The sequence below is a fragment of the Panthera onca genome, assembly GCF_046562875.1.
Source record: "Panthera onca isolate mPanOnc1 chromosome E1 unlocalized genomic scaffold, mPanOnc1 haplotype 2 h2.Chr16_ul_8, whole genome shotgun sequence".
In the NCBI taxonomy this organism is placed as follows: Eukaryota; Metazoa; Chordata; class Mammalia; order Carnivora; family Felidae; genus Panthera; species Panthera onca.
Window position 1 is genome coordinate 33,867 of NW_027675822.1, and position 65,955 is coordinate 99,821.

At 42.1% G+C, this 65,955-nt stretch overlaps 1 protein-coding gene and 1 pseudogene across 2 annotated transcripts; one reads left to right on the plus strand and one right to left on the minus strand.

Annotated features, from left to right (window-relative positions):
* The first annotated feature begins 29,987 nt into the window (after positions 1–29,987).
* Positions 29,988–53,547, plus strand: LOC144615188 (integrin beta-3-like). Of its 2 annotated transcripts, none has more exons than XR_013553667.2 (9): positions 29,988–30,074; positions 30,500–30,589; positions 31,293–31,427; positions 32,882–33,311; positions 39,241–39,463; positions 40,628–40,728; positions 43,145–43,264; positions 46,400–46,623; positions 48,931–48,995. XR_013553667.2 is itself a non-coding variant. In XM_078442059.1 (9 exons), exons 1-9 carry the CDS (start codon positions 30,000–30,002, stop codon positions 50,494–50,496), a joined length of 1,407 nt encoding a protein of 468 aa, XP_078298185.1. In that variant the 5' UTR covers positions 29,988–29,999; the 3' UTR covers positions 50,497–53,547. The 2 variants fall into 2 exon arrangements, 1 of the variants encoding a protein (XP_078298185.1); XM_078442059.1 differs by lacking the exon at positions 46,400–46,623 and adding an exon at positions 50,431–53,547 and having other exon boundaries at positions 48,931–49,097.
* LOC145715198 (U2 spliceosomal RNA) lies at positions 42,194–42,348 on the minus strand (annotated as a pseudogene).
* Positions 53,548–65,955: the final 12,408 nt, after the last annotated feature.

A 65,955-nucleotide genomic window follows, 5' to 3' on the forward strand; every position in this document is an offset into this window, starting at 1 on the left:
GAGGAACATGGGTATTGAGCTAACAGATAAAGAACAAAAGAGGCTGCTAAAGAAGCTTCCAGTTGATGGTGAGCCATAAAGATACTTTAGTAGCTTTCTAGAATACTTAGCTTTATGATACCATGGGAGAAGTTTTAAAAGTTCTCTTTTAGGGGCGCCTGGGTGGCTCAGTCGGTTGAGCGTCCAACTCTCGATTTTGGCTCAGGTCATGATCTCACAGTTCGTGAGACTGAGCCCTGCTCCAGGCTCTGTGCTGGCAGCATGGAGCCTGCTTGAGATTCTTTCTCTCTTTCTCCCTAGCTCTCTCCGCCCATCTCCCACTCACTCTCTCTCTCTCTAAATATATAAACTTAATTTTTTTTTATTTCTCTTTTAGCATTTAAAAATATATATATATATTTAAAGTAATTAGAAAAGGCAGATTTTAAGTTATATCTATCAATCTATATATCTCTATCTCTCTATATAACCCAGGCCACCAGGGGCAAAATAAATGCTGTCATGTCATGCCCTCTAGCCAATGACAAAACTATAAGAAAAAAAATGAAGGAATGTGATTAGGGGAGAGAATTTTAGAAGAATTGGACAAGAGAAATCAAAGGATAAAGAAACCAGCATAGGGAGACTGTCAAGTGTTCTGTCAGGGGTTTAGAATGGCATAATTGTCACTATTGTATCCCGTCTCATTTTTTTGTTGTTATTAGAGGATGAATAAGAACATATTTACTCAGTAAATGAAAACCCTCCCTGAAATTCTGAAGTATATGTATTATGTTTCTGAGCATCTATATAATGCTTTGTCTGACATAGAGTGTGATTTGCATTGTAGCTTCTGGGAAGATCTATCAAAATAGATTGTTGGATGGTCTGAAGTCTTTCAAAGGTGAGTTAATGAGCAGTTTGAGATTTAACATTTTAATTTATATCATTAGAGCTTTACCCAAGCCATCCTTTTATGAACTGATTTTTAAATGTAGTTTCTTTATTTTAAAAGAGGTATTTTGTGATGAGTTTTTTTAAATCTTTGTAGGTCCCACATTTTCTTGTATTTTTCATAACTTAATCTTGAAAGTGTAAATTGAATTCTAGGTAGATAAAACAAAACATGAAGAGAATGGTAGGTAGTCTGAAAATTAGTTAAGCAAAGAAAATAAAAATAGTTTCTATTGTTAGAAATATTGGACATTGTTTCCTGATAGAATCCAAATCATAAATTAATGTTCATTATAATTCCCCTAAAAAGAATGTGTTTTTAGTGTGAGATTCAGTTAAGACAAAAAAAAAAATGTAGGCAAAGGTACCAACTTGTGCCTAGGATTTGTTTTGGTTTTGCTTTCCCTCCTAGTGCTTAGTCCAAAAGAAGAGAAGAACATAAAGAGAATGAAGAAATGACTTAAAAGCTCTGCCACTTGGTACCTATTGAGAGGAGTCACCTGTCAAAAGAAGAGTGCCTCTTCGCACTCCTAGGCCCTCCAGAAGAGTGGGAGCAGGATTATTTTTTAATTTAATGTGGAAGTTGTCCACCATGCTGCCCATTTGATAGCATCTTGCTATGTGTCTTTATCAACTAAATCGTCACCTTAACAATGAGACAATGATAGCCAGATACTTGTCGGCCTCCCTGTAGTTCTCTTTCCCTACCTATCTAGTTTTTCTAGTCTCTAGGCCTCCTGTTTTACAATTTTAATAATAAATTTTCCTTTCCATGCACTCTGAGCCTCAGCTCCTGCTTCAGCTTCAGAACATTTTTAACTAAATTTTTAACATTTTAACTAAAGCCCTCTGTAAACTACCATGCTAGGTAGTTTACAAGATAATTATCTATTCTTTTTAACTAATACAAATAGTTTTCTATCTTAAAATATTCACCAAAAACTCGGTGTTCATAAACTGTTTCACAGTATGGATAAACCAGGCATAAAGTAATTGTCAGGTTCCAGTGGAAAGCAGTACAAGTTTTTTGGCAACTGAGAGTTTTTTTTCAAAATCCTTCTCTACTGCAAATTCAATTAGTTGTCTTTAGCTTAAGTTGCAAAATCCCTTCATAAATTATTTCTTGTCCATAGTTTCATCAAGGTAAAGCTTAAGGCTCTTTAACACAATGTTAAAATAGAGTTTGGTACTCATGTTTCAAAGCAATATTAATAGTACTGAAAAGGATTCTATTTTTCCTTATTCCTAGTTTTTTCATATTAATAGTAAAAACATTTTCAATATAATAGTAACAGAGCACTGATAGATTTCTAGTATTTAATGTTCTTTCATATTTTAATATTTTTTGTCATTCTTTGTGTCTCTTTCCTAAGGAGGGAAGGTTGAAAGAAGTAAGGTCAATACTGTTCTAGAAAACATGGGAATCGTGCTCACAGGAGAGGAGCTTCAAAGTCTAACAGATAACCTACCAGTTAACGGTAAGCACTGTGGTTATTACTCTGTGTTTCTGCAGAGCTTTGCCTGTGAATGTGCATATGAGAATTTTTGAAATTAGGATTATTTGATGCTGAAAGGAAATGTATCTTAGAGTAGAACCCATTCTAAAGTAAAAAGAAATCCTGCCTCATTTTTAAAATGTAAAGTTATCAACATGTTTTCATATAGAAACCAGAGAAGCCAGAATGTTTATCTGAGGAATAGTCAGAATGTAGAATAAAACTTCTACGGATTAAATTTAAAAGTGATCATACGCTTGCTAACGCTTCATTTCTTAGTTCTTCCAATCTGAACCATTTGCTTTTTTGCTTTATGTGTTCTCCCTGAGTGATTTTATGAACCCCTACTTTTAACCATCTGTTTGAACCATCAGTTATATTCTTTCCAGTCTTCTCCCCAGTCTTCAAACTATTTTATTCTAAATCTTCTGAGACATTTCTATTTAGTCCACCCCAAATAGCTGTTCAAGGATAAAATTCGTAATCTAATATATTCCATATCTTTTTAAACTGATCATCCTTTTTTCTCCTTCACTGACCCTGCCAGAAATCTCTGTCCACTTAATTACTTGCTGCTGCCTATTTAAACTCCTAAATATTTTTAAAATCCATTCCTACTCTTTAGCCCTGTATCACTACCCTTATTTCTATTTCTTTTTATCTCTTCTTAGACTGCTAGATAACTCTCTCTCTCTCTGCCTATAATTTTGTTACTTTTAAATCCACTCTACACACAGTGGGCAGAATGATCCATTTCTATGAAACTAGTTGGGGTTTTTTTCTCCCCATCTTATCTTCCCCTCTTCTACTTTTCTGTACCTTCTTTCAAAACGTTGAAATAACTCAAGGCTCTGATGGGTTCTCTAAGTGATCTTACCTACTTTTTGAGCTCTGAATTCTATCTGTATGGTAATGAATCACTGATAGATATTCCTAACCTAAAACACTCCTTGGATCTCTATTTGGCTTATTTACTACCTATTTGCAATCTCCACTTGGATAGCTCAAATAACTTGTAACTTAACTTGTCTTAGTCTGAGCTCTTGATTTTTCTACTAAAACTCATTCCTTCCCAGTATCATTACAAGGCATCACCACTGGAGTTTGTCTTGTGATGTCTTTGTCTAGCTTTCATATTAAGGTAGCACTAGCCTCATAGAATGAATTGGTGTTTTTTCCCACTTCTGTTTTCTGAAATAATTTATGTAGGACTGATATTATTTCTTTAATTATTTGTAATAATTTACCAAAGAAGCCATCTGGACATAGTCCCTTCTCTCTGAGAAAATTTCCAATGCTTAATTTTCTTGTGTGTTACAACACTACTCAGATTTTCTGTTTCTTTTTTATTCCATTTTGGCAGCTTGTGTCCATTTTGGAATCTATTTCATGTAAGTTGTTTAATTTCTGGCATAAAGTTGTTCACAGTATTCCCTCTTTAGCCTTTAAATTACTGTTAAGTTCAATAGGTTAATCCTTTCTTTCATTACTAATTTTAGTCATCTGTGTCCTCTCTCTTTTTTTCTTGGCTAGTCAATTTTGATGATGTTTTCGAAGACTAAATGTTTGGTTGCATTGAGTTTCTCTGTCATTGTTCTCATATCCACTCTAATCTTCATTATTTTCTTCCTTCTGCTTGTCTTTGGTTTGGCTTGCTCTTACTTCCCTAGATGAAGATAAAGACTTAATTATGGATTTGAGATCTCTCTTCTTCTCTAACATAGTTATTTAAGGCTATAAATTTTACTTTAAGCGCCACCTTCACTGTGTCTCATGTATTTAATTTTTATTCAGATAAAAATACATTCTAATTTCTCTTGTAATTTCTTCTTTGACTCATGGATTACTTTGAAATGTGTTGTTTGATTTCAAAATATTTGAATTTCTCGGATTTCCTTTGGTTGTTCATTTCTAATTTAACTCTGTTGTGGTCAGCGAGCATACTTTGCATGATTTCAGTCCTTTGAATTTTGTTAACACTTGTTTTACGATTTAGCATACAAGACAATCAGACGCTCTTTGGAGTCTCCAAAAACTTCTAACAGCGTAAAGGGATTCTGTGACCAAAATATTTGTTTTAGAGCCTTTTTTTTTTTTTTTTTTTTTTTTTTGATAATTCTAACACTTGAGTCATCCAAGGATTGGCATGTGTTGATTGCCTTTTCACTTGATAATTGATCTCATTTTCCTAACTTTTTGTATGTTAAATAATTCTGAATTGTATCCTCAACTTTGTCAACTATTTTGTTGTGTAGACTCTGGGTCCTTTTAAAATTCATTGAACAATGCTGGTGGGTTTTGTTTTAGCAGGTAATCAACTCTGAGATTCAGAACACAAATTCCATCTCCCATTTCTCTGGATGGTTCCAGTCTCAGTTCATTCTACAAAGCTTTGTTTTACTGCTGTGGGTCTGTCTGCATGTGCCACTTGGGTTAGTCTGAGACTTGGGCCCTGGTTTAAATCTTAATTCAGTTCTCAAAGCCGTTGCAAGAATGCTTTCTTTGTATCTGTCTCATGCATGCACAACTCAAAAGTGAGCCCAAGACTTTTACAGATTCATACACAGAATTAGGGGATCCCTTTCTCCATTGTTCTCTCCTCTCTGGAATTACGCCATATTTTCCAACCTGAAGGGGCCTCTTTTCCAGGTTTCCCTGGTCAAAGAGATGGAGTTTTTATCAATCTTAGCTTCCTGCTCTGCCTCGCAGTTCTGTGATTGGGGCCCCACCCTCAGGACAAAGACATTAGGGAAAAGAGAAAACAAAAACAGAAGGCTCACTCCCCTTGCCAGTCACTTCTGCAAGTTTTGGTTCTCTTCTACAGTCTAGTGTTGTTGCTTTTTGTGTTTTCTTTAGACTTTTAGTCTAATCATCAGGAAAAATAGATTGTAGAGAGCTGATACGGCCATGGCAGAATCAGAATCAGCCTCATATTTCATTATTTAAAAAATATATATTCTTTAAAATTAAAAAAAAATTAAAAAATATATATATGTAAATAATACTTTCACATTTTAGCATGTGAATCAGGATGCATCTTATAATTGTTACCAATCACATAGTAGAGTTATTACATTCTTGTCATTGAGTCTGCATTTGTGAATTTGGTTTTAGCCTGTCACTGTGGCACGTTACCACTTTAAGTTGTGTATTGTTGGTACCCCATGTGTGGAGTTTAATTGCTGTTTAAAAACTTCTCCAAAAAAATCGCGCTGTCATTAAGAATTGAAGGGAAAGTTGTGTCTACAGGAAAAGCATGGAAACAGTGGCAAAGTATAAATTTATGATTAGTGAAGAAAACATCTCACCATTGGAGGAAAGACCACAATTCTGTTTTTCAAAATTTTATTGCAAAGCTACAACAAAATGCTTTTTGGACCTAAGAAAGAAAGAAACCCACAAGTAGAAAATCTATACTACCTGTTGTTAATGATGCATACACAAAAGAATTGCCTATGATACACCATACAGTGTAAGTGAAGGCAAAAGAAACTGCCAAATCCCTCACAAAGGTAAAATAAAGTTCAAAGCAATGAGGATGGACATCAGACATCAACTTGTCAAAATTTCTTGTTAACTTTAATTGCACCAAAAAGAATGAAATGGGAATAAACTTAACCAAAGAGGGAAAAAAATCTGTGCTCTGAAAACTATAACACATTGGTGAAAGAATTTGAAGATGACACAACAAACAAATAGAAAGATATTCCATGCTTAGGGATTGGAAGAACAAATATTGTTAAAATGCCCATACTATCCAAAGCAACCTACAATTCAGTGCAATTTACCAAAAGCGCGTTCTACAAAACTAGAAAAAATAATCCTAAAATTTGTTTGGAACTGCAAAAGACCCCAAATAGCCAAAGTAATCTTGAGAAAGAAAAACAAAGTTGGAGATATCACAATTCCATATTTCAAGATCTACTTCAAAGCCATACTAATCAAAACAGTATGATGCTGGCATAAAAATAGACACATGGATCAAAGGAACAGAATAGAGAGCCCAGAAATAAACCCGTGATGACATGGTCAATTAATCTATGACAAAAGAGGCAAGAATATACAATAGAGAATAGACAGTTTCTTCAACAAATGGTATTGTTGGACCATTTGTCCGGAAAACTAGACAGCTACATATAAAATAATGAAACTGGACCACTCTTTAATACCACACACAAAAATAAATTCAAAATGTATTAAAAACCTAAATGTGAGACCTGAAACCATAAAAGTCCTAGAAGAGAACACAAGCAGTAATTTCTTTGATATCAGCTGTAGCAACATTTTTCTAGATATGTCTTCTAACACAAGGGAAACAAAAGCAAAAGTAAACTATTGGGACTACCTCAAAATAAAAGCCTTTTTTGCACAGTGGTGGAAACTCAACAAAACAAAAAGGCAACCTACTGAATGGCAGAAAATATTTGCAAATGATATATCCAATAAGGGGTTAATATCCAAAATATATGAAGAACTTATACAACTCAACACCAAAAAAAAAAATCTGATTTTTAAAATGAGCATAGGATCTGAATAGATACTTTTCCAAAGAAGTCATACAGATGGCCAAAAGACACATGAAAAGATGCTCAGTATCACTATCAGAGAAGTGCAAATAAAAACCACAATGAGATATCAACTCAGACCTGTCAGACTGGCTAAAGTCAAAACAATGAGAATAATAAGTGTTGGTGAGGATAACAATTGTTGGTGAGGATGTAGAGGAAAAGAACTCTTGTGCACTACTGATGGGAATGTAAATTGGTACAGCTACTATGGAAAACAGTATGGAGGTTCCTCAAGAAATTAAAACTAGAAATACCATATAATCCAATAATTCCACTACTGAGTATTTACCCAAAGTAAACAAAAATACTGATTCAAAAAGATAGATGCACTCTATGTTTATTGCAGCATTATTTATAATAGCCACAATATGGAAGCATCCTAAGTGCCTATCAATAGATGAATGGACAAAGAAGACACACACACTGGAATATTACTCAGCCATATTCATCAAGAAAGATGAAATCTTGCCATTTGGGACAACACGGATGGACCTAGAGGGTATTATGCTAAGTGAAGTAAGTCAGAGAAAGACAAATATATCAATTCACTCACACGTAGAATCTAAAAAAAAAGTCAATAAACGAACAAAAAAACAATCAGACCTGTAAATACAGAGAACAAACTGATTGCCGGAGGGGTGGGGATGTGAGTATTAGCAAAATGGATGCAGAGGAGTAGGAGATGCAGGCTTCCAGTAATGGAATGAATAAGTCATGCAATAAAAGACACTGTATAAGGAATATAGTCAATTGTATTGTAATAGTGTTGTATGGTGACAGATGGTAGCTAGACCTGTGGTGCTATGGCATCACGTGTAAAAACCTATCAGATGACTGCGTTGTACACCTAAAACCAATGTAGCCTTATGTGTCAACTACTCTCAAAAAACATTTTTAATTTCTTGTTAGCTTTAAATAAAAAACTCTAGTGGAGCCCTCATCTAAGAAATGCTGTGTCACCAGTGCTGTTGATAGCACACTGGACAATATTTTGGAGACAAAAGCAGACACCAGTGATTCTGAGTTGAAGAGCTGAATGGCAATTTAAAAGAATTAGATTCTAAATATGAAATTATAGTAATTGCAAGTTTATCTCGCATATTTTTATGTTTACATAAGCATGACATTTTAATTTTTTTTAATTTTTAATTTTTTTTAATGTTTCTTATTTATTTTTGAGAGAGAGAGAGAGACTACAAGGAGGGAAGGGGCAGAGAGAGAGGGAGACACAGAATCTGAAGCAGGCTCCAGGCTCTGAGCTGTCAGCATAGAGCCCGAGGTGGGGGGCTTGACCTCACAGACTGCGAGATCATGACCTGAGCCGAAGTCGGATGCTCAACCAACTGAGCCACCCAGGCGCCCCTGCATAAGAGTGATATTTTAAAAATCGGTTTAACTCTAAACATCATTCAATGATATAAAATAAATATTCTAAATTATAAGGAAAAAAAAGCAAGTTAGCCGATTTCCAGGCCTAGATGATTTTCATATTCTTCTTACAGTTTGTAATCTATCTTTTACAATAGGACATATGTATATTTAAAATACTTTGCTTAAAGGCAACAACCTCTTTGACCTCAGCCACAGCAATTTCTTGCTCGACACCTCTCCAAAGGCAAGGAAATTAAAAGCAAAAATGAACTATTGGGACCTCATCAAGTTAAAAAGCTTCTGCACTACAAAGGAAACAATCAACAAAACTAAAAGGCAACCGATGGAACGGAACGGGAGAAGATATTTGCAAATGACACATCGGATAAAGGGCTAGTATCCAAAATCTATAAAGAACTTGCAAACTCCACACCTGAAAAACAAATAATCCAGTGAAGAAATGGGCAGAAGACATGAATAGACACTTTTCCAAAGAAGACATCCAGATGGCCAATGGACACATGAAACGATGCTCAATATCACTCATCATCAGGGAAATACAAATCAAAGCCACACTCACGCTGAGATACCACGTCACACCAAGTGATCAGAGTGGTCAGAGTGGCTAAAATGAACAAATCAGGTGATTATAGATGCTGGCCAGGATGTGAAGAAATGGGAACCCTCTTGCACTGTTGGTGGGAATGCAAACTGGTAGAGCCGCTCTGGAAAACAGTGTGGAGGTTCCTCAGAAAACTAAAAATAGAACTATCCTCTGACCCAGCAATAGCACTGCTAGGAATTTACCCAAGGGATACAGGAGTGCTGATGCATAGGGGCTCATGTACCCCAATATTTATAGCAGCACTTTCAACAATAGCCAAATTATGGAAAGAGCCAAAATGTCCATCAACTGATGAATGGATAGAGCAAATATGGTTTATATATACAATGGAATACTACTTGGCAATGAGAAAGAATAAAATTATGCCATTTGCAGCAACGTGGATGGAACCAGAAGGTATTATGCTAAGTGAAATAAGTAAGTCACAGAAAGACAGATACATGTTTTTACTCATGTGGATCTTGAGAAACTTAACAGAAGACCATGGGAGATGGGAAGGGGAAAAAAAAGAAATAGTTACAAACAGAGAGGGAGGGAGGCAAACCACAACAGATACTTAAATACAGAGAACAAACTGAGGGTTGATGGAGGGTGGGGGAGAGGGGAAAGAGGGTGATGGGCATTGAGGAGGGCACTTGTTGGGATGAGTATTGAGTGTTGTATGTAAGCCAATTTGATAGTAAATTCTATTAAAATATATATATAAATAAATAAAATACTTGACTCAACAATAATAGATAATAATCTCCTAATTTAACTTGTTATTTATGGAAAAGGAAAATTACTATGTGGTGTATATGGGAAAATTTCAGGCAATTTGATCAGAGTCTTCCATAAAAGTACACTATCTCTGAATTTTATTTACTCAGCATACCAGTTTTTCTAAACTCTGAAGTCCTTGAAAGTAGAAAGTGTACTTTAATTATCTTTGTACCCTTAAGACCTAGCATATTTCAAATATTAGATATGTAATTTGAGGGAAATGGTTCTTCTCTAACAACTTTGCACATCTCCACCTAGGCCACATAAATATATCTTGACCACAATCTTACCAAAGTCTTTCTTGAAAGCGTCACACTTCCTCCTGGAATAAGGAGAAGTAGACAGCCTTGTGAAGAGCTGCCACCAAGCAGTGTCTCCATCTGTTTCCCTATCTACAGGAGACAGTCACAGGTCATTTCTCATTCATCTCCCTAGTTTCAGTTGAACACAACTTTCCGCCTCTCTCCCTTAGGATACAGCTGCAGATTTCTGTATAAGTCTATAAAACTTGCTGCGTACCATTTGAGTGAGCTCCCCAGCAGCAGAACAACTCATCGTATGTCCCACCAGTCCACTGTCCAGCTGGTTCCGTGTTGTACTCTGGGACTAAAGTGTCAGAGATCCAACACCATGCTGATCTTACTTCTTGGGTATAAGTAATAAACTATCTTAATCCATTTGGGCTCATTGTCTCATTACCATCAAAATCTGTGGAAATGTGACGAGCCAACCTAGCAGTTTCAGTGGCAATCTTTGTGATCCTGTTAAATACCATACCTCTTCTTAGGAACTTCTTGACCACTTGTCAGTAACTAATGTATGATGACTAAGTAAATAAAAGTAGTGGAAAATAAGAAAAAAAAAAAAAAGGGAAATTTGCCTATAATGAGATGAATGAAGTTTTTTAACAATTGCTTCAAAAATACACCAGTCATATGTCACTAGCCATTCCATGATTATCATAGTAATTGAAAAGACTTTTTAAAAAAATTATATTGGGAATATATGAAAGATTACTTCATTTTTCCTTTTATTATACAATGATAGGTAGGATTTATGGATATACCATAATTGAGGAGGGTCATAGAACATGGCCAACATCAATAATAGTTTCTTCCAGGTTTATAAAGTAGGGTGAATCTAAACAATTCAGGAGTATAAATTGCCTCTGAGTGGACTCTATCTTCTAGGGCAGGGTCAGCAATGTTTCTATAAAGGGCAAATAATAAATACTTCAGGCTTTGTGGATGATGTCATACTTCTCCATTATGTTGGTGTAGTACAAAAGCAGCTGTAAACAATGTGTAAACAAATCAGTGTGGCTGTGTTCCAATAAAATTTTATTTATGGACACTAAAATTTTAAATTTGTGTAAGTTTTATGTGTCACAAATAATATCCTTTTGGGTTTTACAATCATTTGAAAATGTAAAAATGATTCTTAGCTCATGGGCCATATAAAAATAGGTGGTGAAAAAATAAAAAGATACGTGGCAGTGGGCTGGATTTGGCCAATGGACGATAGTTGGCTCATGTCTGACAGGGAATAGGGCACGTCTTCTATCACAGGATTTCTGAAGAACTGGATTTATAAGTTGAGGATTGACATAGAGCACAACGAAGAGAAGTGGACTTTCACAATATAAGGTTTTCATACTCTGTTTTTCTGAGTCTGCATCATTTTATTATTTTTATCTTTACCTTTTTTTTTATAGATAATGGGAAGGTTGATCTTGATAAATTGATGGATGGAGTGAAAACTCTTACAGGTGAGAAGTTAATATAAATCTAAGAATATACTCAAAATTATATTTCAAAGACTTTTATTTCTTTGCTTATTCTACCATTTTATCCTTCATTTAATAGATCGTTTTTTATCTAATTTCTTAGAGTTAGACTTTTAAATCTCTGCATGTTAGTAATAAAATTTAAATTCTGGGGTGCCTGGGTGGCTCAGTTGGTTAAGCAGACGACTTTTGATTTTGCCTCGGGTCATGGTCTGAGGTTCATGAGATCAAGCACCACATGGGGCTCTGCCCTGAAAACATGGAGCCTGCTTGGGATTTCTGTCCCTCTCTTTATCTCTGCCCCTCCCTCACTCATTCTCTCTCTCTGTCTCTGTCTCTCTTTCTCTTTCAAAATAATAAATAAGAATAAATAATTTCAATTCTGTGTCTTGGTAGCAAATTCTTTTTTTTTAAATTTGACATTAATATATGACACCTCTTCTATGTTGGGGAAAAATATTCTGTATTAAATCAGTGAATAATAGAGTTAGGACGGAGGGGAAGATGGCGGTGTAGGAGGATGCTGGGCTCACCGCGTCCTGCTGATCACTTAGATTCCACCTACACCTGCCTAAATAACCCAGAAAACTGCCAGAAGACTAGCAGAACGGAGTCTCCGAAGCCAAGCGCAGACGAGAGGCCCACAGAAGAGGGTAGGAAGGGCGGAGAGGCGGTGCGTGCTACGGACTGGCGGGAGGGAGTCGGGGCGGAGGGGCAGCCCGCCGGCCACGCGGAGCCCCCCGAGTCTGGCTGGCAGAAGCGGAAGGGCTGGACGGAGTGTGTTCCGACAGCAAGCGGGACTTGACATCTGGAAGGTTATAAGCTAACAGCTCTGCTCGGAGAATGGGAGGGCTGGAGGACAATGGGAGGGAGAGTTGCTGAGCCCCGGGACGACAGAGCTCAGTTTGGCGGGGAAGAAAGGCACTCGCCAGCGCCATCTCCCTCGCCCACCCCCCAGCCAAAATCCCAAAGGGAACCAGTTCCTGCCAGGGAACTTGCTTGCACCACGCAAACACCCAACGCTGTGCTTCTGCGGACCCACACCTCCGGCGGCGCACCTGACTCCCTCCAGCTGCCGCAGGGCCCCTCCCAAAGCGGATCACAGAAGGAGAAGCGAGCTAAGCCTGCCCCTCCCGCCCCCATGCACCTTGCCTATCTACCCCAGCTAATACGCCAGATCCCCAGCACCACAAGCCAGGCAGTGTGCAAGTAGCCCAGACGGGCCACGCCACCCCACAGTGAATCCTGCCCCTAGGAGAGCGAAAGAGAAGGCACACACCAGTCTGACTGTGGCCCCAGCGGTGGGCTGGGGGCAGACATCAGGTCTGACTGCGGCCCGCCTGCCAACGCGAGTTATTCAAGACAGCACAGGGGAAGTGCCCTGCAGTTCCGCACCACTCTAGGAACTATCCAAAATGACCAAATGGAAGAATTCCCCTCAAAAGTATCCCCAGGAAATAACAACAGCTAACGAACTGATCAAAAAGGATTTAAACAATATAACAGAAAGTGAATTTACAATAATAGTCATAAAATTAATCGCTGGGCTTGAAAACACTATAGAGGACAGCAGAGAATCTATTGCTACAGAGATCAAGGGACTAAGGAATAGTCAGGAGGAGCTAAAAAATGCGATAAATGAGCTGCAAAATAAAATGGAAATGACCACGCTTCAGACTGAAGAGGCAGAGGAGAGAATAGGTGAACTAGAAGATAAAATTATGGAAAAAGAAGAAACTGAGAAAAAGATAAAAAAAAATCCAGGAATATGAGGGGAAAATTAGAGAACTAAGTGATGCACTAAAGAGAAATAATCTACACATAATTGGTATTCCAGAGGAGGAAGAGAGAGGGAAAGGTGCTGAAGGTGTACTTGAAGAAATCATAGCTGAGAACTTCCCTGATCTGGGGAAGGAAAAAGGCATAGAAATCCAAGAGGCACAGAGAACTCCCTTCAGACGTAACTTGAATCGATCTTCTGCACGACATATCATAGTGAAACTGGCAAAATACAAGGATAAAGAGAAAATTCTGAAAGCAGCGAGGGATAAACATGCTCTAACATATAGAGGGAGACCTATAAGACTCATGATCGATCTCTCTTCTGAAACTTGGCAGGCCAGAAAGGAATGGCAGGAGATCTTCAATGTGATGAACAGGAAAAAATATGCAGCCGAGAATCCTTTATCCAGCAAGTCTGTCATTTAGAATAGAAGGAGAGATAAAGGTCTTCCCAAACAAACAAAAACTGAAGGAATTTGTCACCACGAAACCAGCCCTACAAGAGATCCTAAGGGGGATCCTGTGAGACAAAGTACCAGAGACATCGCTACAAGCATGAAACCTACAGACATCACAATGACTCTAAACCCGTATCTTTCTATAATAACACTGAATGTAAATGGACTAAATGTGCCAACCAAAAGACATAGGGTATCAGAATGGATAAAAAAAACAAGACCCATCTATTTGCTGTCTACAAGAGACTCATTTTAGACCTGAGGACACCTTCAGATTGAGAGTGAGGGGATGGAGAACTATTTATCATGCTACTGGAAGTCAAAAGAAAGCTGGAGTAGCCATACTTATATCAGACAAACTAGACTGTAAATTAAAGGCTGTAACAAGAGATGAAGAAGGGCATGATATAATAATTACAGGGTCTATCCATCAGGAAGAGCTAACAATTATAAATGTCTATGCGCCGCATACAGGAGCCCCCAAATATATAAAACAATTACTCACAAACATAAGCAACCTTATTGATAAGAATGTGGTCATTGCAGGGGACTTTAACACTCCACTTACAGAAATGGATAGATCATCTAGACACACAGTCAATAAAGAAACAAGGGTCCTGAATGACACATTGGATCAGATGGACTTGACAGATATATTTAGAACTCTGCATCCCAAAGCAACAGAATATACTTTCTTCTCGAGTGCACATGGAACATTCTCCAAGATAGATCACATAATGGGTCACAAAACAGCCCTTCATAAGTATACAAGAATTGAAATCATACCATGCATACTTTCAGACCACAATGCTATGAAGCTTGAAATCAGCCACAGGAAAAAGTCTGGAAAACCTCCAAAAGCATGGAGGTTAAAGAACACCCTACTAAAGATTGCATGGGTCAACCAGGCAATTAGAGAAGAAATTAAAAAATATATGGAAACAAACGAAAATGAAAATACAACAATCCAAACGCTTTGGGATGCAGCGAAGGCAGTCCTGAGAGGAAAATACATTGCAATCCAGGCCTATCTCAAGAAACAAGAAAAATCCCAAATACAAAATCTAACAGCACACCTAAAGGAAATAGAAGCAGAACAGCAAAGGCAGCCTAAACCCAGCAGAAGAAGAGAAATCATAAAGATCAGAGCAGAAATAAACAATATAGAATCTAAAAAAACTGTAGAGCAGATCAACGAAACCAAGAGTTGGTTTTTTGAAAAAATAAACAAAATCGATAAACCTCTACCAGGCTTCTCAAAAAGAAAAGGGAGATGACCCAAATAGATAAAATCATGAATGAAAATGGAATGATTACAACCAATCCCTCAGAGATACAAGCAATTATCAGGGAATACTATGAAAAATTATATGCCAACAAACTGGACAACCTGGAAGAAATGGACAAATTCCTAAACACCCACATGCTTCCAAAACTCATTCCCATTGTATATATGCCCCATATATACCCTCATATCCCATTGTATATATACCCCACATTTGCTTTATGTATTCCTCCATCAATGGATGCTTAGGTTTTTTCCATGTCTTTGCTATTATAAATTATGCTATAATGGATGTGAAGATGCAGTTATCTCTTCAAGACAGTGATTTTGTTTACTTTAGATATATACCCAAGTCATAATTTCTGGATCATATGTAGTTCCATTTTTAATTTTTTGAGGAACCTTCATACTCTTCACGTTGACTGCACCAATTTACACTTTCACTAGCAGTGCACGAGGCTTCCCTTTCCCCCACATCCTTACCAGTACTTTCTATCTCTTGTCTTTTTGATGATAGCCATTCTAACAGGTGTGGGGTGATACCTCATTGTGGTTTTGATTTACATTTCCCTGATGATTAGTGAGGATGAGCCACCTTTTAATGGACCTGTTGGCCATTTGAATATCTTCTTTGGAAAAATGTCTTCTCAGATATTTCACCCATTTTTAAATTGTGTTATTTGGTTTCTTTGTTATTGAGGTATATGAGTTCCTTATATAGTTTGGATATGAACCTCTTATAAGATATATGGTTTGTAAATATTTTCTTCCATTACATAGGCTGTCTTTTCATTTTGTTGATTCTTTTTTTATTATTATTATTCTCAAGTTAGTTAACATACAGTGTAGTCTTAGCTTCAAGAGTAGAACCCAGAGATTCATCTCTTACATATGACACCTAGTGCTCATCCTGAAAAGTGCCCTCCTCAGTGCCTGTCACCCATTTACCTCCCCTCCAAACCTCATCAACCTCAGTTTGTTCTCTGTATTTAAGGGTCTCTTATGGTTATTTTGCCATGCAGAGAAGCTTTTCAGTTTGATGTAGCCCTACTTATTTGTTTATTTTTTATGTTGTTGCTTGTGCTTTATAGGAGTCACATCCAAAAAATCATTCCCAAGAGCAACATCAAAGAGCTTTTTTCTCCGTTTCCCTTGGGAATTTTATGTATGATTTCAGGCCTTACATTTAATTCTTTAATTCATTTTGAGTTGATTTTTGTGAACAGTTTAAGACAGTGGTCTAATCTCACTCTTTGTCATATAAATATCCAATTTTCCTAACACCATTTAATGAAGACACTCTTTTCTCCATTGAGTATTCTAGGCTTGCTTGAATATTGTTGGCTTCTGTGTCAAATAGAAGTTGGCCATATATGTATGAGTTTGTATCTAAGCCCTTGATTCTCTTTCATTGGTCCAAGTGTGTGGTTTTATGCCAGTGCCATACTGTTTTGATTACTATAGCTTTATAATATGGTTTGAGGTAAAAAATTGTGATCGTCCAGCTTTACCCTTCTTTTGAGGATTGGTTTAGCTTTTGTGGTTCCAAATGAATTTTAGGATTATGTTTTATGTATGTGTAAAAAATGCCATTGGAATCTTAAGAATTACATTGAATCTATAGATGGCATTGCCTTAGTGTGGACATTTTAATGTTAATAATTCTTCTAATCTATGAACACAGGATATCTTTCTATTTGTGTCTCTTCCAAATTTACTCCTAAGTACTTTATAGTTTGTGATGCTGTTGTAAGTGAGATTATTTTCTTCATTTCTTTTTCTGATAATTCATTGTTAGTATATAGAAACACCATTGATTTTTGTATGTTGATTTTGTATCCTGCATCTTTACTGAATTCATTCATTAAATTTAACAAGTTGTTATTTTTTTTTTTTGGTTGAGTCTTTAGGATTTTCTATACTTAAAATAATGTCATCTGCAAATAGACACACTTTTACTTCTTTCTTTCTTTCTTTCTTTCTTTCTTTCTTTCTTTCTTTCTTTCTGATTCTGGTGACTTTTATTTCTTTTCTTGCCTAATTGTTCTAGCTAACACTTCTAGTACTATACTGAATAGGAGTGGTAAGAGTGAGCACTTGTCTTATTTCTGATTATAGAGGAAAAGCTTTCAACCTTTCACTGTTACAGTATGATGTTAAGTATTGAGTATTGTCATACATGGCCTTTATTATGTTGAGATTCTTTCCTTCTCTACCTAATTTAGTGACAGCTTTTATCATGAATGGATGTTGAATTTTGTCATATGCTTTTTCTGCATCAATTGAGATGATCATGTGATTTTTATCTTTCATTCTATTAATGCAGTATGTCACATTTATTGATTCGCACATGTTGAAATACCTTTGCATCCTAGGGATGAATCCCACTTAATCATGCTATATTATCCTTTTAATGTGCTATTGAATTGGTTTGCTAGAATTTTGTTGAGAATTTTTGCATTTATATTCGTCAGGGACATTGGCCTATAGTTTTAATTTTTTTGTAGTATCTTTGTCTGGCTTTGGTATCAGGGTAAATGCTACCTTGTAAATGAGTTTGGCAGTGTTCCCTTCTCTTAAATTTTTTGGGAAGAATTTGAGAAGGATTGGTATTAATTCTTCATTAAATGGTAAAAATTCAGCAATAAAACCATTTGTCCTGGACTTTTGGGGAAGAAGATTTTGATTATTGACTCAATATCCTTACTTGTTTTTGGTCTCTTCAGATTTTCTGTTTCTTCATGATTCAATCTCAGTAGGTTGTATGTTTCTAGGAATAATTTATCCGTTTCTTCTAGGTTGTCAATTTTGGGGTCTCTGCTCAGGCACCATTATAACCAGATCTGTAGGATGGACTATGCAACTTCCCAGGTGTTCTGGTTAGGCTTCTTGGTCAGATAAGGCTGGAAGCTATATTCATCCCTGGTCAGGACTTTGAATTTCCTTCCCAGCCCAGTCTCTGTATCATAGGCTCCTTTGCTGCTAAGTCTTATTGGCTGGGTACCTGAGTCAGGCAGGAGTATCCGTCAATATCCCTGGCCAGATAGTGCCACTAGCTCAGTTCTGCAGAGAGGCAGAGCCAATGAGTGGGCTCTTCACTCAGGCACTGCTGTAAGAGGGGCTGTAGGGTAATCTACACAGTCTCTGGGATGCTCTCAATAGGTTTTCTGGTCAGGCAGGACAGAGGACTATCTATACTCAGCAATAGGCAGGAGCCATGAATTTGCTTCCTCATCTGGATGGGGTGATAGAAGAGGCTCCAAGGTCAGAAAGGCTTATTGGCTCGGGACCCAACTCAAGCAGAATGGTTCCCTGGCCAGAGGGACCACCATCTTGGCTCTGCAGATGGGCAAAACCACTGTGTCAGATATCTACTCAGGCACTGCTGCTAGGAGAAACAATCTGCCAAGATCCACGTGCTGGTTAATGTAAGCCATGTTTCCCTTCTCCATCTCATTCTGATCTCAAATGGTTAAGACCCACGGATACCTCCCCCCCCCTCCCCAATACCTATGGGACAGGACCCAGGTGGGCCTTCCAGGAAGCAACCCCCAACTCTGGAGGAGCTGGATGTCTACCTTGGGCTCTCTTTTTCCCACCAGAGAAACCATAGCTCTGGGAAGCCCTCTCAGTGCAGCACTATACTAGCCTGGGAGAGGGGCAGTGCAGCCAGAGCATAGCTGATTGTCTTACCCTTCTAATGTGGTCCTTCTCAGTCTCTGTGGTTCAGGGAGATTCATCAGCCTCACAACCATATCCTGGGATTTTCACAATGGTGTCTTGTCTGTGGATACTTGCAAGATGGTCTTTTTGTGAGGGGGACTGAAGTCAGGAAAAACTTATGTCACCGTCTTGATGACATCACTCTCTAGATATTTCAATATAAATGTAATTTTGTAATAATAAAATTAATTATAATTTAAAGTTAAAGAAAATTAAAATAAAATGCAAATTGGTCCATATCATTCCTGAACTTATAACCACTCAATGATTCTATATAACCTAGTAGATAAAGGCTAAGCTTCTTAAAATTACTTACAAATCCCTTAATAATCTGAGTCCAACCTACCTCTCTTGTATGAACTTTCCTTTCCCAAATCCATACTTTATTCTTCTGCAGTGCTGAACCGACTATAGTTCTCCATGCACTGCATATGTATATGTTGTATATGTTGTACCCAGGTGTGGTTTTACTTTATATTTCTCAGCCCCTCTTCCATGTAGAAGACTCTTTCTATGCATTCCCCTTTCCTTTAGTTAAAATCTGATATTTTAACTTGTCCTGGCACTACATACTCTATGATGTATACATTTAACAGTCTAGTTTGAATTAGTGGTTCCTATATGAGCTATGGCACTCATGGCTCACAGCAGTACCTGAAGTGCTACCAGAGAGCTGATAAATACCAATGATCCAGAAACACTGGAAAAATAGATCAGCTTAAATCCTTGAAATTCACAGATTTAATATAAGTATGTATAAAATTATGATATTAATGGAATTTATGTGGAATTTTCCATCAACATATATCCTTTGTATATGTTTTTTGGAGCTCATGACATTGATTACATGTCTCAATTGTCCCTTCTCTTCATAGCTAATGGAAAAGTTGATCTGAATAAAGTGATGGATGGCGTGAAAGCTGTCACAGGTGATTGAGAAGTTAATGTAAACATAGGATCCTAATTTTTACAGTACTGTTTTTCTTCATGCCTTAATTGCTAGGCTAATTCTATCATTTTTACCTCCTATTTGTTTAAGGTTTTCATAGCCAGTAGCCCAGAAATTGGAGAATTTTCTGATGTATTCTTCACGAATACGCTTCATTTTCCTTATTTTAAGACAGCCAAAACGTACAATAAAGGGTGAAATGAATCTTTGGAAAAGACCCTGGTAATTACTTAAAGGAGAGGTGATACATTCTTCATGTCAATAGAATTATGAAGATAAGCCATCTGCAGCTTGAAAATTGGCAAAAGAGATCTATAATACCCACTTTGTGTCATTGTCATTTTGAGTATGTTAGTCCAAGCCTCCCAAGAAGCAAAAGCCGGGGCAGGGTTAAACATGCCAGGACATTATTAGGGGAAATGCCTGCGTAAGAGAAAATAAGGAGGATGCCTGAAAGGCTGGGAGGCTGTCAGACTGCAGGGCAAATCTGGCACCAGGTGAAGGAAAGAGGAAGAAATGTTTGGGCGGAAGCATCCTAGATTGTCATGCAGTCTGAGGAGGGCCTGGCAAAAGTGCTTTCAAGAATCCTCTGGTTAGAATCACCATTCTGTATCTTCCAGGAACAGGGCTCCCCTAGTATCTTGGCTGCACTTGTGATTGGCCAGTGCCAATGATACATATGGCATTAGTGCAAAAAAACACAGGTTAATTTCAAAGCAGAAGGTGGGGCCCTTGGTTAATTATGTTCTCCATAGTTGGAACTCCTGTGGATACATTCTCATGACCGCCGTTGAGAGTGCCATCTCTCTCTCTCTTGTTTTTTTATTAAGTATAATTTATTGTCAAATTGGTTTCCATACAACACCCAGTGCTCATCCCAACAGGTGCCCTCCTTGATGCCCATCACCCACTTTCCCCTCTCCCCTACCCCCGATCACCCCTCAGTATTGTTCTCAGTATTTAAGAGTGAGAGTGCCATCTCTTATTAGCCTTTAGAAAGCTGGGGCACCTGGGTGGCTCAATCGGTTAAGCGTCTGACTTCAGCTCAGGTCACGATCTCATGGTCCGTGAGTTCGAGCCCTGCGTCGGGCTCTGGGCTGATGGCTCAGAGCCTGGAGCCTGCTTCTGATTCTGTGTCTCCCTCTCTCTCTGCCCCTCCCCCATTTATGCTCTGTCTCTCTCTGTCTCAAAAATAAATAAACTTATTTTAAAAAAAGGCAATTATGTTTCCATAAATGACATTATCTCCATGTATTTGGGCAGAGCTCAGTGATCATTACTTTCCCCAGCTCATAATCCTATTGTTTTAGCATCATAATTTAGTTTAATTATTTGCAATAATTTGATTGTACTTAAATTCCATGTATGTCATTGTTTTGATCTTTTTGTTAAGGAGAAAATGTTGATGTCAGTAGCGTTAAAGCTGTTCTGGGAAACATGGGGATCGAGCTCAAAGGTAAAGAATGCTTGGAGCTGGTGAAAACTCTTCCTTTTAAGGGTAAGCATTTTAAATATTGATGTATTCAAAGAGTGGTTTTTTTTAAGTTTATTTATTCATATTGAGAAGGTGAGAGCATGTGTGAGTTGGGGAGGAGCAGAGAGAGAGGGAGAGCGAGAGAATCCCAAGCAGGCTCCGCACTGTCAGCACGGAGCTGGACTCGGAGCTTGATCTCACAACCCGTGAGATATGACCTGAGCCAAAACCAAGAGTTGGATGCTTAATTAACTGCGCCACCCAGCTGTCCCCAAAAAGAAGTTTTAGATTTCTGCGTCTGCGAGAAGCTCTAAAATTACCTCCATTTCCTAAGTTCTAGGATATAGAAAATCCATTTCAAAAAAAAAAAAATGTTTTTTTAGAAAGTCCACTTATACCTGAAATGAATCCCTAGGTGGTTTTACTTTTAGATTAGGAAGCAGCATTTCCATTATGATGAGTCTTTTTATCAATAGGGAAAAACAAAAAAGGAAAAAACAAAGGTTAAACTGGGATTTGTGAAAGAAGAAAGGATTAATAATTGGAAGTGAATAAAGGCAGGATTGGGAAGAAGAACAGAGGTGTGCATGATGTGCTAAATTTCACCCAATTTTCTCTCAAATTTTATTAAAATAAGAGAAAACTCTCGAAAAGTCATTTTTCCTAATTTCTCTGTGATTTTCCACATTTCTCTGTGACTTAAATTCTGCCTTTTCTTACAGATGATGACAAGATCTTTCAAAACAGGTTGCTAGAAGTTGTGATGTCTCTAAAAGGTACGTGAGCGGCATAATGAGAGTGTAGACCAATATGGGATCCTTGCTTTTATACTGTTTCCAAGGTATCAGTGGTTGCTGCTATACTGATCGTATATACTGATTGCAAATTTATGCTCCCACTGAAGATCAAGCTTCACGGTAGCTGCTGATCTTTTACTTTATATCTAGGAAGAAAGCCTTCTACTTTCTCAAGATTCTTCCAAACTTTTCAAGAGAAAAAATACCAGATTTCAAGTTTGCATAGCAAAATGTGACAGACAAGAATTAGTACTGATTCAGGGAATTTAATCAGCTGCAGATAAATACTAAACTGGGAATTCAGTCATCAAAACCTATTGTTTAGAAGTAAAAAATGTTTGCCTCCAGAACTAGAATTCACTTAGCATTTATTCAATGATATTTAAAACTTTGTATTTTGTAGTCTGATCCCCAAGACAAATCTCACGAGAAGTGACCTTCGTTCTAATGTCATAGTTGACTTTCTCTATAGGCATAATAAGGTCCTTAGTCTCTTGTTCTAAAATTGCTGTGGTTTTTTTTTCTCCACATTTTAGAACAAGGATTATTAACCTTACTACTAAGGGGGGTCTGTGAATAGGCTTTAGAGAATATATGACCCCCCCTGAAATGATATGTAATCTTTGTGAACACTAGCATATAGCTCATGAAATTCACAACAGGGCATGTGTCTCTAAAAGGTTTATGAACCTCTTTTTTGAAGTTACATAATTTTCTTCATGGACTCTCTTTCCTTAGATGGGAAAGTCAATGTCAACGACTTGAACGCAATACTGGATAATATGGGAATCAAGCTCTCAGATAAGGAACTTGAGGCTCTGACTCAAAATCTCCCTGGTGATGGTGAGCAAGTTTCCAGATACCATAGTTCCATGTTGGGAGAGCTTGGACAATAAAGGTTGAGGGGAAAGGGCCCTTAGGAATGGTAATCTACACTGATAGTAAGAAGCAATAAATATGGGCAAAGCATGTAAAGAGCATATAAGCAGCCAGCTACCAAGTCACCGTGAAAACATTGCCCTTTGTATGAATGTCTTTTATGTTCTTTACCCATATTATGGTCACTAGAAGACAGTCTTCCACATTTTAAAAAGAAAAATGCAGGCCACTTAGATGACAGTACTTCTGAATTTCTTCCCATTACTAATGCATATAGCTTTGAAATAGTATAGAACTATAAGTAAAATTAATATTTTTGAAATGGCATGTTGTTATGTTTAGGCTTTTCTTTCTAGTATTAATGAAGCCAATGAAAACTGAATAAATTAATAGCCTAGAAAGATATTCTTCAGTAAATAGTTCTTAAGTAAGCATATATAAAGTACTTAAGATAATGCCTGGCACATAGTCAGTTAGGATTTATTATATTTACTCCGACATTGTCTTTCACAATATTTCATGAGTCTTTTATATCTCATTATGACTTTAATTTTCTTCTACAGTTGATAGGAGGACTTCTCCTAAAACACCGATGAAGGAACTGCAAACTTTTACAGGTAAATGAGAAGTTGATGTAAATCTAGGGTTTCAGTCCTTTATAATAGTTTTTTTCAGTGGTATTTCTGGTATCTTATAAATTCTGATGTTTTATTTTTAAATATATGAATCATGGATTGACATTAGGAAAGTTTCTACACTAGGATACAAGACTATATGTCAATTTTAAATCCTAAGTTTTCTGTTACTTGTGCAAGTAATATGCTTCGGGTCACAAATGTTTAAATGAAAAATATCTAGAAATGTATAGAAAATGGCATGGTGAAGCTTAGAAATGATCAAGATAATGTATTCCTGATATCATCAATAATTCTTACCAAAGCAAATGTTTTTGAAGAATAATTTATATAAGAATCTGCGTTATCTTAATTCACTCATCAGATTTTATTCTGAAAGTTGTTTTTTTCCAGCTTTAGGAAAAATGGTCTTCAATTTATAATAAATGTGGTATTTTATTACCATAAGATACCATAAGATACGCTCATAAAGATATGCTTTATTACCATAAGATATGCTCAAGGGTTCTGCAATTGAGAATATCTTCGCCTAACACCTCATCTTGAAATTAGGATATCATTAAACTTCATAGTACATATTTTACAACTTGATATAATACCAGAGTTCCGAAAGCTTATATGTCTATTGTTCCCTCTCTTAAAAGATGAGAAGGTTGATTCTAATAACCTGAAAATTTTCCTGGGAAGCCTGGGGATTGAGCTCACAGATCAGGAAAAAGAGAAGCTACTGAAAACACTGCCAATTGATGGTGAGATTGATAGAGGTGTCATGGAGGTCTTTTGTTGGTCTTTAGGTCTGTGCAAATATTTTCAACTTTGTTTCTATTTATTTTTCCCCAAAAGTATAAAAGAAAAAATATTAAATTGAGTTATAAGTATATAGCAACCTGTCACTGTCGCTTAGAATTTATATTGGAAGTTAAATAACCCTTTAGACAAGAGTTGACATTAACAGATAAACATATTGTTACCTATCAAGCTACTAATTTGTTCATATCATGAGAAGAGAAAAAAAAAGAAAGATTGGAGATCCATGAAAAAAAAATAAAGATGGGAAGCAGAAATTTAAAAGCAAAGGGAAGCTATACTCATGTTTGAGCAAGGAGACTTCCTCAGGTACTGGAATAAAGAGGTTTGTCACAAGGAGAGAGGTTTCTGTTTCCAACCTTCATTATATTAGATGAAATAAACTAAAAATTAGAGACAACTCTTCTTAAAATGTTATTTTTGAAATTGTTTATTTAAATTATTATTTATTTCACACCATTTTTGCGATTTCATGTTAATTTCCCCATTGCATGAATTATGGCTTTTCTTACAGCTGCTGGAAAGGTATATCACAACAGGTTGCTAAAGGGTGTGAAATCTCTCAATGGTGAGTAAGACCTAATTAAAAGTCATACTGTCTGACATTCCCCAACTTGACAATTTTATTCCAATTATGAATCCTGGCTCCTCACTTTGGTATCATTCCTTATTTATGATTCTTGCAGTCTACCCACATTTTAACTGATAACAGCGTATATTTTATCTTGTAGGAAGTTCCATATGGAACTTGCATTTTTTTTCAACTCTGTACACCCCTTCTCTATGCACGAAAAAATCACTTCACCTTAAACAAACAAACATAATAAATAAATAAATAGAAAGTTGATATGCATGCAGACTTTTGGCATAATACACTTTTTTTTCATGTTCCTACCTTCTATCTTTCCTAAGGGGGAAAGGTTCATGTAAATAACCTGGACAACACCCTTAAAAAATTGGGACTTGAGCTCACGGAAGAGGAACTTGCAAAGCTGTCAAAAAATCTACAAGTTGATGGTGAACACTACAGATGACCTCAGGCCGTTTTTTAATTTTTCCTTTATATCTGATATGTTTGAAAATAGATTTAATTGACAGATACATGTTAGAAAGCTTGGAGGAGAGCCCAATTTTATTTTTTTTACTGAAGTCTTTAATTTTAATTCCAATATAGTTAACATAGAAAATTATATTATTTCAGGTATATAATATATTAACAATTCTATATATATGTGATAAGTATACTCTTTAGTCCCCATCACCTGTTTCACCCATTCCCCCACCCACCTCCCCTCTGGTAACTACCAGTTTGTTCTCTATAGTTAAGAGTCTACTTCTTGGTTTGTCTCTCTCTTCTTTTTTTTTTCTTTGTTTACTCATTTTGTTTCTTAAATTTCACATATGAGTGAAATCATATAGTATTTGTCTTTAACATTTCTCTTAGCATTATACTCTTTAGCTCCATCCATGTTGTTGCAAATGGCAAGATTCCATTCTTTTTTAAGGCTGAATAATACTCCATCATACACACACACACACACACACACACACACACACACACACACACACATGTTCTACGTCTTTATCCATTCATCTATTGATGGACACTTGGAGGAGAGCCCAATTTTAAAGTCAGAATAAATCTTGGATCTTCATTACAATTAACCTAAAACAGCATCACCTCTCCGTAAATATACCAAAAACTGCAGAGGGTGCTGTCAGGACTCTAATAGTCTAAACAATAAGAAAGCAAAATAATAGGGATCTGAAAATCTATTTATAGAGAAGTCAACAAGCCATTCTTCTATCTATCCTCCTGTCTAATGAAATCTTCATTCGAAAACGTGTTCAAAGATTTTTATCATAGTGCATGAGACCTTCAAGCTCCATCTGCCTGTGTGGACATATCTTCTCTCATTTTTCTACTGTTCCAGCCATGTTGAGCTGCTTGTAGTTTTACCCACATAGCATGATGTCCCTGGACATTTTTCTCAACTTCTCCTCCATGTGAAGGCTCTTCCATCCTTCCATATTTCATATCAACTGCTCTGATACATTAATGTAGTTCACACACATCTCCTGCAGGAAGCAATCTTAGAACATACCAAGCTGGATTAGTGGTCCCTTCCTCAGCTGTTTGTGGGTACATGAAGTAAAGTTACCAGAATACCTGGCCAACTCCAATAGTATCTTCAGCTATGGCTTATAATGGCATCCAAAATACTAGGAAGAGCACACTTTTCCTGACCCAGTTTCTAGTATACAAGAGACCTTTGTATTGATGGAGATCATCTTAACTCCCTGAGATCCAGGCATTTTCTAAATGGTCTCAGGTAAAATGAAGATGTAAGGAATTTTTAATGGAATTGTTTCCTTAAAATATATGTCTTAAATTTGTCTTCTGGGCTTCTGACATTATTTTCATTGTGCCTTTTCTTGTAGCTAATGGAATGGTTGGTCTGAAAGAGGTGATGGATGGAGTAAAAGCTACTACAGGTAAGAGAGAAATTATGAATCTAAAACATTTAGTATTTATAATAATTACATTTCATCATTATTCCTCAATTGCCATATTAGTTATGGCATTTATTTCTTGGTTCATTAAATTACTAGCAACTCATTTGTTTTCTGGTATATTTTTTATTTGTATATTTTGTTCTTCTCTTTTTTAGAATGGCCAAACTCTGTACTAGTGAAATAATATATGAAGTAAAATTTTGATAAAGACTACAGATAACTGACAAAAAATGAGACTAACAGATCTTACCTTATTTTATACATTTATTTGAATAAGTAATTTATAATATTCCAATTGAATAGCAGATACATAATGTAAATCTCACAGGGTTCAGAGTTGCCTTGCCATTGTCATTGTGACTGTGACTTCTTTTATTAGCACTTAGAGATCAAATTCTTTTTCTGTGAAAGTCATCGTCAGTATATTTGGAGAGGTCTCATTGGCCTATGCTCTTTATTCTGTACCGATTCAATCTATATAGCCATAGATTAATTTTCCCTGTTTGGAGTCATTAGATGATCCTTTAAATTCGTATATGTAATGATGTCTATTTTTTTAAGGAGGGGAGGTTGATGTCAAAGATGTGAAAGCTATTCTGAAAAACATGGGAATAGAGTTCACAGATAAGGAACGTTTGAAGCTGCTGAAAAATCTGCCTTTCAATGGTAGGCATTTATATACTGATGTGACCTTAAAGTGTTCTTTGAAGCTTTTAAAGATTTTTTAATTTAAATTCCAGTTAGTTAACATACAGTGTAATACTAGTTTCAGGTGTACAATTTGGTGATTCAACACATCCACACATCACCCTGTGCTCATCTCAAGTGCCCTCCTTCATCCCCATCACCCGTGTCACCCTTCCCTCACCATCTTCCCCTCTGGTGACCATCAGTTTGTTCCCTATAGTTAGGAGTCTGTTTCTTGGTTTGCCTTTCTTTTTTACCCCGTGTTTGTTTTGTCCCCTCTTAAGCTTTTTTTTTTTTTTTTTTTTTAGAAACTCAAACTATCCCCATTTGCTAAGATGCAACAGTAAATAAACAAGCAAATGCCAAACAAAATAATTTAAATGTTCACTTATTGTAGAGGGAAATTTCCATCTATGCAGTTTAACTCTCTGTTTTGGAATAATCATCCCCATGATGCTGACTCATGCCATCAAGGGGACTACATTTCTGAGGCTACCCTTACCTTTTTAGATACCTATAGGCAGTTGTGGGAAGCAACCAAGGGAAAGAAGTGGTGTTAGACCGGAAGGGGATAAAAGGTCAGAGGTGATATTTTCCAAAAAAGCTGTGCATGTTATAGAGTGCCTTGTATGCTAAATTTTAGATAGACTTACCATATTATAAACTTTCCCTAATTTTCTCTCAAACTTTATTTTAATGAGGGAAGTTTCTAGGGCAAATCATGAAAATCTCAGTTTTACTAGAGTTTTAGTGAATAGCCACATCATTTCTCTATGACCTTAATTGTGTTCTTTTTTATAGATGATAACAAGGTCTTTAAAAACAGGTTGCTAGATGGTGTGAAGTCCCTTAAAGGTGAGTGAGAAACATAATAAGAATACAAATGAATATGAGATCTTCATTTTATACTGTTTCCAAGATATGAATTTGAATGCTGCCATCTGTCATATGTACTGATTGCAAATGTATGCTTTTTTGGACCTCAATCTTTATTTTAGCAGTTGAATCTGATGTTCTATCTTGGAAGTAAAGCACCACACTTTCTTGTCATATTCGAAATTTTCAGGAAGAGAAATATCAAATTTCATGTTTACATGGGAAAAAATATAAATGATTAGCAGTGATTCAGAGAACTTAATAAATAGAAAAAACTAAATTGGAAGTTCATTCATCAAAAGTCAACCTACTATTGTTTAGAACTACATAATGTTTGCCTCCAGTACCAGAATTCCCTAAGCATTCATTGAACATCATTTTTTTCAACCAGATTTTTTTTAATTCATTAAGAAAATTGAGGCTGGCAAGAGTGATAGCCCTCAGCTTTACATCTTCAATTCCTTTTTTTTAATTTTTTTTTTTTTTTAATTTTTTTTTTCAACGTTTTTTTTTATTTATTTTTGGGACAGAGAGAGACAGAGCATGAACGGGGGAGGGACAGAGAGAGAGGGAGACACAGAATCGGAAACAGGCTCCAGGCTCCGAGCCATCAGCCCAGAGCCTGACGCGGGGCTCGAACTCACGGACCGCGAGATCGTGACCTGGCTGAAGTCGGACGCTTAACCGACTGCGCCACCCAGGCGCCCCCAAAAAAAATTTTTTTTAATGTTTATTTATTTTTGAAGGAGAGAGAGACAGTGTGAGCGGGGGAGGAGCAGAGAGAGAGAGAGAGACAGAATCGGAAGCAGGCTCCAGGCTCTGAGCTGTCAGCACAGAGCCCGATGCGGGGCTCGAACTCACGGACCGTGAGATCATGACCTGAGCCGAAGTCGGATGCTCAACCGACTGAGCCACCCAGGCACCCCTATGCTTATTTATTTTAAACGTTTTATTTATTTTTGAGAGAGAGAGGGAGAGAGAGCGCGCACGTGCGCATGCATGGGTGGGGTAGGGGCAGAAAGACGGAGACAGAGGATCAGAAGTGGGCTCTGTGCAGACAGCAGCAAGCCTGATGAGGGCCTTCAACTCACAAACCGTGAGATCATGACCCCGTCAACCAACTGAGCTGCCTGGGTTCTCTTTAATGTTTATTTATTTATTTTGAGAGAAAGAGAGAGCACACGCAGTGTGCAGGGAGGGGCAGAGAGGGAGGGAGGGAGCGAGAATCCCAAGTAGGCTCCACGCTGTCAGTGCAGAGCCTGATGCGGGGATCAGTCTCATGAACTGTGAGATCATGACCTAAGCCAAAATCAAGAGTCAGACACTCAACCAACTGAGCCAGCCAGGTGCCCTGAGATGCTTGGCTTTGACCAGCCTTTGCCTCTTCATCTGTCCCTGGAGTTCACAACTGGGTTTGCGTTGCCACTTAGTCCATTGCCTCACACTGATCATGGCGTGAAAAGGTTTCAGCACCACCACCGTCTGGGCCACAGCCCAAATCAGCCAAGTTCTAAGGTGTAGAATTCAGGTGAATTCTTAACTGACTTCCACATCCTCCCATTTTACAGGAGTATCCCTCTCTGGGGCTGATGACCGAGAAGCTATCCCAGAAAAACATCAATTTGATCTTTGCTGTAACGGAAAATGTAGTCAGTCTCTACCAGGTGACTGTGCCTTCAGGGATTTCGGGAGTGGGGTCTGTATTGGGTGGAGCCGTCTCTGGGAACCCAGGCACACTAGCACGGGCCATGCTTCCCAACCAGGAAAGCCCCTCCTCCAGCCTATTCCCAGGGGCAAATGGCTCCTTTTTATGGTCTCTCTCCTCCAACCTTGAACCTCACGGGATGGGTGTGTTGGTGTTTGTGGTGCTGGAGGGGAGTAATTTATTGGGGGAGAGGGGTGTGAGAAGTTCTTTATAATTTTTCTCAGGGCTGCAAAACTGCTAGGTTTGTTCCTGGAAGTGACAAGTAAAATATCCCATCCTTCCCTCAATCTTCGTTTCAAGACCCTCATTCTGATTTGGGGAGGGCTTTTGAGATCACCCTCTTCATTTAGTCAGCCTTGTACATCTCTCTGTCTTACCTTCTAGAACTATAGCGAGCTCATCCCAGGGACGACAGTGGGGGTTCTGTCTGCCAATTCCAGCAACGTCCTTCAGCTCATTGTTGATGCTTATGGGGTAAGTGTCTCGCACTGGGGTTGGGTCTGCTAAGAATCCACCTCACTCGGCATTCCCCAGGAGGGAACGCAGATTTTGGAGTCCTGGATGTGAGTCCACGATGCAGCCTTCACTGCCTTCCTCTTATTCTTCTAGAGGCTGGCTGGTGGCCAGCACTGGGAGGAATGCAGCCTTCTGAGAGGGAAATGGCTCAGAAAGAATTGCCAGGGAGTGTCAGGAGCAGTGGGTGGAAGAGCTTAGAGAAGGTGGAAAGGAAAGAGAGGTTGGGGGTGGTGATGAGGAAGGACAGGGTGAGGGATAGGGCTCCAACAATAGAGAGAAGAGGGAGCTGAGCCAAGGGGAAGATGAGGTTGGTTAAAAATTAGGTAAAAAAAGCTACTATCCAAGGTGACCAGTGCTAGCCCTCCCTTTTTGCATGTCTCTGAGGCTTGCAGGAGGGTGTGGCTGGTTTAGATTTTACCCAGATTCAACTAGACACCAGGGGGCACAGAGAGAGAGAGAGGAGCAGACCTTGGGCAGGAAATATTGTAAGAAATAGGCTCCTAAGGATGCTCTCCTCTGGCAGCTTCTAAGCAAACCCCAGCACCCAGCACTGCCGCGGTGAGTCCATGGCCACCTGGTATTTTACTTGGGGTGGAATTGGTTCCTGTCTACTTCCTCTCAGCTCATCTCCTTAACCTTCTTTTGCCCCCTTTCTGCTCAGAAAATCCGCTCTAAAGTAGAGCTGGAAGTGCGGGACCTCCCCGAGGAGCTGTCTCTATCCTTCAACGCCACCTGTCTCAACAACGAGGTCATCCCTGGGCTCAAGTCTTGTGTCGGACTCAAGATTGGAGACACGGTGAGGTGGGCTGGGCTGGGCAGGGGCTGAAGCTTCAGCTCTGGCCCTGGCCTTTGCCCCTGAGCGTCTGTGGGCACCCTTCCATTCCTCCCCTGCACCTTCTTCCCGAAGGTCATTACAAGTTGGATATAACGGAGCTGCCAACCTTTTCCTCTGACTCCTGTTGTCTAAACTTCTCCGCTACGTGGAGATCTTTAAAAAACTTGCGTTTAGCTTACCTCTGTTTGTTTATGCACAGCTGATTGCAAATGAAAATATTTCTTACCTTTGGCCCAGTCTCCAGCCTCCCCTAAGGTAATACCTGTCTTTCCTCTACAATGTGAAATGGCAGTCACATCTACCGATAGTTGCTGAGCGCCAACTTTGTGCCAGGCATCATTCGCTGCTGGAGATTCAACAGCAAATGGAACAGGCAAAAATACCAAATACCCACTGTCATAGACTTCCAGAACGCAAATGTTCATTTTGCCTCTCAGGTCCCTCTGTGGCCTCTATGGCTTTCTTTCCTTACTGGTTCTCTTCTGCTTCTGCCGATGGGGGGAGGGGTTGGTGAAGAGGGAGGGAAGCAGAAAGGGGGATAGCTATATCTCTATCACCGGTATCACCTGTATCTCTATCATTTCTGTATCTAGGTCCATCCATCTGTCCGTACACCTATCTATATTCTAGAACATGTGCACATATCCTGTCTAAGAAATATTGGCCGGAAAGGTGTTTGACTGCACAAGTGATGATGTACTATATGGAAATTAAACAGTAGATCCTGAGCCTTTGGTCACTGTGTGGCATCGTGTGGTGCCATATAGTGCTTTGTGTGTCTGGCTGACTGACCTTGTGTATAATCAGTCCAGCTGGCTTCATTGGCCAGAGAAGAATTTTTATAAGATCACAGGTTCTGTTCCGCTTGAGCTGGCTTATTTCACAGGTGGAATTAAAACACACACACACACACACACACACACACACACACACACATATCCAGGGGCACCTGGGTGGCTCAGTTGGTTGAGCATCCAACTTCAGCTCAGGTCATAATCTTGTAGTTCGTGAGTTCGAGCCCCACCTCAGGCTCACTGCTGTCAGTCTGTCAGCGCAGAGCCTGCTTCAGATCCTCTGTCCTTCTCTCTGCCCTTCCCCCACTTGCAGTCTCCCAAAAAATAGATATATATATAAAAAAAACCAAAACCAACCTCTCTCCTGACTGTAAATTATGTCTGTGCACCCAACCAGATACAACTGGACAACTGTCCCCAGGCTTTTCTTTTTGCTTTGCAGACCTTGGTCATTTGGAGGCTGAGGAACTCCAGGTTGCTGGGGGATGAGACACCCAGTTTGGATATTCCCGGGCAGGGCAGGGCGGGGCAGGGCGGGGCAGGGCGGGGCTTCTTTCCCTCCAGGGCTGGAGTGATAACAGGGTGCGCCTGTGTTTGAATGCGGTCTTCCTTTCCACCCAGGTGAGCTTCAGCATTGAGGCCAAGGTGCGAGGCTGCCCGCAGGAGAGGGAGAAGTCCTTCACCATCAAGCCTGTAGGCTTCAAAGACAGCCTCACCGTTCAGGTCACCTTCGACTGTGACTGTGCGTGCCAGGCCCATGCTGAGCCTTACAGCCGCCGCTGCAACAATGGCAACGGGACCTTTGAGTGTGGGGTGTGCCGCTGCGGGCCCGGGTGGCTGGGGTCCCAGTGCGAGTGCTCCGAAGAGGACTACCGCCCCTCGCAGCAGGAAGAGTGCAGCCCCCGGGAGGGCCAGCCCGCCTGCAGCCAGCGGGGCGAGTGCCTGTGTGGCCAGTGCGTCTGCCACAGCAGTGACTTTGGCAAGATCACGGGCAAGTACTGCGAGTGTGATGACTTCTCCTGCGTCCGCTATAAGGGGGAGATGTGCTCAGGTGAGTGAAACTGCACACCCTCCCGCCCCTGTACCCGCGCACGCTCGCTCGCACATCCACAGCCTCTGGAAACTTAGGCCGGGGCTTAGGTGGGCACAGGAAGGCCCAGCAGGCAGAGCCGCGTGGATGGTCCTTCCACTCCAACGGCAGAAGACAGGAAGGAGGTTCTCTGTAATTCCGCTCTGCTCCCCGCGTCCTTGCTCCTGGGGTACACAGCGGAAGGGAGCCTCTGCTCTCCTGGAGCATGGGAACGAGTGGGGGAGCCTGAAGGTGAAGACCGTTATTTTCTTTTCTTCCACCTGCCATCCTGCTAATACTTTAAATCACTGGCTCTTGATCATTTCAAGGATGCGGAACAACTCCCTTTTTAGGTTAAAAAAAAAAATCTCTGGCTGCTGGTAATTAGATTTTTAGTAGTTACAGATTCGGAAACTGCATGGTATCAGAATGCGTAGTAAAGTTGGTAGTAATTATTTTACATGAATTTGTCTTTTCATGACAAGACTTGGAAAATAGTAAAAAAGCAAGGCAATGGAGCACGTTTAACAGCCAATACACTCGGAACAATGAGTGGAAAATCATAAGCTCTTTTTACATGCTGGCACTATTTTGTTATCGCTATTGGCACTATAACGTTTTGGATTCTAGATCTGTGCTGTCAGATATAGTAGCCCCGTGTGGCTATTTATTTGTAAATTAGTCACATTGAATTATAACTTAAATAAAATTTAAATAAATTTAAGTTAAATGAAAAATGAGGGGCGCTTGGGTGGCTCAGTAGGTTAAAGCTCTGACTGCACTGCCAGGGTGTTGACTGCATAGAGCCCGCTTGGGATTCTCTCTCTCTCTCTGCCCCTCCCCCATTGGAGGTTTTTTTTTTTTTCCTCTCTCTCAAATGAACTTAAAAAAATGTAAAAAATAAATGAAAAATGAAAAATTCATTTCCTCTGTTGCTCAGGAGCTCCACGTGGCTCGTGGCATGCTGGACAGCACAGACATGGGAAAGGATTGCCATTGAGAGGCCCAGCCTGCAAACTGGGGGTTACGATTTTGGCTCCTTCTACCTGCAGGATACTTTTTGTCCTTCTCATTACAAAATTCAGTAAAGTCTTGAGGCCCACGGAAAATCTCAACCTGGTCTTTCCTTGCCCTAAAGACTGCTCCTAGGCTACTTCCCCAGCTAGACCAAGTGGAACTAATGTGAATGTCGTCTGTATGTGCTGACAATACTTGCAGAGGCAACTAGGCAGCCTGAGTAGTTCCTGGGGCACTGGGGATAGGTTTTCGCTGGATTATGGTCTCTGAGCACATGTCTCCTCTTGTGACAGAGAGATCAAAGACATTTGCAAGTTGTTTAGGATTGGTTTATGGGTGTATTGTGTGGTTAATTAACACAGATTATAATTGGCTTCTTTGGTGATCAAATCTATGGCGGAGATTGGCTTCCTTTGCAATGGGGCTTAAAGGAGCCGAACTAATCCAACCAGATGTTCACTTTAACATCTGCCTTTAAGAAAGCTTGATTAGAAAGGGCTGCCAGTGTGGTTCAGATGGTTAACTGACTCTTGATTTCGGCTCAGGTCACAATCTCAGGGTTTGTGAGTTTAAGCCCCACGATGGGCTCCTCCCTGACACTGTGGAGCTTGCTTAGGATTCTCTCTCCCTTTCTCTCTGCCCCTCTCCTGCTTGAGCTCGCTCTCTCTCTCAAATAAATAAACTTTAAAATTTATATATATATATATATATATATGTATATATATGTATATGAAAACTTGATTAGAAAGGTAAATCTATGTCATTCTTTTAAAAAAAAATTAAAAAGGGGGCACCTGGTGGCTCAGTTGGTTAAGCATCCTACTTCAGCTCGGGTCATGATCTTGCAGTTTGTGAGTTTCAGCCCTGCGTCAGGCTCTGTGCTGACTGCTCAGAGCCTGGAGCCTGCTTCAGATTCTGTGTCTCCCTCTCTCTTTGCTCCTCCTGTGCCCATGCTCTGTCTCTGTCTCTCAATAAGAAATGTTAAAAAAACAATTTGATTCTAAAAAAACTTAAAAAATTTTTTTTAATGTTTATTTATTCTTGAGAGAGAGAGAGAGAGAGAGAGAGAGAGACAGAGACAGAGCATGAGTGAGGGAGGGGCAGAGAGAGAGAGAGAGAGGGAGACACAGAATCCGAAGTGGGCTCCAGGTTCTAAGCTGTCAGCACAGAGCCCGACATGGGGCTCGAACTCACAAACCTTAAGATCATGACCTGAGCTGAAGTCGGAGGCTTAACTGACTGAGCCACCCAGGTGCCCCATAAATCTATGTCATTCTAAAACATGCCCAAGTCACATAAAAAAGACTTCTTTTTATTATCTACAACATTGTTTCCTTTATTCATGTCAGCAAAATTTGACAGAGATTGGAAAAAAATGGTAGCAGGGAGATTAGGGGAGAAAGAGATCAGGCACGGACCCCCCAACAGCAGTTTGAATTAGAGGGCGAGGGAGGCATTTCAGCTCATTTTACTAGTGAATAGTACTTACATCATATTCAGAGTACCAAAAGGAATGGTAAGTTTGATGTGGGAGACCACGGGGAGTAGGGTGGGGCTGAGGGGAAGAGGGTTGTCCTACGTGAGGCCTACAGATAGCCCCTTGGGGGCACCAGGGACAGAGGGAGGGCCACTTGTCCTCCAAGCCTCCTGGTTCCTGGTCTGGTATGAGGCAGGGTGGGAGGGACCGCGGGCAGAGTGTGTTTCCTTCAGCTGCTGGCCCCACCGATGCTGCGAAACAAAGCCATCGGGTTCAGCAGCCTGCTTCCTGCCTCTCACTGGTGCAAGCACAGCTCGTCAGCAATGCGCTCCACCCAATTCAGGAGGGAACCCCAGGCAGCAGCTCAGAGGCCTCCCTCCCCCACTGCCAGCCCGGGTGTTGTGTGCCTACTGGCTGCAGGTCTGGATCCTGTGGTGCTGCCGTCACACTCCCCAGTGACGGATGCTCAGGGACACACACTTATTGAGCACCTGTTCTGTGCCAGGCGCTCAGTCCACACGGGTGAACAGGGGGCATGCGTGATTCCTGACCACTCAGTTTGTAGACCAGTTCACCATTGTCTCTTCCCTGGGCTGCTGGCCTGGTCTGTTCTTTGCTGCAAGCAGTGGCTCACGAGGGGGGCATGCTATGACTTAGCCATTTCCCCAGCCTCTGGCCTTCCCCCTCCCCGCTGGAGGCATGGTCTTTTGTGGTCATCTGTTATCAGCACTTCCTTCGGAAACATCAGGGAGTGCATCCTTCTCCCCGAGGGACTCCCCGAGGGACTCATCCTTCTCCCCGAGGGACATCCATGAGCATAGATTGATCAGACACCCCTGAGCCAGGTTCTGTGCTGTAGTGTTGTGGGATAGGGAGGCATGAATAAGACAGTTTTGCCCTTAATTAACTTACCTGAGGATAATTCACAACATGAGGCAGAACGTGCCAGATCTTAGAAGTGAGGCGTCCTTGGGGCGCCTCGGTGGCTCAGTTGGTTAAGCGTCCAACTTCGGCTCAGGTCATGATCTCGTGGTTTGTGAGTTTGAGCCCCGCGTTGGGCTCTGTGTTGACAGCTCAGAGCCTGGAGCCTGCTTCCGATTCTGTGTCTTCCCCTCTCTCTGCCCCTCCACCCACTCTCACTCTGTCTCTCAAAAATAAATAAAACATTTTTAAAAAATTAAAGAAAAGAAGTGAGTTGTCCCTGGGGAATGTTATAGGAGTCTCCTGGAGAGAGACCCAGTGTGAACAGAGGAGGCCTGGGTGGCTTCATGGAGGAAGTAGGATGTCAGACAAAGGGTCGGCTCATAAGGCAGGGAGGAGTGGGGCTGACATCGGCCTGGGAGTCACGCTCTATAGGGAGAGGTCATTCCCTCTGACCTAAAATACTTGCTCCTCCCTTACCCCTCCCCCTCCCTCATCTCCACCCCTCCCCTGCTGCCTTCTTTTCTATTTCCCTCCTCTTTCTTACACTCTCTCTTCATTTCTCACCCTCCTCCTCTGACTTTGCTGTGAACCCAGGCTCAGCCACCCTTTTGCTGGAGGGATGCCAGTCCTGTGACATTACCGCACTGTAGCTTCCTTCTGAGGGCTGACCCTGCCAGGGCTCGGGCTCGGCCTGCCGGCTCCGGCCCGCCACTCTACTTCCAGCCTCGCTCCGTGGCTGGCCTGGCAGACCATCTTCTCAAAGGTTACTTTGTTTGGCCTCACAAAGGAAACACTATGGGACAAGGGTTTCTGAGGAGGCGGAGGCCTCCGGGTGCTGCCAGACCTCTGTGGCGTCTGCCTTTCCCTGTTCGGGAGCCATCACTGAAAGCTGCTTGTAGTAGACACTGTGGGGCCCCTCCAGCTGCTGTTAGGGCTGCTGATAATGGCTCACAGCTGCCCCTTCCTTGGAATTATCTTCAGCTGACAGGAGCTGTCTTGCCCTCAGACCTGGGCCAATGACTGGTGGACAAAGGTTACACAAGACCATTCCCTTTGCCTCCGGGTGGAGCGGGCTCTACTCTCCAGATATTTGGAGCTGGGGCAGCTGACCTTATGTTTGCCATCCAGAAAGAAGCAGACATCTCTTTCCAAGGCAGCAAAGGTGTGTCTGAGTCTTGAATAGAGGATGGTGCTAGGATCACTGGCAGAGAGACTCATTGACCAAGGGCCTCTAGTCAGACCCACTGGGGTCCCTGGGGAGCAGAAGATGCCAGCTAGTGTCTGTTTGAGCCTATGCACCTCGCTCTCCTCCACCATCTTGGGGCCCATCCGCTCACACAGTGACATGATTTTGAGACCCGTTGAGGTTACTTCCCCTTGGCTCCCTGCCTTTCCTCTGATTAACAGTCAGATTTTTATTATTCATCCACTTCTTCCTGATTCGGAATCCTTGAGAATGAGTCACCCTTTCTTCTGAGTTTGGGAGAGCCAAGTTTTCAAGCCTTGTTAAGTGATTAGGGGGATGTAGCACTGAGAGTTAACACCTGCATTTAACCAATCTACCCCCTACCCCAATCTCTCTTTCCCATTCCTACATTCATGCAGTAAAGTGAGTAGGTCTTTCCTACTAGGGCTGATGGCTCTCTGCAGTACTGTGATGATACAACACAGGGCACATGCTGGTGAATGTGTGTGTGGTTCCCAGGATTTTTTTTTCTTTTTTAATGTTTATTTACTTATTTTGTGTGTGAGAGAGAGAGAGGGAGAGAGAGAATCCCAAGCAGGCTCCAGGCTGTCAGCCCAGAGCCTGATGCAGGGCTTGACCTCACTAACCAAACCGTGAGATCATGACCTGAGCTGAAATCAAGAGTCAGATGCTTAACCAACTGAGCCACCAGGCACCCTACCCAGGAACTTAACTAGGACACAAGCTCCACGGTAATAGGGACCTTTCCTGTCTCATTCACTGCCGAATCTCCAGTGCCCAGTGTGAGCTCAATAAATATTTGTTGCATAAATGGATAAAGAAACATTAATTGCATGCCTACTGTATTTCAGACGTTACGCTAATCCCTGCCGACGGACAAATTGATATGTCCTCTCTCACTGTGGAGCTCAAAATCTAGAAAGAGAAACAGATAGGCAAGCAAATGGGCTGGTCATGAGGGTTAAAATAGAGGCATATGTAAGTGCTGGGAGAACACGTAGTAGACAATTTGCTCCGGGGAGGTCAGAAAAAGTTATGGAGGGGAAGGAACTTTTGAGTTGAGCTTCGAAAGGTAAGTGGGAGTTTGGTAGCGATCACAGGACGAAAGGGCGTCAAGGCAGAGCTAGCAGCATGAGGCTAGAAGGATAGAAGGTGGTGACGCTTCCGTGGGGTGTTAATGAGTGGCCGTGGGAGGAGGGTGGATGAGGGTAAAGCTGGAGAGCAGGCTGAGCCACGGGTTGGGGCCCCTCACCTGCTGCCCGCCCCCTCGGGCTGTGTGCTTTCAGGTCACGGCCAGTGCAGCTGTGGGGACTGTCTGTGTGACTCCGACTGGACCGGCTTCTACTGCAACTGTACCACGCGCACCGACACCTGCATGTCCAGCAACGGGCTGCTGTGCAGCGGCCGGGGCGAGTGTAAGTGCGGCAGCTGCAAGTGCATCCAGCCCGGCTCCTACGGGGACACCTGTGAGAAGTGCCCCACCTGCCCTGACGCCTGCACCTTTAAGAAGTGAGTGGGCAGAGAAGTGAGTTGGAGCCAGTCGGGTGCTAGAAGGAGGGAGGGGGTCCCCCAGGCTAGAATCCCCAACCCTCCAGGTTCTTACTCACCAAAGCTTCAGGAGGAGGCGTCCGCTGCAGCTAAGAGGCTAGCTTTCCTCTTCCCACGGAAAAGTTTGGGCAAAGAGGGAGGGAGAGCCAACCATGCAGGGGCCAAAGTAGCACCCGCTGGACTCCAGTTGGAGAAACCCCTCTCCTGGGATGGCATCCTGAATCCCTGAGTTGGGAGGAAGGCTAAACCAGGGAACTTCTGGGGAACGTTCTCATGTTCCGATCGTGTGGGAGAGTTGGGCTGGAGTTATGAAGGATTCTGTGAAACAGGAGATGTTCGCTAGTACAAACTCCACTCATCTGGGGTCAGGGGAAGCTCCTGCCATTTCTCTTGCCACTTTCAGCAGGGCTGGGCTCATAGGCATGCAACCTGTGCATTTGTACAGAGCCCTGTGCTTAGAAGGGCCCCATGCTTGGTTTACCGCTCTGCTGGCACTGTCTTGTAATGCTTAGGGATTTTTGAACAAGGGGCCTGACATCTTCTTTTGTGCTGGGTCCCCAGATTACATGACCGGTTCTGCCTTTAAGGCTCCTCGAAGTGGCACACGCCTTACCTCCTGTCACACTCTCGGATGGGACATGAAGAAGTTTAATGAGGGGACTGGGGCCTTCTGCCTGCCAGGCTCTGCCTCTGGGTGAGGAGGAACTCCCACCCCTGAACTCCAGACCCGACCCTCTGGGTCCCCCAGAATTGTCTTACAGGGGTTTTTGTTTCGGTGTTTGTTTTCCAAGGTGGGGCAGCTTTCTGGTGTGTGGATGTCAGAGCTGGACTGACACACACGTAGGTTTGCTCCTCTCTCGTCTTTTTTGTTTCTTTATTTTTGAGAGAGAGAGAGAGAGACAGAGTGCAATTGGGGAGGGGCAGAGAGAGGGACACATAGAATCTCAAACAGACTCCAGACTCTGAGCTGTCAGCGCAGAGCCTGACGCAGGGCTCAAACTCACAGGGCTCGAACTCGAAGACGGCGAGATCATGACCTGAGCCGAAGTCGGATGCTTAACTGACTGAGCCACCCAGGCGTCCCTCTCCTCCCTTGTCTTAATCTCTGTGTCGTCTCTCTTTTAGGAAGTGTGTGGAGTGTAAGAAATTTGACCGAGGAGACCTACATAAAGAAAATACCTGCAGCCGTTACTGTCGTGATGAGATTGAGCCTGTGAAGGAGCTCAGTAAGCTCAGCATGTCTTAGAATTGTGCACATATGCGGCTGCTGAAGTTTTCAGTTGATCCCAAAACGTGTCTATGTCTCATCAGTAAAATGGAAGAGTAATCCCTGCCTCAAAGGCATGTTGTACAGACCTGATGCACACTAGGCACTTAATAAAGGCCAGCTTCCCTGAGTCCTCTTGTGCCCTCTGCTAATTTGTTCCACAGTCCCTCCCCATTCTGCTGCTTCCCGGCACCCACAGACTCAGCAAGACCCTACAGATAACTTTTAAAGTATGTAGAAATCAACCCTAACTTGACCTCCCCAGGGAGAGGAAGACAATGCATCCCATTTTACGGATGAAGAAACCTAGGCTAGGTGATGTCAGTTTAGGAGGCTAGTAACCATTTACTGAGTTTACTTAACTGAGAGTGTTCAGCAATGCCCAGGCATACTGCTCTGCTGGTTTGGAGGGAAACCTTCACCCTTATGGATTTTAGCTAAAATCATAATGCTGTAGCCTTTTTTGGCTCTCTGGAGCCCTTCCTAGAATAAGACAGATAAAAATACAGTGGTGAGCAAAACTCTTGCCTGCAGTCATTGTAGTTTGAATTTCTTTTTTTTTTTTTTTTTTTTTTTTAATTTTTTTTTTTTTCAACGTTTATTTATTTTTTGGGACAGAGAGAGACAGAGCATGAACGGGGGAGGGACAGAGAGAGAGGGAGACACAGAATCGGAAACAGGCTCCAGGCTCTGAGCCATCAGCCCAGAGCCTGACGCAGGGCTCGAACTCACGGACCGTGAGATCGTGACCTGGCTGAAGTCGGACGCTTAACCGACTGCGCCACCCAGGCGCCCCTGTAGTTTGAATTTCACCTTGACCAAAAAGGGGATAATCTTTGTTGCTGTCAGCACATCTGATGTTATCTGGGTCAGCTAGGCATTGGTTGGTCTAGGGAGATGGCAATCTCTCCTGAGATAGCTGTCTCTCACGAAGGCAGGAAACATGTTTTCAGTGAGAGCCACAGTGAGACACAGCCAGTCAGTCGGCTTCTGGCTTGGGGTGTTACAGAAAAGGGTCAGCTCTCTGGATCCTTTGGCTAATATCAGAAGTGGGGCTGGTGGGGGGGGGTGGTGAGGGGCATGATTTGGGGATTGAGTTTGAAGAGACGGCTTTTCCTCCTGAGGAGAATCGGTATGCTGTGATTAGCTCAGGCGGGCAAGACTGCTGAGAGAGATGTGAGATGTTTTTATTACCTAGACCAGAGGGGAATCTCAGGTTAGTTGAAAGTATTTCTCTTACCCCCACCCCCGTGCCATGATAATCATAAAGATAAATGCTTGTTTGTATGGAATTGTGTAACTTATAAAAGTTAGGCAAGTATCTTTTCATACACATGATCTTGTCTTTTTCTCAGCCACCTAGTAGAGTAGAACTGTGGTACTGTTGTTATCTTCATTTTGCAGATGAGGAAACTGAATCTCAGGAAAGCTACATAACTTGCCCGAACAAGTTAAGCTTAGAATGAATCTGGAAATCCTTACTCTTTCCACTGTACTCTTATACCACTAGTTTTCGGGCGGCTCATTGAGTTCAAGTCTGATACTACACTTGATCTTAGCCAAAAGGCCGAGAAACAATCATTGAGTTCAAGTCTGGTGTGCTCTGAGACTCCTGTTTTAGTTCTGTTCCATCACGTACTTGTGTTGTGATCTTGGTGCATTTGCTTAACATCATCGTGTGTCAGTTTTACCTGTCTGGTTGCATCACTATAGGACGTGGTGCAAATGATAGAGGGGCACCTATAGTTTCCCTGTCAGAATAAGAGGCTTCAGAATTAGAAGGGGTGAAGCCTACAAAAAAGTGATGGGAGTCAGAGAAGAGAGGCTGGCTCTGGAGAGGAACACTGGATCAGACGCAGAAACGGAAGAAATGTAAGGGCTTTGCCAACAAACTATTGAGAATAGTTGAGCCAGGAGGGAAAGGAAAGAGAGGGAAGGGAACACCCTTCTCTATTAGGTACTGTTCACTTGACATCATTTAGTTCTCTACCAGTGTTGTGAGGTGGGTTATCCTTTTCCTTTCATAGATGAAGAAAGAGCCAATGAGGTCAAGTAACTTCCCCAATATTACGCAGCTGACAGGTGGTAGAGCCAGGCTTTGAATCACACTGTGTCATGTGTTCTGTCATGTCCCTTCCAAGGGAAGGAATACGAACCAAAAAGGGTCTGGGAGGGACAAAATTCAGCAGCGAGGGTCATCTAGAGGCAATTGCCAGGCACAACAGCCATCTCAAGTCTAGGCATCTTGCCTAATGTCAGGCATAGGGTTTCCTGTTGCATACTTTCTCAGAAGTCCCATGACTGGGGTTTGGGGATGGCCCCGTCTTCCAGGAATTGCCTTGTTTTTCACTCTCCCATATTTTCCCCTTCCTCAGAGGATACTGGCAAGGATGCAGTGAACTGCACGTACAAGAATGAAGATGACTGTGTTGTCAGATTCCAGTACTATGAAGACTCCAGTGGAAAGTCCATTCTCTATGTGGTAGAGGAGCCAGGTACGTGAACCGCCAGGGCCCCTGACACTGCACCTATAGGGAGAGGGAGAGCCACGTTAGGCAGCAATTTCCACCCATTACGCCTCTTACACAGAACAGCCAAGTTAAGACTACCTTACAAGTGGTAAGTTAGGGCCTGTCATCTGGGGGTGGGAGATATTTAAATACCAATCTTTGTGAGAAAGTGACTTGCTAATTGAGGAGGCAGAAAAAGAAGGTGAGTAAGGAAAGGAAGAAGGTAGATATGGATCCCACGAAGGGACAAAATACATCCTGGCATTTTTTTGAGGTGACAGTATTAAGAAGTGAGGAATTTAAAGTCTGGGACTCTTCAGCATCCGCTCCACTTAAGGTCAGGTGGTTGCCAAGGGCAACCTGTTCGCTGCTTCAGAGGAAGGCCTGATGCTTTGAGGTGTTGACCTTACCAGGGTCACCATGAGACACAGTACTGGCTTTGAGGCACCAAGCCAAGGTGTTCTGAGCACTGAAAAGATAGTGCTTGCTCTCACAGCCTTCTGGAAGCAGGAGGAGCTCATCCGTCATACACAGACCAACCACAGGTTTGTCGCCATCCAGTGTAGTAGATTAGCTCTCTTCCCCTTACCACCCCCGTCTCCTTCCTTTCTCTTACACAACAGACGAAGCGATGAATCACTAGAAAATATTTTCGAGTACTTATTGTATATCAGCCAGTAGACTAGGTGCTGGGAATATAACAATAAATCAAGCAGATGTGGCACTCACAGGCCAGGGGGAGAGGGACATGTAAATTGATAGTGATACTGCTGAGGGACAAGGGCTGTGCCAAGGCGGGGGGTAGACAGGAGCTTCTATGAGTGAAGGAACAATGTCTGAAGGCAGAGACTAAGTCAGTTGGTTGCTCGTCAGTTGATTCCTACAGCTGTAGAAATTTCTTCAAATCCTCCTTCAGACCAGGGTCCAGCAAACACTTTCTGTTCAGGGCCAGGGGTTAAATATTTTAGGCTTTGGCGGCACCTGGGCGGCTCAGTTGGTTAGGTGTGTGACTCCTGATTTCAGCTCAGGTCATGATCTCATGGTTCATCGGTTTGAGCCCCACATTGTGCTCCGCACTGACAGTGTGGAGCCTGCTTGGGATTCTCTCTCTCTCTCTCTCTCTCTCTCTCTGCCCCTCACCCACTCGTGCTTTCTCTGTCTCAAAATAAATATTTTAGGCTTTGTGGGCCTTGTGGTCTCTGCCATGACTACTCTGCCATTGTAACAGGAAGGCAGCCATAGTCTATATTTAATGCACAAGCCTAAGTATATTTAGAAAGACAGGTGGCAAGCCACATTTGGCTCCCAGACAATAGCTTGCTGGCCCCTGCTTTAGGAAAGTGGGTCTCCAACTTTTCTATGTTCCCCTTGCTAAAAAATCGAGAGTCCTGAGCCCCATGCTGCTTCCATGAGCCTCTATGTTCTTTTTATTTGATTTTTTATTACATTTTTAAATGTTCATTCATTTTTTGAGAGAAAGATGGAGCACGAGTCGAGAGAAAGATGGGAGGGGCAGAGGGAGAGGGAGACACAGAATCCGAAGCAGGCTCCAGGCTCTGAGCCCAACGCAGGGCTCGAACCCATGAACTGTGAGATCATGACCTGAGCCAAAGTCAGACACTTAACCGACTGAGCCACCCAGGTGTCCCCAGCCTCTGTGTTCTTGAATAGTGCTCCTGGCAGTTGTGAGACGCCCCAATATTTGAGTGCCTCTGCTTTGGACACATCACTTCCCCTAGTGAGCCTTCTCAGACCTCCTCCATCATCCTTTCTTCTGATTCGGTTGGGTGCTCCTGTTTGAGTCCCAGAGCAGCTGTGTTTCCCTTAGATGGGCCTTCATTCCACCATTAACTTGCTTCTTTAATCACCCATCTCCCTCAGTAGATCACGTGCCCCACGAACACACGAACCATCTGTCTTATCTATCGTTATATCTCCATACTTGGCTCAGTCATCTACAGAGAAGATACTTAGTAAACGGGTTTTGAATGAGTTACTAGGACTGATTATTCGAGTTGACAGGCAGGCTTGCATACATGTTGATAACCTGCTCGGAGAACTTTGGCTGCTTGGAGAAGGAAGCGGGTGACAGTGGAAAGAAGCTCTACTACATCCGGGTCAGCCAGGGTGTTGCTGGCTGCATGGGTACCGGAGAGCATGGCGCCCCCTACCGTGATATTGTTCACCTGCCTTTCCCAGGGCTCTCACCCTTCAGAAGGGAGAAGGAAGGTAAAGGAAAGGGTATGACCTTAATTTTATTTAGCGACTCAAGGGAAAGCTGACATGGGAAGGGGAGAGGGCAGAGTCTGGGTATGTATCTGTGGGGGAGCACATGTGGATTATTTGGCCATGACCCCTCACACTTTCCCGCCCACCTGTGTTAACACGTTTCATGGATTTTTCCACACCCGCCCTATTTGCACCTTTGTGCTTTCTCATTTTTGAAGGGCAGTACGTTCTTGCTTTGGGGTTTAACGTTACTTCATCTCTGCTATAACAATCCTTGCAGGTGCTTCTGCTGTAACACCAAAATCTTTTGGCTTGATATTCTTAGATGGAATCCACTACTTGGAATTATGGGGCAGAAAGATGGTGATAACCTGAGCTGGTACAAATAACCCCCCAGGGTGGGGGGTGGAGTAGCTTTTCTGATGTAGATTCCATCCTCCACATGAGGAGATGGGACCCCAGACCCATATTCCCTATCTTGTTGCCCTGGAATTCTGAATTTGACCTCTCTTCTCACCTACCGCCCCCAACTATTTTCAGGGGTTCTGGCTTTGTGCAGAATGTGTCATCTGAGGTCCCAGAGCATAGGAGGGGATTATTCTCATTCTCTTCCCCAACTCATGCCTTTGCGGATGGTCTCCCTGAAGGGCTGGGCCACTGCAAGGCAGTAGAGACAGCACTGCCAAAGGGCTTGGCCTTGACTGGGTGGTGTTCAGCCTACTATGTGGAGTGGGCTCCGCTGAGCTGGGTCCTTATCACTCCCAGATAGAGTTGCCTCGTCGAATACAATATGTCCCATTCAACATTTAGTACCTACTTAGGCTGAAAAATTATTGTTTATCTGAAATTCAAGTTTAACTGGATTTCCTGTGCTTTTGTCAAACCTGCCAGCCCTGCCCAGTCTTTCCTGACCTTGGGTCTCCACGATGGGTCCTCATCACCGTGGCTGAGAGAGCTCTCTAGAGACTAGCTGATCTCATCATCTTCTTCCGGGAATCCTGCCATCTACTCCTTTCAGGACAAATGCTTAATAGATGTTTTTGCCTGAAGACCTCTTGACATTCTACTTGTCCTGCCCATACTGACATGCAGAATTGAAGAGATTTCACTCTGAGGTTTGAGGGTCAGCCCTCTCTTCCCAAGAATTCATAATTGTTGTTCCCGGAAGAGCTGGTGCCCTTCACTCCTGGGAACTCAGACACTGGAACCTCACAGCCTCTCTCCAGATGCTCCTTTAATTATAGACAGGTTATAATTTGGTAGCTTGGGAAATAGCCAGCTTGGGTCTGCATCGGTGGTTGTTTTTGGGTCATGTGTGGTGAGCATAGGGTGTATGTTTAGAGAAGAAGGTGGGAGACAGTGTGGAAAGTAGGCATGACCACCTCTCCAGACCCATCAATACCCGTATATTCAAACACCTAATTACATAACACCTGAGAAGTTACTGGAGTGAGGTCACCCATCAGACACCTGTGGTTTATGGGAAGCAGAGCTCTGCAGAGCACAGTCAGCTTGGTCTTCAGAGGGGTGATGCACCTCTGTCTGTGTTGGTTGTTGACTAGGGTTGAACAGGAAGTCGGCTTTCAATAGGGTTAGGATTAAAGATGACGAAATATTTTGGGAAGGAACCCAAAATATTGTCTGGGTTGGCAGGCTTCCTGGTCTCTGTGCTAACAAGGACATTAGGTTCCCAGCCCTCAGAGATGTACATATCCAAACCAGAGAAACAAATACAAATGCCTAAGGAGCTAGGTAAATAAATTAGTGAAAACAGGTGTAACAAGAACACGAGTAATAATGGTAGCTGATAGTTATTGAGCACTGAGTCTGTGCTAGGCAGTGTTCTGAGTTCTTTAAATATATTTAACTTATTTGTTTATTTTTACAGGTTTCTTTTTTTTTAAATATTTATTTTGTGGGAGGGAGAGAGAGAGAGAGAGAGAGAGAGAGAGAGAGCATGCACGAGTTGGGGAGAGGGGCAGAGAGAGAGGGAGAGAGAGTCCCAAGCAGGCTTCATGATCAGCATGGAGCCCGATGCCTGGGTGGCTCAGTTGGTTAGGCGTCCTACTTCAGCTCAGCTCACGACCTTGCAGTTCGTGGGTTCAAGCCCCTATTGGGCTCTGTGCTGACAGCTCAGAGCCTGGATCCTGCTTCAAATTCTGTGTCTCCCTCTCTCTCTGCTCCTCCCCCACTCATGCGCACTCTCTCTCTCTCTCTCTCTCTAAAAAAGAAATAATCCTTAAAAAAATAAATAAGTTGGGGTGCCTGGGTGGCGCAGTGGGTGTTCGACTTCAGCTCAGGTCATGATCTCACAGTTCGTGAGATCGAGCCCCGCGTTGGGCTCTGTGCTGGCAGCTCGGAGTCCGGAGCCTGCTTCGGATTCTGTGTCTCCCTGTCTCTCTGCCCCTCCCCCATACATGCTCTGTCTCTCTCAAAAATAAATAAACGTTAAAAACAATTTTTAAAAGTATATATTTAACTTAACTATGCTTCATAAGTTTTGGAATTCAGTGCTATTACTTTCTCCATTTTAAACATGGAGAGATAGGAAACAGACACCCAGAAAGGTTAAATAGTTTATCAAAGGTCACATAGCAAAGTAAGTTGTCAGCCAGGATTCGAACCCTGGCGGTCTAGCTCCAGAACCCACAGTAGCACAGCCTCCATGACAAGTTAACATGTTGCCTCTGTTTAGTGGAGAAAAGAGGGTGGTGACAAGTCTGGCAAACTAGAAAATGTGTCCCATCTAAAGGGGACAGCAGCTACTCACATCTAACCAGAGCTGCCCTGTGGGTGCAGTGTTTCCAGACCTTTTTATTTATGTTTAAAAAATTTTTTTTTACTTTTATTTATTTTTGAGAAACAGAGTGAGACAAAGCGTGAGCAGGGGAGGGGCAGAGAGAGAAGGAGACACAGAATCTGAAGCAGGCTCCAGGCTCTGAGCAAGCAGTCAGCACAGAGCCTGATGCGGGGCTCGAACCCACAAAGTGTGAGATCATGACCTGAGCCGAAGTCAGACGCTCAACCGACTGAGCCACCCAGGCGCCTCTATTTATTCATGTTTTTAAAGGGAAGAAGAAGAATCTGAAGTTTTAGGGGGATAATCTCCTGATTATTCCATGCTGCCAACAAAATAAAAATTTAATCAAGCTTTTGTTTTAAATCCAGTAGAGTTAACATAAAATCAACTTTTTAATAAACACTTGAGTAGGTTAGATTCTACCGGGGGTGACCTGCTTATGACCTCTAACTTAAACTACTCAGGACAGATTATTGCTGTCTTAAATATTGGTGCTCCCCCCCCCCCTTTAAAAATTTTGATTTATTTTGTAAGCCCTGTTTCCCTCAGAGAGATTTCTAGTAATTTCTTACTTGGTCAGGTTGCCTTTACAACGTCCCTGCTCTGTGCTCTCTCCTGACAGAGTGTCCCAAGGGTCCTGACATCCTGGTGGTCCTACTCTCAGTGATGGGGGCCATTTTGCTCATCGGCCTTGCTACTCTGCTCATCTGGAAGCTCCTCATCACCATCCATGACCGGAAGGAGTTTGCTAAATTTGAGGAAGAGCGAGCCAGAGCAAAATGGGACACAGTAAGAGTCGGGGCTGGGCATTTTCTTAAGTCATTGGTTTGAGAGCCTCAACTGGAAATAGTAGGTACTTAGGGGAGCCAGGTTCAGCCAGCACCATAATTTCCCAGTTAGTCTCTGTTGTGGAAATTGGGAGATGGTCCTGTTGTCTTTATTATTCCTGAAAACCACCTGAGTCTCTCACTGCCACACAGTGACCATAGGTCCCATAGGTGAGAACTGACTGAGTACAGGTAGGGCCCAGCTCTGCTCTGGACACTGACATAATCAAAAGGAAACATATTCTCTAATTGAGGAAGACAGGACAAATGATGGGGGGTGGGGAACGTTATTATTGCCAGTTTGTAGATAAGAAAACTGAGCACAGAGACGTTCAACAGCTTGCCCAATTGTGGGAGAGAATCAAGTTATGATAGAAATGACTCTTTGGGCCAGCCTCTTAAAACATATCCTCTCTGCAATTTATTCTGATTGCATTCAATCAAGCATCTATTGAGAACTTTCTATATACTTAATTTTGCTCTGTTCTCCTTTGGCTCATCTTCCACATTCTGACTTTTTTTTCTGGACCTTCCAAAATGGCTGTTTGAGTCCATGAATGTCTAGCGGGAGGCTGAAAGTTTGTTCTCATTTGATGGTCACCTCAGGCCTTGGTACTCAAGGGTCCCAAGAAACTTGAGATGTTTCTGTTCGTACAGTGTAGAAATCTGGAATCTCAGCGGCACATGAGAATGTGTTGTATTTCTTGAAATGGGACTCCTAAAGACGGCCAGATCTTATGGGATTTATCACTTTTTGTTAGAAAATAATTTGGGCAACCCAGTGAGGGTCTTATTTTTTCCTGCTAACATGACAGTGGGTAGCGCTTGGAAGGATGAGATGAGAACAAATTAAAATTATTTTGAGTGAAAGCTATCCTCTCTGTTTCAGCTACCACCTGCTACATTTCTCGTCTCTGCCCGCATCCGCCAGCATAGTCACAACAAAAGAAAAAAAAAATTGGAGAAGGGCAAAAGAGAGAGTTCAGGAGAGAAGCAGGAAATAGATACTGGCTACAAGTGGTACTGAGGTGTTTGGGGATCACCAAAAAGTAATGGGTTGAATTCAACCCCTTCGAAACAGCAGCACAATGGCATTCCACTTTCTCTCTCCTCTTATTTCCTACCCACTCCCATCTCAGGAGCGAATATGGGGTTACAATGAGCACTAAGCGATTCATGGATGGTGTAGCCCGGAGAAAGGTGTCTTGGGTAAACTCTTCAGGCGAAATGTAATCATTGAGGGCAGGGAACAATTGAGGAATTCACTGTAAGACACATTTCTGTTCTCTCCGCAGGCCAACAACCCACTGTATAAAGAGGCCACATCCACCTTCACCAACATCACCTACCGGGGCACTTAATGACAAGCAGTCATCCTCAGTTCACTGTCAGGCTGTCCCAGAATTGTGGACACATCTGCTGTCATGTTTACAGGGAACGAAATCCGTGGGGCAGGATCGGGGGCTGGGAGTGGGGTGGGTTACAAGAATGTCAGTATGTGGAGGTGTGGGTCTCTGTGCGTGTGTGCGCGTGAGTGTGCTGCATGTGGGGGAGTGTGTAATTTAAAACTTGAGGTGTGTCCAGACACGTGGAGCTCCTCAGCCTTTGTCCGCAGAATGCCTCCTTCAGGGATCCTTCCTGCTTAACCTTAGGGTGACCCACGTAGCTGAGCAGGTACTGTTCATTACCTCACTGAGAAGCCAGCTTTCCTTTTCCGGCCATTTCTCCCGAAGAGAAGGGCAGGGCTGAGCCTCTCGTTCCAGAGGAAGGGGCCTTGACTCTGCCTTGAGTTGACGGTTCTTGGGTCCGACGCTCAGCAGCTCTGATAGCAAATGCTGGGCTCCGCAGCCTTGTCGTGTCATCTGGACTTTGATCTCCTTTGCCTTCCCTCAGGCTGACGGAGAAATCAGAAGCAAGAGCAGCCATCGGAGTTGCCTATGTCTTTTGCTGTCCCCTCAATCCAGTATGGTTCTCTCACAAGGGGAGCCCTTGCCAGCAATTCTGTTGGGAGTGAGGATGGGAAGGCCACTCAGGGGTCATGCATGGCCTGGATGAATGTGCCAGAGTCCCCCAGTTCATAATCATCACCCTTCACATTTGTCTCCTTGGCACCCCACCCTAGAAGTTCGATTGGAGGACGCGTGTTACCCTTAGACCAGCATCACCTCTTTACCTGCTACGTCTACACTCTCACTGCTGTAGACATTTGCTACATACTGGGAATTTCTTTCATGACCGGACGCTTTTCCTCCCAGGGAGAGTGCTGTGATGAGAGCCAGAGATCTGGCCCCACCCTTCAGGCCCTCTGCCCCTTGTCCAAGGCACCCCCCCGCCCCTACACCCAATCTGGTGCTTCTGTGTGCTACATCCATCCATGGGGCTGATTGCACTTATCTACCTCTTGGCTGTCTTGTGAAGGAATCATTCCCATGGGTCTCTGAGTCTGCTGGGCATATGTGCCACATTTAGAATGATGGGCCAGTTGTATCAGCGTGTGTGGCCTATTCTCCTACGGGCTGGGCAACCTCATTTTAACTCAGTCTTTAATCTGAGAGGCCACAAGTGCAATTTTATTTTATTTTTCTCATTGGGTCACCTGAAACCATGATGAGGCTTGCTTAATCTAAAGGAACATGTACAGAAACACATTTGCATTATATTTTGTAGTTTTATTTGAGGAGGAAGGAGCATATTTAAAAACAAACAAACAACCCCACATAGACTTGGGATGGATACAGACCCTCCCACTTGGCATCATTCATAGGGAGTTGCTGCCCATTTGCTGGATCTGTAGGGGCTCTCTCATCCTGGGAGCCTGTGGGGATGGCCCCACGGGCATGCTGGGCCATTCTGAGCAGGAGGGGTACAAGTGGTTCTTTTCTCCTAGCAGTTGCTTCCTTGGTGTTCACATTGGTCTAAACATTAACAACCACCCTCACCCCCCATTCATCAAGAAAAAGGAAAGAGCTATAGACGATCTGTGGTCTGACGATCAGAAAATGTAAGTCCTGGCCTCATTGTTGCAGCTGAGGAAGTTTTACCCTTAATTAAGGCAAGCCTCTCTTCCTTCCCTTCGGGGCTCAGTTTTCTAGTTTGAAAAATGATAGTTTGGACCAGCCAGTCTGGAAGGTGTCTTTCAATATTGATAATCTGAGATGCTGGGATTTACTGTGGCATCAGACATACAGTCAAGATTCCATGAGATGTTGATACTACTTTTTTTGTTAAGTTGGGAGATCTGAGAGACCAGCTTTTGCAAGAGCAGATGTCATTCCACATCACCTTTCTCAATGAAAAAGCCTCATTCTGTCCTCTCTTAGAGCCCCTTCTCCAATGTTTGTTAGCAGTCACATTTCCTAATGTAGCACTTAAGCTCCACTTAGTTTATTATTCCTTAGCTCACTTTGCACACGTTTGCATCCACATATAAGGGAGAGGAATCCATTAAGAAGTAGCTGAAATGTGTATTCTGTATTCGTGTGTTAACACTGAGAATAAGCCTTGGAATTAGGAGTAGGGCAAATGACTGAGCCTTGTCTCACCCATGGATTACTCTTTACTGAAAGGGATGGTAGTACAGTAGAGGGGTAAATGGGGGAGGGGAGGGTCGATAATGAATCCCAGAAGTTTAGAACCTAACTATACCCTTTGGCTACTGAGACAAGAGTCCATTAAAGCAGTAGTTGGACCTTTTCTTTAGATAAGATGGTTTATATGAAGACACTATATCAAAGGAGGAAGAACATATATTTAAAGGATGAAAAAATCAGTAGGACTCTTTGAGCTTCTGGAAAGAGACTCCTAGGCTTTAAAAAGGCGCCGGGTGGTTCAGTTGGGTGTTTGACTTTGGCTGAGGTCATGAACTCACATTTCGTGAGTTCCAGCCCCACATCAGTCTCTGTGCTGACAGCTCAGAGCCTGGAGCCTGCTTCGGATTCTGTGTCTCCCTCTCTCTCTGTTCCTTCTCTGTTCACGCTCTCTCAAAAATAAATAAAGATTAAAAAAAAAAAAAGACCAATACTCTTTGTATGCGGGGAGAACCTGTAGCTGCGTTCGCAAGACAGCAAATGGCAGTCAGTTTGGGCATCACGTAGGGTGAACATCTAAATAGTATTTTGGTATCAGCACAGCCCAAAGAAGTTATTTATTTGTGCTCAGCTCATCTGGAGAGAATGTATGTTCAGTCTCAGGGTGTGTGGATAGTAATGGGAAGCTTGGGATGCTCCTGACAAGTTGTCACATAACGAATCCCTTCTTTCTCTCTCAGATATTCCTAGACCATCCATGATTTCAAGATCCCTCTCTTTGTTAGGTATTCCTGGTTGAAATGACTTAAGTGCCTTCCTGACTTCCTAACCACCCCCTCTGTTTGAATTGTGCAACAGTAAATTAAATGTGCTTTCCAAAAAGAATTGACCTAAGGCTGCCCAGTTCTTCCTGTGTTGTTATTTCTGTTTTCTTTGGGTGAAAAGAGTAAATGTCATCGCCTCAAAAATGATTATTTTAGAACAAGCCTGTTTCCAAATGTAACCAAATGATGACCACCACGGGGACTGAAGTTTACTCCAGAACCCAGAGCGTTTCTTTAGACTTTCATAATGTTTTCAAACTGAGTAGGTTATTGCTGTTCTAAGAGTTGGAGTTTTTTGTCTTTTAATTGGGGATTTTTTAGGAACTTGTGCAATCTCAATAGAACAGACTGTCAGTTTGGCCTAGGTTTTGTTTGCAGGAGGCATAAATCAGTACAATAAAGGCTTGATGGCAGATTATTGACAGGATCATTTAAATGCCCAGCTTTAGGGGGAAAAATGCCCAACTTTTATTTAAGGAATTGGGTCTCAAAATGTGGTTTGAGGACCAGCAGCCTCCATATCACCTGGGAAGTTGTTAGGAATAAAAATGCACAGGCCACGCCCCAGGGCTACTAACTCAGAAAATCTGAGATGGGGCCGGGCCCGGTGTTCTGTTTCAGCAAAGCCCTCCCTGTGATTCTGCTGCTTACTCAAGTTTGAGAACCACTGACTTAAGAAGTCACTTACCTGTCCTTCTGGCTTACTAAGTTTGCAGTTAAATCATCTCAGTTACTAAAAGATTATGAATACAGCTTGGCGGGTATATTAAGAGAACCAAATATCTACCCACACAAAATGAAAATGCACTTTTGATCCATTTTCCAAATTAAGTGATCAGAGGCTTCTGGTTCCCTCACAGCCACAAATTCCCATGAAAAACTAAAAGAAGTACTAGATCAAAATCACAGGGAAAGAAACCCAACTAACAGGATACTTGGCAGGCATCTAAGAAAACCTTTAATTCACAGGAGATGGGATGAATATCGAAATTATTAGCATTATCACTTTATAGGGTAAGACTCTAGAATTTGCAACTTCACTTTTTGCTATTTAAAATGTATTGAGCATTGACAGTGTGGGGTTGAAGTACTTTATGGCACACTCATCATCTTTGCCTTTGGGTCTTCCATTCCTTAAATAACGTGCATTTTTAAAAAACATGACGGTGCATGACGTCATAAAAGGATTATGTGAACACACACTGAGACCTTTTATGGTGAAATTTTGTAGGTACACTGTGTTTTATTTACTTCATGGTAACTGATGACTACATATCTGGGTAAAATGGAGGACTTTATGTGAAAATGAAATGAAAAGCTATATATCAAATCATATTTGTAATCCCCTAACTCTTGGCCTGTGTAGTCTGAACTCTATAGTGACAGCCATGTAATGACCACCGGGATCAATTACAAGCAAGTTGCCTTGGAATTATAGTGCAACTATAATTTTCATTTTTCACACTGATGTAAGGAAACAGTAACATATGCTGTGCAAGAAAACCATTTAATGCTTGTTGAAAAATAATTTCTATTTGGTTTTGTAACATATTTCTTGAAATATCTATTTCTGATAGTTTGTAGTTTGACTAAAGCACACAGGCAGTTTTAAATGCTTGTGATTGGGGTTATCTATATTGTTAAATTTTAAGGGGCGCCTGGATGGCCCAGTCGGTTAAGTGTCCGACTCGGTTTTGGCTTAGGTCATGATCTCACAGTTTGTGAGTTTGAGCCCCACATTGGGCTCTGTGCTGATGGTGCAGAGCCTGCTTGGGATTCTCTCTCTCTCCCTCTCTCTGCCCCTCCCCCACTTGCTCTGTCTCTTTCACAAAAATAAACTTAAAAAATTTTTTTAAAAATCCACTTAATGAGACTATCCAAGAATAGTTAGCATGTGAAAAGAAAATTATAGGTCAGTTAACATGATTGTGTTCCTTGCGATTGCTGCCATAGTGCTGTCTCTCTAAACTTTTGCACAGAGAAGACATTTTCCATCAGCTGTGTATTTTCTGACAATACACGGGAGAATGCTCACAGAATAGAAGCATTTAGAAAGCAACATTTAGGAGATTTAACAGCCTTCAGGCAAAATCTCCACAGTAAATTCTTTATCAGTGTCCCTGAAAAGAGCTTTGTAAGAAAAAAAAAATTTCGCAATTCATTGTGGGTTTTTTTTTTTTTTTCTATTAGTTGGGTTTTCCTGTGACTCATACAATTGGCATGATTTCTTTGGAGAGATCACAGTGCTGGGTGTGTAAATATCATTCGGTGGCCAATGAAGAGATTGGTTAGGAAAAATGTTAATGGATCTATGCTCAACTTTGCTTCTCCTGACCCTTATAATCCCCCATTGTGACAGAGGTTGCTAATTGTGCCCCCATATGTGTTTTCCTCTTCTCACATAGTCAGAACTCCTAATTTCCCGTTGGACACATGGCTGCCTGGAATAGATACTATGTCTCCAAGCTTCTCCTAGGCTGCCCTGTCCATCTTGTAGACAGATGTGAATGGAAGAGGTTCATACCACTTCCATCGCGTGCCATTTAAGAAGGGAGCATGCCTCCCCTCTCCCCTTCCTTCTTCAGGTAGGCCGACTGTAGAGACAATAGCTAGAACTTAAGCAGACCTCACGGAACAGGATGGGACCTGAGGGATTGTGGTAGTTATCTATTGCTGCATAATAAATTACCCCACGATTTAGCAGCTTAAAACCACAAACGCGATCTTGCAGTTTTTGCGGCATGTTAGCTGGCTTCTCCCAAAGTGCGGAAGCCAAGAGAGAGCCAGGAGGAAGCTGCAATATCTCTTGTGACGTAGTTTTGTACGTGTCACGTCAGCATTTCCACCATACTCTATTCGTTGTTAAGCAGCCCGCTACAACTAGTCCACATGCAAGAAGCGTGGACCAGATGCCACTTTTTTTTTTTAAATTGTTTTAAATGTTTACGCTTTGAGAGAGAGAGAGACAGAGACAGAGTATGAGTGGGGAAGGGGCAGAAAGAGAGAGAGGGAGACACAGAATCTGAAGCAGGCTCCAGGCTCTGAGCTGTCAGCACAGAGCCTGACGCGGGGCTAGAACTCATGAACCTAGATGCCACTTCTTGAAGGTATGAGCGCCCTGGTAGATAAAATTGTTGCCCCTGCCCATCCCCCTCTCCCAAAGGCACCCATGTTCTAATCCCCAGAACCAGCGGATATGTTACCTGGCATGGAATGAAGAATTTTGCTGATGTAATTAAGGGCAGAAACAGGGAAATTTCATGGATTATGTGGATAGCCTTAATACAATCATAAGGGGGTCAGAGTGAGAATAGGAAATGTAATGATGGAAACAGGTCAGTGTGAGGTTGCCACGAGTCAAGGGATGCAGAAGCCTCTAGAAGCGGGAAAAGGGAAGGAGTAGATTTTCCTTTAGAGCCTCCAGAAATGCAGCCTTTGTAAGGCCAATTTTGGACTTCTGACCTCCAGAAATGTAATACATTGTTGTTGAAGTTTGTGGTAAGTTGTTACAGTAACAAGAAACTAATACACCAAAGAACTTGTGGACATAGTTCAAAACTGCCACAGTCCACCCTCTGGTCACTCCTTATTCCTAGTTCCCTCACTTGCAACAAGTGCTCCCCCTTCCCAAGGACCCCGGGTCTTATCTCATTATAGCATTCACTCAAAGTCCAGAGTCTTGTCCTCTAAATAGGTCCTGGGGCAGAGGAGTCTTCTTGGATATAGTTCCTTACATTTGGCTACTTGAGTATAGTGCCTCTTAATCTGAAGTCCTGTGAACTAAAGGAAAAAGCTATAATGCTCTCTTCCTGCAACAACCAATTAAAATGGCAGGACAGATAGGGTAACTGTTATAGACATTCCAGTTTCAAGGGGCAGAAAACAGGTTTGCAGAAGCCCCCAGTCCATAGCAGTTCTGAAAGTCACTTGGGTATAGGCTGGCAGTTCCATATGAAAGGCCTGGGAATAATTCTCCATGGATTTTCATTCTATCTTCTAGGCTTTTGGTTTTACCCTTTAAGCCATCTTTATTCCATTAAAGGTAGCATATATTTACATGGAAATAGTTTTCTCAGCCTGCTTCCTGCTTATAGAGCTTGAGGGTCCAAAGACCTCTTTCCTTTTCATGCTCTGACTCCTTCAGCCCAAGCTGGCAGTGTTTCTGACAATTACAATACTCTTTTAAAAAAATTATGAATCTCCTGCAAATCTTAATTGGGTTTCAGTCCCATAAAATAAAAGCCCTACCCATAAATATCTTTGAGCTAAATCTTTTGCTACCTCGGGCTTCTGCAGAAGGACAAAAGCCTTAAGCTTCTTAGAAGCCATATTATTTGAATGAGAGGATCCAAGAAGCATAACCTTAAAATCTTTTGAGAGTCTTTTGCCTGTGATATCTCCCTTAAGCCACCACTGGAAAAAATGCCACCGGAGCAGTAAAATAGAAGACTGTGTCCTTGCAACTATGGTTAGCAATATTCACCCTTGAGTGACCATCTCTGAACCTCTTGAATGTGAGAAATAAAATTCTATCTTGCTTAGGCCACTGTTATTTAGGGATTTTCTGTTAGGTGAAAGAATCTAATCCTAACTACTATACTCTTGGTGCTATTTGGTGAGCGTCTCTGAAACTGACTAATACAGTAACTAACTCATCAATAGACTCAGTACTAACAAACTACAAGTGCTCAAGATTGTGAAGCGTCCACAATCTGGTGATCAGACAGACTGAAACCATTATAATCCTTACACGTTAGAAGTTGATGTCTTATGAATAGATGGAAAATGGGCTCAGCTCATTAATAGAGGTGGACTGTAAACAGTGTGTGTGGGTAGGTGGGGAAGTAGGGAATGGAGGGTGGGGTGTTTACAAAAATAAAAGACATGGTCTCAGCATTCATTACTTACAGACTGTTTAGGGAGATAAAACACATACATGTTAAAATACTAAAGAATACTAAAAATACTAAAGAATACTAAAGAATGCCTACACAACAGGATTTGAGATATAAATGGGCACAAGTATCTCTGAAGTAATTAAATGTTTTAACATTTTTTGAGCACTGCATAAACATTTTTGAATTATCACAATTCTGAACGAATGAGAAAACTGAGGCTTAGAGAGCTTAGTTTGCCCCACTGCATACAGTAAATAATTAGGATAATTGACTCAATAATTGAATTTGCATAGATCCAGCTCTAAAGCCCACGCTGCTCACCACAATGTTAACAACGGAGAGCTCAGGTTGGCTCAATCAATGTGAATTTTACCTTTTTGAAAATTTACCTTTACACCTCAAATCATGAGCTTTAGAGGGAAAATATTTGCAAAACGCTCTCCGCTTGACAGAACATTACGACTCTAGTGTAGCAAAAACCTTAAAAATGATTAATTTCACTGTCTTGGATTCGTACAACGTTTTAGCGACATAATATTTGGGGCAAGCCGTGAAAAATCGCTTTGTTGTCTTTTACCAGTAACATTTCATCTGCAGCACGCACACACACAAGAAATTGATCTTCGAAGAAACACAAAGCATCTCTTCCCAAAGAGAGCGTTAGTCCTCTGAAGGGCAGCCTGGAACAGATTTCAGCAAAGTGTCGGGACAAAGAGCTCTGCGCTGTTGTCCGGTACGGAGCGGTAGAAACCAAGAAGGATGGAATGTTTTCGAAGGCAGGGCGGGAAGTATTCAAAGGATGGATACAGGATAATCCTGAAAAGATGTCAGACTGGGGCGGGACACTGCACCAGGGAACGAAGACAGCTGCAGGAAGGGTAGGGAGTGCGGGATGGACGGCGAAATCCAGGTGCCGGGAGGACAGCGCGCGGGGAGGAGCTCGCGTCTGGGCCGCCGAGCGGGGCCGGGTGAGGTCACAGGCCCTTGTGAGGTGGGGTGGAGCCGCGGGGCCGCAGCGCCGTCCAGTCGGCGCGGAGGCGGCGGCGAGATCAGCCGCTCCCGGCTGCCCCGGAGCCCCTGCGCGGTGGCGGAGGCGGTGGCGGTGGCCGTGCCCTGGGTCCCGCGCTCTTCCAGCGCGGGCCTCTCAGTGGGCGGAGCGTCGGCCTCGGTCAGGTGACCTGGGGGCGGGGCTTCGTCGCGTGGGAGCCCGGGAAGGCGGCGCAGCGAGAGCGCCGGGCCACGCGGGGGGGCTGAGTGGCCTGCAGCTAGGACCTTCGGATCCCGTTGGGCTAGGGCCTAGGCCCGTGAGGCGGGAGGACGGGGACACCCTTGGGAGCCCGAGGGGGTTCACGGTGGGACACCCCCCCCCCCCCCCCCCCCCCCCCCGGGGGGACACAGGTGGAGAGGCAAGACTTGCCGAGGAGCGTGCCACCCGGTGCGAGGGACAAAGTAGAACAATTACGGAGATGGACGAAGGTTCCAGAAGGGGCAGCGATGTGACTGGGCGGGCCGGGCACTAAAGGGGCAGACGCGGCTGGATCCCGTGGTGCCTCGGAAATGGTGGTGGTTCTAGAAGGGTGGAGGTCATGGTGGCTGGGACGCTTCCCTGCTTCTTGAGCAAACCCTCAGACCTCTAGTAGAGCACTTGTTTTCATCTGGTGAGTGGTTTAACGTGTTCACAGGTCTACTCACTTTCTTCGCCAGAAGGCTAAACGAGCAGGGCCTGTTGGAATGTTCCACAGCACAGGTTCTTCCATGAAGTGGAAGTTCAGTCAGTATTGTTAAAGGTGGTAGTTGGGGGTGGTGCCGGTCATGTGTGAACGTTAAGGGCAACAGGTGCGGTGAAGAGGTGTCTGCAGTTGCTGTTAATGGACGTTTGCGGTCATCGCTGCAAGGGAAGTGAGGGAGGAAGTGAGGGGCGGTTTGGAAGGGAACCCAAATGGAAAGAGTAGAAAGTACTTTGCAGAAGTGGTGGGTGATGGGAGGGAAGCAGATGTGGAGGTGGTGGTAACTCAGCAAGTGAGAAAGTGCAGTTGTGAAAGCGCAGTGCAAACATCAGAGCGCTAAAAACAAAATAAAGTTAGATTCTCCATATTTCTGCCTAGCTGTGCCTCTGGGTTTACTAAGCAGCAGTGTAAATTTAGTGAAAGTATCCCTGGATTTGGGAGTCAGGGACCTGAATTTTGCTACTATTTTGTGTACGTTGTGTGAGCAAATCACAATCTTTCTGTGTATCAGCTTCCTTATATATAACTAAGGTATTGGACCAGAAAGATTTCTTTTTTTTTAAATGTTTATTTTTGAGAGAGAGAGTACAAGTGCGGCAGGGGCAGAGAGAGAGGAAGACACAGAATCTGCAGCAGCCCCCAGACTCTGAATTGTCAGCACAGAGCCCGATGTGGGGCTCGAAACCCCCCGCCCCGTAAGATCATGAGCTGAGCTGAAGTCAGAAGCTTAACCCACTGAGCCACTCAGGCACCCCTGACCAGAAAGATTTCTGAAATCATCCTAGCTCTGTTGTGGATTCTATGATTTCATGTAACAATAAGCACTCCTCCCCGACTTCATTTACGGCTTTTAAAGTTTGTTTATTTAAATTTCAATATAGTTAACATAAAGTGTTAGTTTTAGGTGTACAATATTCAGCAATTGTATACATTACTTAGTGCTCATCATAAGTGTACTCTTAATCCCTTCAGCTATTTGACCCATTCTCCACCCACCTCCCCTCTTGTAACCATTAGTTTATTTTCTATAGTTAAGAGTGTTTCTTGGTTTGTCCCTTTTTTTCCCTTTGTTTCATAACATATGAGTGAAATCTTGTGGTATTTGTCTTTTCTGACACATTTCACTTAGCATTATACTGTCTAGCTCCATCCGTGCTGTTGCAAATGGCAAGATTATTCATTCTTTTTTATGGCTGAGTAATATTCCAGTGTGTGTGCTTGTGTGTGTGTGTATATGTATACCACCTCTTTATCCATTCATCTATCAATGGATAGATGGGCTGCTAACACTTGAGCTGCTTCCAAAATTCGGCTATTGTAGATAATGCTGCAGTAAACATAGGGGTGCATATAGTTTTTTGTTTTTTTTTTTTTTTTTTTTTTTTTTTTAATATATGAAATTTACAGTCAAATTGGTTTCCATACAACACCCAGTGCTCATCCCAAAAGGTGCCCTCCTCAATACCCATCACCCACCCTGCCCTCCCTCCCACCCCCCATCAACCCTCAGTTTGTTCTCAGTTTTTAACAGTCTCTTATGCTTTGGCTCTCTCCCACTCTAGCCTCTTTTTTTTTTTTTTTTTTCCTTCCCCTCCCCCATGGGTTTCTGTTACCTTTCTCAGGATCCACAGAAGAGTGAAACCATATGGTATCTGTCTTTCTCTGTATGGCTTATTTCACTTAGCATCACACTCTCCAGTTCCATCCATGTTGCTACAAAAGGCCATATTTCATTTTTTCTCATTGCCACGTAGTATTCCATTGTGTATATAAACCACAATTTCTTTCTCCATTCATCAGTTGATGGACATTTAGGCTCTTTCCATAATTTGGCTATTGTTGAGAGTGCCGCTATAAACATTGGGGTACAGGTGCCCCTATGCATCAGTACTCCTGTATCCCTTGGATAAATGCCTAGCAGTGCTATTGCTGGGTCATAGGGTAGGTCTATTTTTAATTTTCTGAGGAACCTCCACACTGCTTTCCAGAGCGGCTGCACCAATTTGCATTCCCACCAACAGTGCAAGAGGGTTCCTGTTTCTCCACATCCTCTCCAGCATCTATAGTCTCCTGATTTCTTCATTTTGGCCACTCTGACTGGCGTGAGGTGATATCTGAGTGTGGTTTTGATTTGTATTTCCCTGATAAGGAGCGACGTTGAACATCTTTTCATGTGCCTGTTGGCCATCCGGATGTCTTCTTTAGAGAAGTGTCTATTCATGTTTTCTGCCCATTTCTTCACTGGGTTATTTGTTTTTCGGGTGTGGAGTTTGATGAGCTCTTTATAGATTTTGGATACTAGCCCTTTGTCCGTTGTGTCATTTGCAAATATCTTTTCCCATTCCGTTGGTTGCCTTTTAGTTTTGTTGGTTGTTTCCTTTGCTGTGCAGAAGCTTTTTATCTTCATAAGGTCCCAGTAATTCACTTTTGCTTTTAATTCCCTTGCCTTTGGGGATGTGCCGAGTAAGAGATTGCTACGGCTGAGGTCAGAGAGGTCTTTTCCTGCTTTCTCCTCTAAGGTTTTGATGGTTTCCTGTCTCACATTCAGGTCCTTTATCCATTTTGAGTTTATTTTTGTGAATGGTGTGAGAAAGTGGTCTAGTTTCAACCTTCTGCATGTTGCTGTCCAGTTCTCCCAGCACCATTTGTTAAAGAGACTGTCTTTTTTCCATTGGATGTTCTTTCCTGCTTTGTCAAAGATGAGTTGGCCATACGTTTGTGGGTCTAGTTCTGGGGTTTCTATTCTATTCCATTGGTCTATGTGTCTGTTTTTATGCCAATACCATGCTGACTTGATGATGACAGCTTTGTAGTAGAGGCTAAAGTCTGGGATTGTGATGCCTCCTGCTTTGGTCTTCTTCTTCAAAATTACTTTGGCTATTCGGGGCCTTTTGTGGTTCCATATGAATGTTAGGATTGCTTGTTCTAGTTTCCAGAAGAATGCTGGTGCAATTTTGATTGGGATTGCATTGAATGTGTAGATAGCTTTGGGTAGTATTGACATTTTGACAATATTTATTCTTCCAATCCATGAGCAGGGAATGTCTTTCCATTTCTTTATATCTTCTTCAATTACCTGCATAAGCTTTCTATAGTTTTCAGCATACAGATCTTTTACATCTTTGGTTAGATTTATTCCTAGGTATTTTATGCTTCTTGGTGCAATTGTGAATGGGATCAGTTTCTTCATTTGTCTTTCTGTTGCTTCATTGTTAGTGTATAAGAATGCAACTGATTTCTGCACATTGATTTTGTATCCTGCAACTTTGCTGAATTCATGTATCAGTTCTAGCAGACTTTTGGTGGAGTCTGTCGGATTTTCCATGTATAATATCATGTCATCTGCAAAAAGCGAAAGCTTGACTTCATCTTTGCCAATTTTGATGCCTTTGATTTCCTTTTGTTGTCTGATTGCTGATGCTAGAACTTCCAGCACTATGTTAAACAAGAGCGGTGACAGTGGGCATCCCTGTCGTGTTCCTGATCTCAGGGAAAAAGCTCTCAGTTTTTCCCCGTTGAGGATGATGTTAGCTGTGGGCCTTTCATAAATGGCCTTTATGATCTTTAAGTATGTTCCTTCTATCCCGATTTTCTCAAGGGTTTTTATTAAGAAAGGGTGCTGGATTTTGTCAAAGGCCTTTTCTGCATCGATTGACAGGATCATATGGTTCTTCTCTTTTTTTTGTTAATGTGATGTATCACGTTGATCGATTTGCGAATGTTGAACCAGCCCTGCATCCCAGGAATGAATCCCACTTGATCATGGTGAATAATTCTTTTTATATGCTGTTGAATTCGATTTGCTAGTATCTTATTAAGAATTTTTGCATCCATATTCATCAGGGATATTGGCCTGTAGTTCTCTTTTTTTACTGGGTCTCTGTCTGGTTTAGGAATCAAAGTAATACTGGCTTCATAGAATGAGTCTGGAAGTTTTCCTTCCCTTTCTATTTCTTGGAATAGCTTGAGAAGGATAGGTATTATCTCTGCTTTAAACGTCTGGTAGAACTCCCCTGGGAAGCCATCTGGTCCTGGACTCTTATTTGTTGGGAGATTTTTGATAACCGATTCAATTTCTTCGCTGGTTATGGGTCTGTTCAAGCTTTCTATTTCCTCCTGATTGAGTTTTGGAAGAGTGTGGGTGTTTAGGAATTTGTCCATTTCTTCCAGGTTGTCCAATTTGCTGGCATATAATTTTTCATAGTATTCCCTGATAATTGTTTGTATCTCTGAGGGATTGGTTGTAATCATTCCATTTTCATTCATGATTTTATCTATTTGGGTCACCTCCCTTTTCTTTTTGAGAAGCCTGGCTAGAGGTTTATCAATTTTGTTTATTTTTTCAAAAAACCAACTCTTGGTTTCGTTGATCTGCTCTACAGTTTTTTTAGATTCTATATTGTTTATTTCTGCTCTGATCTTTATGATTTCTCTTCTTCTGCTGGGTTTAGGCTGCCTTTGCTGTTCTGCTTCTATTTCCTTTAGGTGTGCTGTTAGATTTTGTATTTGGGATTTTTCTTGTTTCTTGAGATAGGTCTGGATTGCAATGTATTTTCCTCTCAGGACTGCCTTCGCTGCGTCCCAAAGCGTTTGGATTGTTGTATTTTCATTTTTGTTTGTTTCCATATATTTTTTAATTTCTTCTCTAATTGCCTGGTTGACCCACTCATTCGTTAGTAGGGTGTTCTTTAACCTCCATGCTTTTGGAGGTTTTCCAGACTTTTTCCTGTGGTTGATTTCAAGCTTCATAGCATTGTGGTCTGAAAGTATGCATGGTATGATTTCAATTCTTGTATACTTATGAAGGGCTGTTTTGTGACTCAGTGTGTGATCTATCTTGGAGAATGTTCCATGTGCACTCGAGAAGAAAGTATATTCTGTTGCTTTGGGATGCAGAGTTCTAAATAGATCTGTCAAGTCCATCGGATCCAATGTATCATTCAGGGCCCTTGTTTCTTTATTGACCGTGTGTCTAGATGATCTATCCATTTCTGTAAGTGGGGTGTTAAAGTCCCCTGCAATGACCACATTCTTATCAATAAGGTTGCTTATGTTTATGAGTCATTGTTTTATATATCTGGGGGCTCCGGTATTTGGCGCATAGACATTTATAATAGTTAGCTCTTCCTGATGGATAGACCCTGTGATTATTATATAATGCCCTTCTTCATCTCTTGTTACAGCCTTTAATTTAAAGTCTAGTTTTTCTGATATAAGTATGGCTACTCCAGCTTTCTTTTGGCTTCCAGTAGCATGATAAATAGTTCTCCATCCCCTCACTCTCAATCTAAAGGTGTCCTCAGATCTAAAATGAGTCTCTTGTAGACAGCAAATAGATGGGTCTTGTTTTTTTATCCATTCTGATACCCTATGTCTTTTAGTTGGCGCATTTAATCCATTTACATTCAGTGTTATTATAGAAAGATACGGGTTTAGAGTCATTGTGATGTCTGTATGTTTTATGCTTGTAGCGATGTCTCTGGTACTTTGTCTCACAGGATCCCCCTTAGGATCTCTTGTAGGGCTGGTTTCGTGGTGACAAATTCCTTCAGTTTTTGTTTGTTTGGGAGACCTTTATCTCTCCTTCTATTCTAAATGACAGACTTGCTGGATAAAGGATTCTCGGCTGCATATTTTTTCTGTTTAGCACACTGTAGATATCATGCCAAGCCTTTCTGGCCTGCCAAGTTTCAAAGGAGAGATCAGTCACAAGTCTTATAGGTCTCCCTTTATATGTGAGGGCACGTTTATCCCTTGCTGCTTTCAGAATTTTCTCTTTATCCTTGTATTTTGCCAGTTTCACTATGATATGTCGTGCAGAAGATCGATTCAAGTTACGTCTGA

Coding starts and splice junctions, on each gene's coding strand:
- LOC144615188 (XM_078442059.1), top strand. CDS start 30,000: ATGACCGAGAAGCTATCCCAGAAAAACATCAATTTGATCTTTGCTGTA. Junction 30,075..30,499: donor ATGTAGTCAGTCTCTACCAG/GTGACTGTGCCT, acceptor CTTACCTTCTAG/AACTATAGCGAGCTCATCCC. Junction 31,428..32,881: donor GACTCAAGATTGGAGACACG/GTGAGGTGGGCT, acceptor CTTTCCACCCAG/GTGAGCTTCAGCATTGAGGC.